The 72,089-nt window shown below is 36.1% G+C and overlaps 1 long non-coding RNA gene and 1 pseudogene across 1 annotated transcript; both read right to left on the bottom strand.

The window, feature by feature from the left end:
- Positions 1-36,220: 36,220 nt before the first annotated feature.
- Positions 36,221-42,933, bottom strand: LOC147503610 (adenylate kinase 4-like; annotated as a pseudogene).
- A 2,967-nt stretch (positions 42,934-45,900) lies between these two features.
- On the bottom strand, positions 45,901-50,214 carry LOC147503609 (uncharacterized). Its single transcript, XR_015220218.1, has 11 exons — positions 49,997-50,214; positions 49,825-49,931; positions 49,494-49,567; positions 49,322-49,415; positions 48,825-49,053; positions 48,440-48,709; positions 48,123-48,312; positions 47,946-47,994; positions 47,743-47,860; positions 47,127-47,216; positions 45,901-46,082 (listed from the first exon to the last, which is right to left on the bottom strand). It is a non-coding gene; the product is annotated as an uncharacterized LOC147503609 (long non-coding RNA).
- Between the last annotated feature and the right edge of the window lie 21,875 nt (positions 50,215-72,089).

Raw genomic sequence — 72,089 nt, 5'->3', positions numbered from 1 at the left:
AAGCAACTCAGATTAGGCCTATGTGAATAAATTTATAATTTTTCACATGGTGATATAAATCATGAGGACTTAAAAGATTTAAATTATTACTCATGGAATTTAAACTAATAGTTTGTTCCATAGTTTTTACCGCAATTTTACTGGTCAATTTTTCAATCCAGTTACCATATCTATATATGGTTTTGGGATCCATATTAGGGATCGTCCATTTATTCATTTTGTCCTGTGTGTCGAGATCATACTCGATTAATTCTGTGTTCTTAATTGAACTCAGATCATCATTATTTGATGATTGTGCCATGGGGGTTGAGGTGTTAGTGCAAAACAGGTAGAGTATAATGAATTATAACTATACCAAACAATATAAAAACTAATCTTGATGTAATCATTGACACATCGTCTTCTTCTCCAAATATTATAAACAGTATAATCAAAATCAAGTCTTTAGTGCTTATATTAAGTAAAACCACGTCTGTCAACGCTTTACGGGGAGCAAACGGCCTAAACGCATTTCTTGCTAAATGGCACAACATATACCCTACGCGACTTTGGTGACGTCCCAGAGTTACCAATATAAACGTAAAGAAACAATAATGACCTCTTGCTAAAGCAAATAGTCTTATTTCAACAAGAATAAAATTAAGTAATCTTAACTTCATCTCTAATAAGATACTATTCATAATAATGGAAAAGAAGAGTCAACAGTATTTTAGGATCCAGGCGGACATTCTTGTGGTCGGAAAACCGAGCCTTTAAGCAAGTAGTCCTAAAGAGTAACCCTCACACCTTTTTCCTTAATCATACTTATATCTCTTACTTACATCTTTATTTATATTATATCATTTAATTAACTCTTTTGTATATATTGTTTTTCACCTCCCTTAACTAATCTTCATGAATAATGTACAGTAAAAAAAATAATTATGGTATATTACTATATTTGGTGGTGCTTATTGGAGAAAGTTAGTGATAAATCCAACACCTAAAATATCCATGTTAGAATAGGAAATATCTAATTCAATGAATTATAAAAAGGTCATCCAATTATAATTCTAGATAACTATAACAATCTGAAATTTAATCTCTATAAATGAGTAAAGAAATATTTTCTAACTGAATTAAGTTCATCCCAAAGGTACTCGGTTAATATTGGAGTATCAATGGATATGATTCAATGGGTTGTGTTCTTGATGATTTCTTACATATATGTGAGTATGATGCATTCCATTTCATAATGCAGTTAGTATACGAGAATCATTCCCTTTGACAATTGCTAAGTTTATGGTCGTATCTGGGACCCAGTTTCAAGCCAACGCCCAATGCATGAACACTCATAAGAAGAACGTACTTCCATCGATTCCTCATCCGTTTCCCTCTATCTATGAGTAGATGGTTACAACATATCAGCTATTATAGTGGAGGACAAGTCAGAGCGACCTACTTCTTTTTGTTATTGGTGTACTTTAATTCTTATATTGATGTAATATCCTATGTAGACTGAGTATGCCATTGTAACTCCATTTTAGATGATTGATTAACAAACCAAATGACTCGGCTCTGGAGGGTATGTCCCATTATTCCAATTCAATACCTACGGTTGCATATTACCTATTTACCTAAGGTTTGGATACTGATTTCAGTGAATAAAGTTACATAGATGCTTTTGATGCACTAACCTTTTATATTTGTTGTTTGCAACGTGCACTTGCTAGGATGAGAAGTTTAAAGTACATGTGATTTGGAGCTATACTTAAAAGTTTATTGCTTACGTATGTCTGGAAATCAAAGAAGAATGGAGTTCCATTCAATTCAAATTTTAAATGGTTGTCAGTGTGTCTGCTCAGGCATAATGTTAATTGTAAGTGTGCTCACCCAAATTATGTTTACACTCTTCGATAAGTTTTGTTTGACATCGCGTGCATAACACGTGCATCTTGCTACTATAATTAATAGCGGGGATATATATTTTTAAAGTGGGTCTCAAATTTGTTTTTTTAACTTTATTTTTGCGTAAAAAAGTTTTGAGAGTCCTTCGACCACTCCCACAATCACTCCCAAGTTTTAAAAAACAGACATGTTATTGTGGCACTGCATTTGCAAACAAAATAACAAATTTGTCTCTATGGATTGTGTCTCCATATTTTCCTCCACCTATAAATGCTCTAACTATATTTCTATTATTCAAATAAAAGTTGTAGAACATTAGAACATGCATTGATCTACATTTGTAAAAAAATTTGTTTTTGCTTCTCTCTTCATTTTTATTTTTATTTTTTAAGTTTATTCTTATAATCTCATTTGGTCATATTTGAAAGTTGAAACCCGAAAAAGATGTATGTTCTATCAAAATATTCTTGATATTTAATATTTGTATATATATTTGCATTTAAGAAAGTGAACAAACATGTAACATCCTCACTTGCTAAATATCTGAATCTCCTTCTTCCCATGAATTTCCAAAGATTTCCTAACAAGATAGTTGATATGTAAAGCTTCACCTAAACTAATATTTGTGGAATATTCGATTGGTTACCTACAAAATATCATAATAGTCGACATAGTACAAAATATCACGATAAATATCAAAATTTTAGCAAAAGATATATAATATCGCGATAAGTCTAACGATATATACAACTATCGGTGATATTTATGATATTTTACGATATATTGTGATATTTGGAGATATTTTGTTTAGATAACAATTTTATTTAAGAGATGCCTTTATTTAATATTTACTATTATATTTCAAATAAATATAAATAATATATTGTGATGTATCAATAAATATCTACAATATCTACGATATTTGTTGATATTTTAGATATATCTACGATATTTGTATACAAAATAATATAAAATATCCCTAAAGAGGAGGATATATCTACGATACATATCAAGAAATTGAGTATCGATAAACACCCATATCCTGATATTTTGTACTATGCCTACAATAACATTCTAAAATTTGTTTCAGTATATTCTACCACCAATGCCCATTGCTACTTTTCAATGCTAACGAATCTAAGGGGTTACATATATCTATCCGGGAAACATCAACCAATATTGTCCATAAACCTGTATTCTGATAAATAGTAGTGTGGCTTAACGTATTGAAAGACTTGGAAGAAATTTTTTCCATCGGTTAAGACACCAGCAAGCAGTCATTCTCAGTTTATTTTATAACTTTAATAGTCTCGAAGATGCATGCGGGTTGCTTAAGACCCTAATAATTAATTTTACTAAGGGCGACCCCAAATTTGAAATACTAGAAAAAAAAACAAAAAAACAAAAACAAAGTCTCTCAATTCTACATAAACATGTTATTATTAAAATAAAAAACCAGCAAACTCTTTATATATTCAATCTATTTCTTAAAAAACAAAAAACAAAACAAAAGTTATCTATATAAACATAATAAAATGCAAGACTTTAAAAACAACATAAGATGCTAATTGGAGGGCAGATGTAGAAGATGACTACGTAAAGACCAAAGTCGGAGAGAGAAAGAGAAAGAGAAAGAGATTCTTTCATTTCCACATTTTTGTAATAAGAGAGAGAGAAAAAAGAGAAAAAACCAGAGAGATTGTAACTTCCATTAACAATTCTTTAAGACTTCAATAAAACTTGATTGATTTCTAGGTCTTGTCTTGAATTCTACACAGCACATAAATAAATAGAGCTTTAAATATAAATAGAATAGAGCTTTAAATAAGGAGGGCTTCTTCAGTGCGCGAGATGTACCAAAACTCTCGGTGCGTGTGATTCCTGGCCACACAATTGAAGGGTAGAACCGGAAACCACCGGGACAAAAAGTTATTAATGAACTAAAAAAAATGATTTCCACCTCCCGCGGATTACTGGAGTTCTCAAAAACAAACACAGAGTTCGCCCCATGGGTCGTGCGAAATCAGCCCATCCAAACCAACAAACAACAATTGAAATTGAAATATTTAACCAACTCAAATCCGGTAAGTTAGTTTTTGTTCTTGTTCTATTCTGTTTAATCCGGAAAGAAAAAAAGAAAGAAGAAAGGAGAGAAGGACTCAAGGTCCAGAAGAGTGAAGAGAGAAAAAGTAAAAGTAAAAGAGAAGAGAAGAGAAGAGAAGAGAAGGAAAAATAGAGTGGGGAGAGAGGTGAATTAAAAGTAATTAATTGGGGGAGAAGATGAAGGCGATTTTGTCCAAGTTTGGAGCTCGAGAAGATTTGGGAAATTGTTATTAGGTGAGTAGTTTTTTCTTTCCTAAACCCATTTTTTTTTTGTGTATGGTTGATTATTCTTAGAAATTTAGAAATTTAGAGTGGTTAGAGAGTTGTTGTTCATTGATTAATGTTATGTGAATTCAATTGCATTCGATTTGTATGTATTAAGTGAACTTGGGTGAAATTTTGAGAAAGCTTAATGCTGGAATGATTTCGAGCTCAATTTGGATTTAGTCTTGAACATGAAAAAATAAGATATGTGAGTATGTTTTTCAACCCAATTGGCCTGATCGCATTCCGAGGCCGGTGGAATTATTTATGGTGTCTAGAAGTTTGGTTGGCAGAAAACCGTGTGCCAGAAATCAGTTTCTGCGCACTGTGGTCAAACCCAGTTTTCGCATATTTAGAATTAGATTTAGAATTTTTATAAAATATAAGAAAATAAGTTCTGTGTGTTAGATTATCAACACAAAAAGCCTCATTGCTTTTGGATACCTGTGGAAAGAGTTGTGTCATTCAGAAGATAGCGCGTGAAAATTCTAGTTTGCTGAAAATTAGGATTTTTACCAAGTTTGAGCTATTTTTACTTCTAGATGGTATGACATTGGGACTTCGAGTTCTGTATGAAAAAGTAATTTTACATATCCTAGTTTCTAAATAATCAAGTGGTGTATTATTTGGATGAATGTAGGGAAAGTTATAACATCGACAAAGTGGCTAGAAATCCTACTGTGGTGTCTTTTTATATGTATGAACCTAGTTTGGGAAATATTCATAGTAATGAACAAAGCATTTTCATAAACTTTTCTTGGGGAATATATGAGATTCCGAATATGAATGTTTATATAAACACTACTAAAAAAAGGACTTATTATGATGGTTGTTTTTTCTCTATCTTGACTCCTTTGTTGAAAACTGTCAAGATAAGTGTCCTGGTGATATTTTAATGACAGTTGTTGTAATATTGTGTCATGTATGTCACAAACGTCAAGAAAATATGATGATGTTATGATGGGTTTCTTTAAACAATCAAGTTGGTCTAATTTTGTATCGACGATTTTGCCTAATTTATGACGTCATTATGACAAGCATCAAGAAAATTTATGACACGACTTAGGTTAGCCATCAGTAGAAGGGGGTTGGCTTGCTTTTGGACCCGTGGAGTTTTTGGCTTTTGGGAACAAACCCACTGAACCATCATGAGTCATGACTCGAGAGGTCTCACCGAAAAAGAAGGGAGAAAAAAAAAGAAAAGAAAAAAGAAATAAGTTCCCCGAAACCTTCTCTTCTCCAAAACCAATTTTTGTCCCTGTCGGCCTTCCATTCTCTGGAAACCCTATCCTAAGGGCACGTCTGCCATATCTCTCACTATCTCTTTTCTCCCATGCTGGAATGAAACACGCGCTTGTTCCTCCACTCTTTCTCTCGCTCAATTTTTGCCCCCACTCTTATTTAGCTCAATTTTCCCTCCTCGTTCAGGAGAATCTACGTTAATTTACCAGCTAAAGTTCCAACCGTGGTCATGAAAACCAACTACGTTAGAAAGGGAAGAATGAGAACCAAAGACAGGTGGTGCTGAAAAATGAGGTGAACGCGGAAGATAAATGCATAGAGGACTCGATCGATCTGAAGTTCTTGCTTTAAAATAACTTTTTAAATTTCAAGGTACATATCAAGCAACCCTAGTCAAGCCCTACAATTTCAACTTTCTTCTCTTTGTTTGCTTCGGTTGTGTTATTTAAATTGAAACCTAAATTTATTTCATTTTACATTTGATTTTTCTTTTCTGCTTTATGTTTCTTCTCTACAAGAATTTTGATATCACATAATGTTTGCTTTAAATCTATTTTGACTGAATGATTATAGAGAAAGTCCCAACAATTGTACGAACAAATTCTTTTTACCCGTGATTTCTAGAGATGTAAACATTACGGGTGTTTAATTTGTGTCGGATTTATTTCTAGAGATGTAAACATTACGGGTGTTTAATGTTGTCTGTTGGAATTGAATGATTTCTCACTAATGGACAAAACTTGTTTGAGGATATGCTCAAAAGGGACAAAGTAGCTTGGACATATGTTATAGAGGCTTATACTGATCAAAGATATATCATTCGAAATTAATGGTTATTTTCATTTTTCATTGCATGTGCTCATTCTTTAGGTTCTTTTTCAATTTCCCATAGAATGCATCAATTTTCTGTATTTGCCTGAGCATCTAGGGTTGACTTACACATGTAGGCAATACCGAGAGGATGGGTGCAACCTAATATCGATCTCGAACGTATGCATCTATCTCAATTGTTTAACCATAATACTGCTTCAATTTGTTTCGAGCTGATTGAGGTGACGTTTTGTGGTTTCAATTTGTTTTTGTTCCCATTATTTGATTAAATTAATTAGATGATTATATGTAAGCTTAACAATTCCCCCCTTTTTTTCCGTTGAACTTGGGTGAATTGTTTGTTGTTTTCTTCCAATTAGTGCTACTTAGGCAAATAAAGTTGCATAATATCATCCTTTGAATTTACAGATCTTGCTTGAGATGCATAATCAATCATAGACCAAGGGCCAACTTGGCGTTGTTGAAACCACAAGGTATAGTACTTTATCTTCATGGTACTATTGGTTAATCCTCAAGTGATTCTCTTTAAAAAATAGTTATGAATTAACTAGCTATATACCATTAACATTTCTTGTGATTTTGAAGTGTGGGACATATTATGATTGTTGTATAAATGCAAGGTGTATTGGTTAGGCATGGGGCGTGAGTTAGTTGATAAAATGTTAGACAGAGTTTAGTTTTTGTTATTCATTCGTTTTTCATGCTTATTCGTATAAATGGAGGTTTAGAAAGATATACAAATTGCTTACTAGTGTGCCTGGCGGTCAATAGTTCCATGGGTGGAATAAGTACATGATCTGTGAATATTCGTGTTGGAAATCTGTATAACTTGATTTTTTTTGCATGTAGTGCTCTAGCTAACTTGGTTTGAGAAGAGTGTCACAACTTTATTATACTGAAGTTGGTATTGAGCACAACTTGAGTTCACTAATTTTTTTGTATTCCAAAAGTGGTTGGTTGCTACTTCCTAGTTTCCTACGCAAAAACATTGATTCTTAAGACTCTCATGAGGATATATTGGCTGTTCAGGTGGTAGATTACAAGCCAATATAGGTGTATACCATGTAGGAAGGCCTACCATACTTTATATAGTGAAGGACCACATTAGTGTTTATTTCAGATTTAAGTAATACACACTTAGTGTTGTTTGCTTTTGCACTTGAAACCTTATTATAGGTTCCATATTATTTTCATATAGTTCAACTTGGAACATACTATTAAAGTACAATATGGAACATACTATTAAAATTGTGATATGATCTCATTAATTACCTTTTTTTTTTTTTTTCTTATGGAAGGGTTTGGTGTTTATGGTGTGCAGCCACACCATTTCGCTTGTGTTTTCCCAACTTTTCACATACCTATATAGTTTTTCTTCTTAACTATATTGATTCCTGGTTATATTTTCACTACACCAGAATTTCAGAATTAGGACACACCCTTGGGACAATATACCTCATCTTGTATTAGGAACGAGATTTACCATCTTAAACAATTTGAACCCCATTGTAGTTGGTTTTTAGGTTGATTATAGTAAACTATAGGACATAAGTTTTCGTTCCAAATTAGAGACGAGACAGTTTGTGCTCTTCCAGTTTCAGTGACCGTCGTAGATGATTTTTCAGAGAGAAGGTGTTGACCCTTGCTTTTAGCGCTCCTAATATTTGACTACCCCGCCCAATATTTCACTACTATTTTGTTACCTCATCCAATATTTGTTTCTTTCATTAACCCTAAGAAGAAAGTGAGGGTTTGGTGGGAGGGCTTAGACAATAAATCTTTTGGTGGTAGTGATTTGGCAATAAGAGCTTCAAATCTCTCTTAGAATCGGCAAGAGCTGGATCTCGCTCTCTCTCTCAAGTTTTGGTAACCCACTATCTCTCTCTTTCATCAATTTTCATTTTTATTCAATACCTCAAGTGTTGAACCCCAATTTCCAATCTAGGGTTGTGCAATGTTTTTGGTAATTGGCTCAATTTCTTAAATTTTCGGGTTTCTTCATTCCTTAAAATGTAAAAGCTTGTGTCTTTGTTGTAATATTTTGATGTGAGTGTACTGTTGACATGATTTTATCATCTGACCTAATCAAATTGTCATGGGTTTTGTAAGAATAATATTTGAATGTTAAGAATATTTTTATTTTTTTAAATATCAAAATCGATGATACAAGCTTGCGAGCTAAATTTTTTTTTTTTCGGTTTAATAAGTACAAAGTTTGAAACATTGTTGATTGCTAGCATTCCATTTGTAACAATGACCACTATTTTTTTACATGTTTAAAATTTAATAAAAAAGATGATTAAACATTATGTCTTAAACTCTTGAATTGTTGTTGTAATATCCCCAATTTTTATCACATGGTTATTTATTTTAAATGGTTAGGACATAATCTAGAAATAAATAGATGGAAATATATTTATAGCCAACATTGTGGGGGAGAAGGAGAAGAAGAGTGAGGTAAGAAGAAGCTAGGAGAGAAACGCTTGTGAGTGAGCCTTGCTTAGGATCGGGGATATTGCTGTCACTCGTTAAAAACAACCCCTCATTTAATTCTTATTGCGTGAAACTAGTGAGTACTTAGTATTTTGTTTATGTTAACTATGTGTATAACTTATTTTTATCTTATGATGCTTTTCTATTCGTCATAACATATATGTGTAGGAAGATGAATTGATAATATAGTATGAAGCAGTAGTTTTCTTGGTTTAGTTTTCTGGGGTCGGTTAAGAAGAGTCCTGAAAAATCATGATTGGGAATGAGGTCTCGGGGCTTGAATAAGATTTTTAGATCTGCAAGTCTTCTTTCCAATACAGTTGGATTCACCTCGTTTCAATATCTACACAGTAAGTTAAGACTGTTTTAATACAGAGAGGTCTGTCAGGATTTTTTTGACCAAGTTCTGTGTTTGGTCGCGTTCTGTGAATTTTCTGTTAAGAACTTGCTTTCATGGTCTAAACGTTAGTTGTAGGTAATTTAATTATGTTTCAAACCAAATTTACCTTGTACTAATCCAAGTTATACAAAGGAAGTTACGACAGTTTTAGTGAAGAAAGGTCGATCAGTATTTTTCCTGATAACCTTCGGTTTACAATCAGGTCAAGTGTAATGAATTTCAGGAACTCGTTCATGAAGTAATGTGAAACAGAAATTTTTGAACAACCAAATCCGGCATTCTTGTAAGCTCTGTCTTCTATACATTTTTACATATCATGTTTTTTAAGAATGGGTTGGGGATGTAGGTGTTAGATGTCGGCCCTAAAACAAGGACTGCTTCCATGGTTTAGTAAGTCTTAGCCAAGTTTTTAAGTGACTAGCTTCATCTATCTCTTCTCCTTGTTGGCATATTTGGTCGTTTGACTTTTCGAAAGGTCCTAGGCAACTCATGAAAGTTCCCATTTTTGGCAGCAAGTTGGATGCTCCCTAAGAGATATTGAGATGCTATGTGGTTATTTCTTTAATTTAATTGTTTCTTGTTTTTCATTATTTTTATGCATCCTATTGAAATTAGTACCCATTGGTGATAAGACCTTTTTTTCCGCCATGGCGGTAAGTGTTAACTCTTCATTGATGCTAGTCTATATTTAAAGGGTGTCTTTTGTTCAGTGGTGCATCAATCTTGCTCACGTATATTGCTTCTGAAAGGAACAAGATCATCCCAGGGTATGTATGCTCTGCCTTATCGACTAAATGGTTGTGTTGTTAGGATAGATCTTGATTCAACTGTTTATGAGCAGATTCAGTGGTGGAATGAGTTCAGTTAAAGCCGCATCATTAGAGAGTGATACTCGAGTTAGTTATTTGTTCTCACTACCCCACTTGTCTTTTACTTGTGGTTTGTTTTCTTGACAAGTCCAGGGCACTTATACAATGGTTTCTGCTTAATGTAGGTTCTTGCTTTTGAAGCTAGAAGGTGACATAGATTGGTTTAGAGTTAATACGATATCTGCCAGTACACTCTTATTTTATATTGATGTAAGTTTGTAAGCATTGAGCAATGAAATGTAGTCGAACCATCTAGTTGTTTATACATGTTACAATCATATCATTGTAGAAGTCTTATTCAAAATTTTGTGAGCTAGCGGAAGGCGAGCTGAATTCGTAAGTATAATCTCGTTTTAGTTATACATGAACTTTCTATATGCTTCTTTTAGTAGTGAAAAATATGTTGGAGAGAAGATTTTCTAGTTTTTTTTCTTGCTTTGACAAATTCCTTCGTTTATCTTTGCAGCTTTTTTGTTTCAAGGTTAGTTGGTTGCCAGAAACCCAAATCATTTGATGCATTGTACGTACTTCAAACTTTGTATTTGTTTTCTGTATGCATCATTAGGTATTCAACTTGGTTGTATTCTGGACTACGCAGTAAGGGTAACATAGGATTCAACTCTGGTTCTGAGTCGACTAGCAGTTCCATAAGATTTTATATATGTATGCATTGTTTCCTTGTTCCCTTTCCACACTAGTATTGTTTAAGTTGTCCCATATTTAAATGTTTTTCACACTGTTCAATGTGTCTTATACTTCACTAATAAAAAAAATTCAAACTATGAATCTATTTTCAATATTAAGAAAAGAGAGGTGATAGTTATTTTCCATTCCTGCTGAAAATTTGAATGACATACCTATGTATTAAAGGATCTTGATCTCCCAAGCCAAAAGTATGTGTATGTATTGCGAAAATAGTATTTTTTTTTTTGTCTTTTGTTTGCTTTGAGGTATGGGATGGCTTTAGTCAAGATTTGTGCTATGACCCTTGCATTTGTGGGTCTTTTTTCGTTTTCAGCTCTCTCACAACCATATACTATATATAAATGTAGTAGTATCTTGAAGCACAGTCCATTTGCATTATAGGTATTTTCATTTATTTATGTACTATATATAAATGTAGTAGTATATATCTTAAACCACAGTACATTTGCATTGTAGGTGTTTTCATTTATTTTTCCTTCCGTTGTGAGAACTAGGTCCCATCATATCGCATTGTTCCTCTCATGCCATATATAAAATAGTCTACTTTTGGTCAGTGGCTTGAACTTTTGGTAGCAAATTTACTAATAATGTTTCTTTACTTTGTTTCTTATGTTTGACAACGTTCGATCGATCGATGGATAATACTTAATTTGTTAATGATGGAGTTTATTAGAATAATTTTTAGTTTGGTTGAATGTGTTATCAAATAAATGTATCTAACATTTTTCAATAATGTTGGATAAAGGATAATAACTTGCTATTTTTTCTTGTTGAATAAATTGATGTAAGGAATAAGTATTTTCGAATGGTTTGAAAATATATGGGGTTGAAGTTACTGTGGATGTTCTAGTTTTATTTTTGAGAATTTTATAGTTGTTTTATTGGTAAAATAAGTTTACAGGTTAAGAATTGAATTACAGGTTATTATGCATTATGCGTAGGTTATTATACAGTATTTTTGGCAAGAAAAATATAAATAATATATATTTAAAAATAAAATAAAAATTAGATGACGGTTTTAGAAGAACTATCATAGTGTAAACTATTTGTCGACGTATTTTTCTTCCATAAAATGACGGTTCCACAGTAGTCAATGGGCATTTCTTGACGGTTCTAACTATAATTTATGACGGTTACATATGAGGTGTCATAATAAAATTTACCTGTTATGACGTTTTAAAGACTAATATATGTCATAATTGGAGAAACTTTTAAGACATTTTTTTATGAACCATCATAATTTTAATGATGGTTTTGGTTGACTTTTTATGACACCCCCAGTAATGACGGCTCGTTTTTCAATCAGAAAGTGTCATAATATGTATTTCATGACAGCTAAAAGCTGTCATAAAAAGCCCTTTTTTTAGTAGTGAAAGTAAGAGCTATGTAAGGTTTGATTCCAATATTGAAAGATTGGATACGTAGGCAGCCTTAGTTGAAAGTGCAGCCGCTATAATATATATTATATCTTTAGTTTTTGCGATTAATATATGTGTTTGATAGATGTTGTATCCGTTTATGATTTTGTGTATTACTTACGGGTCAAGAACCTATATGTCTCTACTTAAACGAGAAACTATCCCGTGAGTCTCGGAAAGTAAGAGGAACTACTTGTCTTGATAAGGGGTTAAATAGTATTGTTGTATTCTCTTGAACTATTTAAACTAAACGGTGATCATGTGGTATCATATTGATATGTGATTGTGAGCACGTTCGGATTTTTTAGAACTTTAATATTTATTGGTGGCGGTGTGCTACCCATGGGAACTTAGGGGTTCTGAAGATATAAGAAATTGAAATGGATGAAGCTTGTGTTGTTTATTAATAAGTGGATATTATGGTATATATCCTGAAGAGCTTTGTACTAGTGTTGGTAGTGACTTTTCATTTCCGTTTTATTTTAAAATGATTGATCAACTCCTGGGGTATTGGATTTACAATTAGTTTGCTTAAGGGCACGGTATAAGTTGTATATTTTTCTTTTGTAAACTTTTATTTAACTTATAAGAAATATTATATGTTTGTGTGTAGTCCCTAGTCCGCCACGACTCCTAGTTTATTTTGATATTGTATTTATATATTGGGTTTGGCATTAATGAGAATGTTGGATAAAATTTCTTGTTAAGTTCAAGGTGTTAGAAAAATTCTTTGGTTGATCACCAAGGTGAATAGGTATTACCCGTTAGCCCAAGAATGGTTGTTTAAATCCTCGACCTCAAGAGTAGGCAAGAGATATGATATATAGCGCGTAAATTCATAGATCCAACCTTCTCAGTGTTTTGTGTGCCTGACTGCCTGAGTCTATATCCCGACTAAGACGGTTGCCTTTTACTGAGAGTGGGGATTGGTTATGCGAGGAGACACAGATGGATATATGTGTTAGTCTGTATAGGTGATTATTGTGGTCGTGGCTAGGGATATTTGTGTGTTATATTATAATGATTTTAGACTATGTAGTTAAGTTTGAATTATTATATATGTTAGCTAGTTTTACTCGTTTAAAATATGTTTTGCAGAATGGTAAGTATACTAACCTTCTTACAGGGGGGGGGGGGTGATCGTATAATGATTTTGCAAAAGGTAAATTTATTTTATTTGTTAGTTAACTTTGCTAAATGGATGCCTCACACTGTATAAAGGAACTAACAGTCCTGATGTAAATTATACAAGGTTTTTAGTAGATTTTAGATGCGCAAGAGAAACTAATGCCTTTCGAGGGAAGGAACTAAATTGTCTCGAGGCGTAAAAGTTACTCAGCAATTGCTTAACGTTCAGTTACTTTACTATTCTGGCATTTGTCGAGACGATTAAGTAGTTGGGTTGAGCAATGAGATGTATATTATTATGATTTTCAGGTTTTGACAAGATTTATGTTTATGAAATGTTGAAAATACATAGGAGACGGCTGATTTTTATTTTTTTTGAATGTGATTTATTTTTTGTTTTAGTTTATTAGGTTATAGTTAGTGGGTATTTTAAGTTCCAGCCTGGACTCGTGTGAGTCAAACCCGCTCACGTCCTGGTTTATTAGATTGTTAAATATTCAAATCGAGCTCTTTTATCTGAATATTCAATTGTCTGAAAAATTAGGGCGTGACAATTATATTACTATTCTAGAACCCACCCACCCACCCACACACATACACATCTCAAGGAGCCATTCAGAAAGAGAGCACTGAGTGGCCAATCTATATGACTTGACTACTAGTGAGAGTTTATACCAACAAACTTGGAGTGTGTTGGGAATCAACCTCCAACTACTAGTTACTTTTTTATGTTGTAATTGATTTGGCAAGTTGCAGGTCCTTATGGGATTCCTCCTACACAGCAAAGCGTGATCTTTTCATTGTATACCATACTACTCTATATCTTGTAGAAAGAATCAGGTCATTTTATTTGTTTGATCTTTACACTTAGCAAGGGTTATGACATAAGCCATAATATATTTAGAAACTATAATCTAGCAAGAAACCACTCAAGCTAGCAGGTGACATTCTCTATTTTTTTTGGGTCCTATTACTGACGGACTCCATATTGTGTTGGGCAGACTCAAAAAAAAAAATTATTACAAGTATGCCATTGGTCTTAAAAAGTCCAAAAAAAACAAATATTACAAGTGTGCCATTGGTCTTAAAAAATTGAATTCGAAAACCCCAAACTTAAACGACCCGGCTAGGTCATTCATTGTGTAAACCCAACGATGTGGGCACACTGTTTGGACTGAGTCCCCAACGATGTGGCCACATCGTTGGGGACTCAGTCCAAACGGCTTAGCCACATCGTTAATCCAAACGGTGTAGCCATATCGTTGGAGACTTAGTCCAAACGGTGTGGCCGTTTGGGATTTGAACTTTGAAAAAATATAAAGTTTTGTTTTTTGGCCTCTTGACCGGTGTGGCCACACCGTTTGGACTAAGTCTCAAACGCCAAAAAACAGAACTTTATATTTTTTTCAAAGTTTAAATCTCAAACGTTGGTGTGGCCACACCGTTTGGACTAAGTCTCAAACGATGTGGCCAAGTCGTTTGGGACTCAGTCCGAACGGTGTGGCCACATCGTTGGGTTTGCACAATGAACGGCTTAGCCGGGTCGTTTAAGCTTGGGGTTTTCGAATTCAATTTTTTGGGACCAATGGCACACTTGTAATATTTGTTTTTTTTTGGATTTTTTGGGACCAATGGCACACTTGTAATAATTGTTTTTTTTATTGGAGTCTGCCCAACACAATTTGGGGTCTGTCATTAACAAATACCTTTTTTTTTTACTCCTTTCACTACAAGAAAATGGACTTTTTCCCACGGTTACCCGGTATTTTTTCCCATGGTCATAAACCTTTGCATATTCTCCCACAAATTTTGACAGTAGCAAATAGGTTTCTCCTTATTCCGTAACTTCAATACTTTTACCCACGGTTTAAATATTTACTTGGACTGTGGGTGTAGCCACAAAGAGAAACCGTTGGTACGTTTTTTTAGATCTGGACGAATGTTCCATGCCTTTTGACCGTAGGAATAGGGGCTCCAAAATATTTTAACACAGAACAAAATAATTCCAACACAGAAATTAAGTTTCCCCACTTAGCTTCGCCCCTACCGCCAGTTACTTTTTCTCCTTCCCCCACAGACAATTGTTTAATTTTTTTTTTTTTTTAAAAGTAAGGATTTTGATGGCTTTCTTTTCTTCTATATATGTTCTTTTTCTCTAATTGTGTTGTTGACGTGCAGATTTGAAGAGGATATTTGGGCTGATTTGAAATTCGTTTTGCAAGCCTTCTTAAATTCTCGAAACCAAACGTTATGAGATCAGTGTTTCATCAGGTTGTAATCTTTTCGTTTCGTGCTTCACAAGATCGTGTTGCTTTTTTTTTTTTTTTTTTTTTTTCGATTTTCATCATTCTCGTCAAGTAAGAATTTGGTAAAAATTTATCGTTTATACTTCGAAATTCAAAGTGTGTTTCTTTTTATTACGTATCTAAAGTCTATTATTTAAATTTCTCATTTTCAATTCGAAATTTTTGGTGATTTTCTACTGTTTTGTCCATGTACAATGTGATGGCTTCTGCTGGAGTCCAACCTGACATTGTGACGCTTAACACTTTGATAAATTGCTACTCTTATATGGGTCGGATGGATTTCGGGTTTGCTGTTTTGGGGAATATTTTAAAATGTGGATTTCAACTCGATGCTTTTACTTTCAGTTCTCTTCTTAAGGGGATTTCGGGTGGATTGTTTGATCCATCTGCATTCACAAATTTAGTCCAGCCTTCGGGGGAAATCAGTTCCACTGAATGAGCTGAAGTGGCTCAGACCAACCTTTGTATTCCATTTTCTTTATTTGTTTTGATTCCTTTAATCTTTGGGTGCAATTTTAGGTCATTTGATGGACTTTTTGTTGGATTGTCTTTGAGGTGCACGATCGCCAGATTGATCTCACATCACATGAAACACCTCTTTTAACTCCCATAGTTTGATGGTGATTTTTTAAGCATTGTTCTTATAAAGGTTGCTTGTTATCTGAGTGAGCAGGAAAGGTTTTTGTTGCTGTTGAAGTAGCTGGAAAGAATGTGATGTCGACAACATCAGTTGTGATAACTGGGCTGGTTTCTTACAAGTAAGTTTCAGTTCACTACATTGATGTTCCTTTTAAAACTTTATGTATTACAATTGAAGATATGTCCAAAAGGAGCATCTCACCGAATGTAGTAACCTTCTATGCTCTTTGCAAAGAGGGTAAGACCAACGAAGCACTTCAAGTTTCAGAATTGATGCTTCAAAGAGGCATAATGCCTACTGTCGTTACATTTAATGCTTTGATCCATGGCCTCCTTTGCATTTATTAATGCATTGGAGTGCTGTGCTTTCCTCTGAACATCGATCTTATTTTGTTGAGTGGTGTGCTTTATTAATGCATTGGAGTCGTCCTCATGGCTTATTGTTTCCATGCTGCCAATGGATCTAAAATCTGAGTCTCTCACCTATTTAGCAGATAATTATCCAAGTTGATAATTAATTGAATGAAGAGAAAGGAAAAATGGAAGTTATGATAAAGATTGGATATCATGCTCATTTTTGTATAAGGACTGACCTCTTTAACTATTGTGTTATCGGCTAATGCTTCAACATCTTTAGCAGCAACCTCTTCGTCTATGGCCTGTTTTTCTATGCTCTCATTTTCGCCAGCTCTCTCAACTCGGCCAGGCATCTGTTACAAGAGTTAAAGCTTCAAGAAGTAGATCACAAACGAAATGTATAGTGGATTGACAACAACATATATCTATATTTCATTTTACCTCGTTATTTATAGTTGTAGTTAGAGTGCTGATTTATTTCCTTTTATCTTGTTTGTTAAACTTCTTGACATGTTGTTGGGGTTTTCAAGCTTGGAAGCCTTGCATGTAAGTTTGGGCGTGCACTCCTCTTGTTTGCTTTCCAAATCTCCTTGCCATTCCCTAATTTCGATCTATGGATATTGATGTGGAGTTCTCTCTCAAATTCTTGCTGCTATAATTCTTAAATTTGCTCATCATCTTGTTGGTTTTGGAGTGGGTTTTCTTGAATAGCTCGTTGGTTGCTCAAGGTTGAGGTAGGTGCTCTACTTCTCGTTTATTTCCATCATATTAAGAGCATGCTAAGGATTTACCTTAAGACTTGATTCATGTGTTTCTTGTGTTAGACTTCACCTCATTTTATTGAGTTCTAGTATATGTATAGTGCTGAATTTCATAAACATGTTTAATCCATGTTCTAACTAGTATGGTTTTTCGACGCATATTGAAGTATGGCTTACAAAGCTTGTTTAGATTGCTGTAAATCCATTTTCATTGCTTGTAGTAGTTTAGTTATTACTTGTAAATATGTATTCAACCATAAAACTTGAACTGCAACAAGTCTTAAGATCTGAAAATTGCAAAATTTTAGTAAGAGGTTCGGATTTGGTGATTTTTAGGGTAAAAAGGGCTATACACCATTTATTGTCATAACTTTCTCGTTATGACTCTATTTGTGGAACCATTTTCACCGTTGTCTATGTGATTTCAGTGAGCATCTTTTAGAACTACTGAAATGCTTAGAGCTGGTAATTTAGTTCTATCAATTGGCCGTCCTTTGTTGTTGGTCGGAGTACATCGAGACTTGGTATGTTGGTTCTGAAAATGTTGAGTTTAAGGTAATAGAGAACAAAAGTTGAATTGGTATATTGGTGATTCCTATGGTATATTAGTTTTAATCTTGTTACTCATATCTTTTGTAGGTTATTGGTTCGACTTTTCTAAAAAACACAACTAAGACTGTTTTAAAATTTTAAAACACCCTAGCACTAAATATAAGATTTATGGTAGCTATGAACCTGAGCACCTGCTTTCTTTGTCCTGCGAGTTGTCACGTGTGTTTACTAATTATTTCTTTTTTGTAGTGGACACTAGGTTTTGATGGCCATGAATTTATTGTAGATGACTTTTAAGTGCTTGGATTCTTGTGTATAATTTCTTTCCTAAAGTGTATTAAAGTTGTAAAGAGTAACTGTAATTCTAGTTATTTCAGTCGTAAATGCAACCTCATCTAGATTTAAGATTGATTAAAGGAATGAGAGCTTCTTGTTTTCGTATAATGTTTTTGATTTTTTTTAATCTCTTATTCAGTTAGTTTTCACTTAACATGATGCTTCTTTACGAGTATGCAACCATGGTGATCTCGACAAATTATACGTCACAACCAACTAACTATACTTCAACAATGGTGATCTCGACAGATTTAACAAGGTATCATAAATGTTTAGTTATACGATTTCTAACCTGGACCTGTCGTACTTTTACTTTTTCTTTATTTTTTAATTACAATTATTTCTTTCATAAGGTGATCAAACTTTGATTATTCATGGCTGAATGTTCTTAGGACGAGAATGTCAACATAGAGGAGAATGTTCTTGGCCGGTGAAGATATTGAGATTTTCATTTTTTTTTTCTTTTGTAATTTTTTCATTGCAATATATTACAATGTAGAATATAGAACAAGATGGAATAAGTTGGTTTGGAGGTTCTTTATAATATATTGGTATTGATTATAATTTGGATTTTCGATTACTGAAGTAGAATACTATAAGGACATGCACTGAAGGTAAGGGTATAGTCAATTGGACTAACCTAGCATGCTTAGCATTAACTTGCATGCATGGATGATTAATTTTTATATACCAAGCATGCTTGTTTTCGAGATCGTGGTTAATTCAATCTTTGGTTTTGCGAGTTTTCTTTTATATATCTTTCGGGATAATTAATGAGGTGTAGGATGGTTATGGTGATTGGTGGTTATTTGTAGGTGTAAGACCTTTGCTAGGTTATTCGTGGATTGCAGGTGAAAAGATCTAAAAATTGAAATATCATTTTTTTTAAATGACTGCCATGGTCTAAAGCCGTCGCAAAAAAAGTAGATCCCAGGAACCAAAATTGTAGGAAAAACTAACTTTTTGCCACACACAAAGACCGTCGCAATTGGTAGGTTTTACCCACGGTCCTGTGATAGTCCAAAACCGTGGGAAAAGGTTTTAGACTGTGGAGTAAAACCTGTTTTCTTGTAGTGTTTGTTTTAGTTGTTTTTTTTAATGGGTGTGTTTAGATTCAGACTTCTAGACTTTGTGTTGCAGACAATGTGATGATGTGTGACTTGCATATTGGTGTTATGTTGTGCGATATGATGGAGATTGGTGTTGCAAACTTGCAGAAACAAAATAGTATTGATAAGGCGTTGGTGGGATATATATCAAGTTTTTAGAGGTAGTTCAAGGTTTACTTGTTTTGCTAAAGTGTTGGTTGTCCTTGATCGATGTTTAAGATGAAATGTACATAACTTAGTATATATTTCAAGGGAGTATAATACGGTCGTTCAATTCCACCAAGGTCTTTGTGGTACTTTCATATAATTCTCCATTTCAAGACAACTACTAGTAAAGTGCAAAACTGGTATACGTGGTAGTCTCAGAAGATAAGGTCGCATAGTCGTAGGAGAAGATGAGAAAATCTACTCGGGCGTCTTTAGAAATGTAATTTTGTTGCATACATGCATGAATTTTTTTCCAACGGAAGTTTGACCCATATGTCATTTGGAATGACATACATTTTTACTATGCTAGTTGGAATGACATAGTATAGTTTGTTTTAAGACAACAACACTCTAAATTGTTTGTATATATGACACAAAAATATAAATAATGTAGTACATAATTTTAAATGTCATAATCATTTTATGCTGTTTAATCAAAAAAAAAAATCATTTTATGCTTATTGAAGTAACATGACTTTTTTCAGCCAGATGCCAGTTGGAATGCAATATACCTTTATTATGACATTTTGAATGACATAAGTACGATTTGTTTCAACAACACATTAACATTTAGTTTGGTGTCTAATGACTCTAAATTACACTGTAATAAACATAATGTATAACAGTTTATTGTAATGTATACCATATGTATGTAATTTTCAATGTCAAGTTTGATGTATATGTGATGTGCCATTTGGAAGGACATATACTTTTACTATGTCATCTGGAATGATATAAGTATTGACTTGCTTCAACACCACATCATGTTTAGCCTTAAGTGACTTTAAATTGACATACATTTACTATTTCAAATGGAATAACATAATAAGCATAATGTATAATATTACACTATAAATTGCAATGACTCTAAATTACACTATAATAAGCATAATATATAATATTGTATATAATGTGATATATATCATATGTATGTAATTCTCAATGTCAAGTTTGATTCATATGTCATTTGGAATGATATATCCTTTTACTATGTCATCTGGAACAACATAAGTACTGACTTGTTTCAACACTACATCGTGTTTAGCCTCAAGTGACTCTAAATTGCTTGTATACGACACAAACATTTGCATAATGTCGTATATATGTAATTCTCAATGTCATATAGTAGTCAAAGTGACATACATAAGACTTTTTCTAACACTAAATTTAATCTATATGTCATTCAGAATGACATACATTTACTATTTCAAATGGAATAAATTACACTATAATAAACATAATGTATAATATTGTATGTAACATGACATATACTATATGTATGTAATTCTCAATGTCAAGTTTGATTCATATGCGATATGCCATTTGGAATGACATATATAATATTGTATGTAACATGACATATACCATATGTATGTAATTCTCAATGTCAAGTTTGATTCATATACGATATGCCATTTGGAATGACATATACTTTTACTATGTCATCTGGAATAATATAAGTATTGACTTGTTTCAACACCACATCATGTTTGGCCTTAAGTGACTCTAAATTGTTTGTGTATGACAGAAAATTTTACATAATGTCATATGTATGTAATTCTCAATGTCATATTTTTCTTCTTCATATAGTTGTCAAAGTGACATACATAAGACTTTTTCTAACGCCAAATTTAATCTATATGTCATTCATAATGACATACATTTACTATTTCAAATGGAATAACATAATAAGTATAATGTATAATATTACACTATAAATTGCAATGACTCTAAATTACACTATAATAACCATAATGTATAATATTGTATGTAACGTGACATATATCATATATATGTAATTCTCAATGTCAAGTTTGATTCATATGCCATTTGGAATGATATATACTTTTACTATGTCATTTGGAACAACATAAGTACTGACTTGTTTCAACACCACATCGTATTCGGCCTCAAGTGACTCTAAATTGTTTGTATACGACACAAACATTTGCATAATGTCGTATGTATATAATTCTCAATGTCATATAGTTGTCAAAGTGACATACATAAGACTTTTTCTAATGCCAAATTTAATCTATATGTCATTCAGAATGACATACCTTTACTATTTCAAATTGAATAAATTATATTATAATAAGCATAATGTATAATATTGTATGTAACATAACATATACCATATGTATGTAATTCTCAATGTCAAGTTTGATTCATATGCGATATGCCATTTGGAATGACATATACTTTTATTATGTCATCTGGAATGATATAAGTATTGACTTGTTTCAACACCACATCATGTTTGGCCTTAACTGACTCTAAATTGTTTGTGTATGACAGAAATTTTTACATAATGTCATATGTATGTAATTCTCAATGTCATATTTTTTTTTTCCTATAGTTGTCAAAGTGACATACATAAGACTTTTTCTAACGCCAAATTTAATCTATATGTCATTCAGAATGGCATACATTTACTATTTCAAATGAAATAACACAATAAGCATAATGTATAATATTACACTATAAATTGCAATGACTCTAAATTACACTATAATAACCATAATATATAATATTGTATGTAACGTGACATATATCATATGTATGTAATTCTCAATGTCAAGTTTAAATCATATGCTATTTGGAATGATATATACTTTTACTATGTCATCTGGAACAACATAAGTACTGACTTGTTTCAACACCACATCATGTTCGGCCTCAAGTGACTCTAAATTGTTTGTATACGACACAAACATTTGCATAATGTCGTATATATGTAATTCTCAATGTCATATAGTTGTCAAAGTAACATACATAAGACTTTTTCTAACGCCAAATTTAATCTATGTCATTCAGAATGACATATCTTTACTATTTCAAATTGAATAAATTACACTATAATAAGCATAATGTATAATATTGTATGTAACATGACATATACTATATGTATGTAATTCTCAATGTCAAGATTGATTCATATGCGATATGCCATTTGGAATGATATATACTTTTATTATGTCATCTAGAATGATATAAGTATTGACTTGTTTCAACACCACATCATATTTGGCCTTAAGTGACTCTAAATTGTTTGTGTATGACAGAAAATTTTACATAATGCCATATGTATGTAATTCTCAATGTCATATTTTTTTTTTTTCATATAGTTGTCAAAGTGACATACATAAGACTTTTTCTAACACCAAATTTAATCTATATGCCATTCAGAATGACATACATTTACTATTTCAAATGGAATAACATAATAAGCATAATGTATAATATTACACTATAAATTGCAATGACTCTAAATTACACTATAATAAGCATAATGTATAATATTATATGTAACGTGACATATATTATATCTATGTAATTCTCAATGTCAAGTTTGATTCATATGCCATTTGGAATGATATATATTTTTACTATGTCATCTCCATATCGTGTTTGGCCTTAAGTGACTTTACATTGCTTGTATACGACACAAACATTTGCATAATGTCGTATGTATGTAATTCTCAATGTCATATAGTTGTCAAAGTGACATACAAAAGACTTTTTCTAACGCCAAATTTAATCTATATATCATTCAGAATGACATACATTTACTATTTCAAATGGAATAAATTATACTATAATAAGCATGATATATATTACTATTCATATATATATATATATAATAAGCATGATATAACACCAAATTTAATCCATATGCTATTTGGAATGACATACCTTTACTATTTCAAATGGAATAACATAAATACAACCTGTTCCAACACCACATGAAATTTGGTCTATTACTATAAATTGTTTGCATGACACAAAAATAGGTATAATGTCATATGTGATTCTCATTATCATATATATGTCTTACACTTATTAAAATGACATACACAAAATTTTGATGAGCCATATATATCATTTAGAAATTTAGAATGACATAAGACTTGTTTTGTGCCAAATCAAATTTGCTCTAATCTGACTCTACATTGTTTGTGTTACACAAAAATAGATATAACTACCTCATGCCCATGACACAAGATACTTGTTTCACACATCCTTACCATCTTCAACCCCATAAAAATTCTAGTTAAATTTTAGATAACCACAAAGTAATGTGTAATGTTAAAACACAGCTACTCATATTACTTTTAATTTTACATCATTCAGGTGTCACCAATCTCGCCTATTCTATTACTCTTTGGCTTGCCCTCTCATTGTAGTAAAAAGCCTTGTTGATGGGAGGAACATTTTCTAATAGCACTAAATCAGCTCCAAAATTGCATTTTCCCCATGTATGAACTTACAAAGCACTATTTTCCTAGTTGATTGCCTCCATCTAGGTGCATGTTCCTATAGAACTAAATCTCCATCAAAAGATGTATCATAATTATGGTTCCAAGTCTTCTCTACCGCTTAATTATGGTGTAGAAAATTTCAGTGGTTTAGCAGGCTTGGAGGATATTGGAACCTACTAGAAAACCTCTTAGGTAATTGAGTACCTGAAAAACCACCAATACATCACCAAGAAAAAAATAAAAATAAATAAACTTCCAAAGATTATAAAACATAAATAATGAACCGAGTGTGTTACCATTATTATCATAATTAAAGGTATTTCACATATTTATACAAATATATACCTGAACAAAAAGTGATGTATCATTAACTTTGAGTATGAAACCATCAAAGAGGATAAAAATGCATAGGAAATATACCCATAAAAAATCGACCACAAAATACAACATCAAAAAGAGCCAATAAGAAAATTTGATATGAAAAATAGTGAATCCAATCCTAATATAAAATATATGAGGTGTTACTTCACTGATATTATAAAAATCCATGTGAACACACTCGCTCATGAAATAGAATCAATGGAATTCGATCCCCGCCATACGACTTTCTTTAAGAACACACACATTTCACAATATTGTGTGGCAAGCATGATAGAATAGATATTGTTACGCCAATATACTAAACACCATGCAACGTGAAGCTCCATCTCTTTCTGTAGCTCTTCCCTCATTCTTAAGAACTATTGCAGTATGGGTTATAATAGGAAATACACATTACTACTTTACATGTGTTTTTTCAATAAACATAAAATGCTAAAAATATAAAATATAAAATATAAAAAAGAAAAAAGAAAAGTAATTGGTAGAAAAATAGTTATGGATCCTTGTAGAGTTGATTTTCTTAAGTTGTAGGTGGAGTAGATCTCTCTATTCAAAGATATTCAAATAATATTTAGGTGCAAAACGTACAATTTTGAGTTTTACTTTTCTGTTAGTTAGCAAGTGAGTATTGGTCCAAAGGATGAATGTGTTCTATTCATTTTGCTCTTAAGCTCATAGAGTTAATGCATATAAACAAATAGATATCTCTAAATGTAAAAAAATTGTTGTCTCTAGTAGTGTAGTATACTCCTCTAGCTAGTGACTACAAAGTTAATAACATAGTCAGATTTTTGAAGAGTTTGGTGTTTGGAGGGGTATTGGTGCACTCAACCTATTTTTGCCACATCCTATAATGTCACGCTCCAAATTTCATAATGACTGAATACCAAAAACACGTGGCATATACAGTCATTACAAAACTCGAGACGTAATACAGACTAACCAAGCAAAACCCAAACTATACAAAGACAGAAAAAATCTACAAATTTTTTGGCAAAGTCTCTTATGCATTTTCAACATTCATAAACTTAAATCCTATCATAACCTGAAAATTATAACAATATATATATCTCATTGCTTAACCGAGCTACTTAACCATCTCGACAAATACCAAAACAGCTAAGTAACTCTTATGCCTCAGAGACAATTTAGTTCCTTCCCTCAGAAGGCATTAGTTTCTCTAATGCGTCTAAAATCTACTAAAAACATGGTATAATTTACATCAGGACTGTTAGTTCCTCTATACATTGTGAGGCGTCCTTTTATCAAAATTAACCAACAAATGAAATAAATTTACCTTGTTCAAAAATCTTTATCTGGTGATCCTCCCCTACAAGAAAATTAGTATGTTTACCATCCTGCAAAACATATTTTTAAACGAATAAAAAATAGGTAGCATTTAAAATATTTCAAATTTAGCCACATAGGATTCATTATAACATTCCACACAAATATCACCCCACGATAGTCACATCTACACACTGTTGTGACTGACACATATATCCATCTGTCTCCTCGCATAACCAGCACCCACTCTCAATAACAAGCAACCATCTCAGTCGGGATATCAACTCAAGCTCACAAAATGCTGAGAGAGTTGGATATATGCGTTCGCGTGCTACATATCATATCTCTCGCCTACTCTTGAGGTCGAAGATTAAAATAACCACTCTTGAGCTAACGGGCTATACCTATCCACCTTGGTGATCAGTCAAGGAATTTTTCTAACACCTTGAACTTAACAAGAAATTTTCAACAGGCATTCTCATTAATGCCAAGCCTAATAAAAATATATTAAATAAAATCATGAGTCGTGGTGGACTAGAGACTACAAACAAGCATACAAATTATTATGGGTTATTTAGGGATTGGTCCTACTTATTTAGGAGTATTTAGGGATTGATCATAAAATTATCGATTATTAGGCTTTAGTCCTACTTCTATCGATTGACCTTGAGTCATCTCAGTTGACCGTGGTCAACCCATTTTATAATAATATAATTTTTGTTTTTTATGAAAATGGCCAAACTACCCTTCAGCGTGCTTGACACGCTACATTATATTGAATTGTTGGAACACCACGTGTCGAACTGTGAGGTAATCAATCTCACATACAATGGAAAGAACTCGACTCACTGTCCTGTCTATCTCAGCCTCTACCTGTGAGGGGGTAGGGTGGTGATGCACCACTCCCATTTTTTCCAAAGAAAGATTCTAAAAGCAAATGGCTTCACCAACATATTTCATTGCTAGGGGAGCCAGACACGTGTCTCGGCAGGAATGTGGTAGCCGGTGATTTTTGTGGGCTGAATGGATTCATGTGGGATCATGAATGGACTAGATGGATGCATTCAGAATGTTTCGCGAACGACGAAGCGTAAGTAATTGAGGTGAGGTAGATCTGACTCGGTGACCATGCGGTTTCGACCCACTACTGAGTCAAGCTTGTTTTGGATATTATGGAGGACTTGTGGATGCTTGATCACTTCTGCCATGGCCCATTCATTTGTCACTGAAGATGTGTCTATAGCAGTTGCTATCATCTCCTTTGCATACATAACAACCAATGAAAATAATGTTGAACCAGTATATAGCGCTGAAAGCCCTGCCCTCATCTTTTTCTTTACTATTTGAAATCTGTCTACATTCTTTCCTAAGCATCTCTCTCCATTCCAAATCAGGGTGGAGTTGGAGGTGTAGAAGTGAGAGAGTCCAATCAGCGATCAGACCTCTAATTGGCTATAGTCGGTGAAGCTGGGGATAAAGCAAGTGATGAGTACTCATCTCCATCTTCCAGCCTTTCCTCTCCTACCAAAGGCGCTTACTCCGGGTATATGAGTTCTAGGTAAATCAACCGGGGAGCTTCTCTTTTATGGCTTCTTCTGGCGGATGTTTCAAGGGAAAGAGAACCAAATGTGGGACTCCTTTCAATCAGACTCAATTAAAGGTTTTTGACACGTGTCCATTGTTTGACCATTTCAACAACTCTCTAAGGGTAGTTTGGCCATTTTGATAAAAAATGAAAAATATATTATTATAAAATGATTTGACCACGGTCAACTGAGATGACTCAAGGTCAATCGATAGAAGTAGGACTAAAGCCTAATAATCGATAATTTTAGGATCAATCCCTAAATACCCCTAAATAAATAGGACCAATCCCTAAATAACCCAATTATTATCTTTAGGCATATAAAAGTTTACAAAAGAAAAATATTCAACTTATACCATGGCATTAAGCAAACCACCAATAGGAAATTCTCAAGGAACCAAAACAATATCACAACTGAAAATAAAATGAATCCAAAGTACACTAAGGCAATTACAAGCCACTTTAGAGTATACCTTACAATACACATTTATCAATACACAATCCAAACTTCATCAAACTTCTTTAGGTATATCATTCAATACCCATTTATAAATAATAATACAAGCTTAATCCATTTAAATTCTTATACCCTCTTCAGAACCCCTAAGTTCCCATGGTAGCACCACTACACCACCACCAATAAATATTAGATTTCCACAAAATCCGAACATGACCACCATCACATATAGATACAATACCACAAGACCACTGTTTAGTTTAAACAGTTCAAAGGAAAACAACAATACTATTTAACCCTTACGTACATCAAGACGAATAGTTCCTCTTACTTTCCGAGACTCATGAGATAGTTTCTCGTTTAAATAGAGGCATATAGTTTCTTGACTCGTATGTAAAACACACGATCATATACGGATACTACATCCATCGCATGCATATGTCGGTCACAAAAACAAAAACATAATATATATTATAATAGTTGTACCTTCAACTAAGATTGCCTACGTATCCAATCTTTCAAGATTAGAATCAAACCTTATGTAGCTCCTACTTTATATAAACATTCATATTCCGAACCTCATATATTCCCTAAGGCATATCTAACACTAGCACAGTAAAAATATTTCCAAGTTCAATCAACATTCGTTATGAATTAATTGTCATATTTCAACAAGAGAACTTATCTAGAGCTCTCTTCAGAACTCTAGGGTACAAAATAGTCTCCACGACATCCAAGCATAAAATTCCTCAAGCAATAAAGCGAATCCGAAAACAATATGTATAAATCTCATTATATTTACAAATAATAAAACCAATAGCTTAGATCATCTAAAAATAGTTACAACAAGTTCCAAATACTCCGACAATAATATATATAAAATTTCAGCCTTAATGATGCACGATGAACCTATAAGTCAAACTTGCTCAAAAATGAATTTTACTATACTATTAGGTCACCAAAAACTATCTTAAGAACCATGTCGTTCAAAATAAAAACCACTATCTAAAAATAGGTTACAAACAGCGTACAAAACACCCAGGAATGATTTAAGAAGCTCTTAGTTCATTTCTAGAAATATTCCTCAAAATAGGTTCGGGCACCTAGAAAAAGGACATTGTACGTTTTCTAACCAACTTGTCAAAGCAAAAACTTACCCTACATTTATCCAAATGATACACCACTTGATTATTTAGAAACCAAGATATGTACACTTTTTTTTTCGTGTAGAACTGGAAGTCCCAATCTCATTCCTATCTAGGAGTAAATATAGCTCAAACTTAGTAAAAAATCCTAATTTCAGTAAACTAAAATTCTGACGCACTATCTTCCGAAAAGCACAACTATTTCCACAGGTATCCAAAAGCAATAAGACTTTTTGCATTGAAAAGCTAACATACAGAACTTACTTTCTTATATTTTACAAAAAATCTCAATCTCGTTCTAAATATGCGAAAACTGGACTCGAACTCAGTGTGCAGAAACTGATTTCTGACGCACTATTTTCTTCCTTCCAAACTTCTAGACATCATAACTAATTCCATAGGCCTCAAAATGCGATGAGGCCAATTGAGATGGAAATCAGACTCACAAAAATTATTTTTTCATGTTTTCCTGAACACCTAACTCTCCTCCCAACTATATAAAAACTGGACTATAATACAGTGCACAGAAACTGTTCCTGAAGCGTGAATTTCTGATGCGCAGACTTATGGAGCTCATATCTTTCTCTACACACACCCAAATGATCTGATTTTTGGATATGTGTTTCTTCTACATGTCTTATATCTACCATAAAAATTTCAAATCGTTTGAATACGGGAAAGTCAGTCAACTAGCTGTTTTATATCAGCATGGCAGATTGAAAAAAAAACAAATAGTTCACTTCCTAAAACCATAGTATACATGAAATACCAAAAATATTCAAAATCAAAGTATAACCTAAGGATTCCAACAATGATTAACCAATACATACAATAAATTTGGTATATTTATCTTAAATCAATCAAAAGAAAGATAGAATAAATAAGAGAGTAGAAAATAACTCACTAAAACATGCATTGGCTACCAAACATTGACACCCAAAGAAATATTTTAGAACTCCACATGATTCCTTCAATTCTTATTTCTTCTTACCTAATTTGTCTTCAATTTCTTCCTACAATTGAATCCCTCCTACTTCTAATTATGTAAAAGTGTTTCTTTCTTTCCATTTCTTCTCATTATCTCTCTTAGGGTTTTAACACCATGAAAGAAGAAGCTCTCCCCTCACTTTTTGTCTCATCTCTCAGTTTAGTCAAAACCAAAAAATTCAAAATTTGCAAAACAGCCCCTTCCAAAATAATATTTGTAGAAAAGTCTTTATCAGGTTAGAGTTTCCCTAAAATCAGTTATTAGAAGAACGTCTAAATAGGGTGGGGTGTTACATATAACAATGGTATACTTGCTCATAATAGCTTCAATCAAACTTTCTTGGCATGATGGGGAAAAAGGTCAGTAACATAAAACTGAAAACTAAGAGAATTTTCTTTTGTCTATAATCACTTTTCTCTCTTCTTCTTAGGCAACAAATTGAAACTAAATTGAATACATTAGGATTAGCGTTGAACACCTAGGGTATATCATGAGTGAATAAGAAAGTATATAAACTGTTGGATCGCTAATACTTACCCTCACTTTCGCCTCTTTTTCCTTAGGTCTCTCTCTTCAGATTTGCCGAAAAGTCCCCTTTCTCTCTCTCTCACTATTCTTTTTATACCCCTGGCCTTCTATCGTAGTCGTACACCTGTTCCCTCATCCCACGCTCCCTTTTCTTTCACGTGTAGGGCTTCTACCATGTACCTGTGAGTCCGCGGACTGATCCTGTGCTCGTGAGTTCTCCGCATATCTTACCTCGGGCCCATTCTTCTATTGATCCTCTGCACCCCGGCTTCCACTACCACAGACTGCATCGGGCCAATATTACCCCCAATCTTTTATATCACAAACCCTACCACCACAGATACCCCTTCTTGACTCTGCGGCCCTATATAGGCCAAGGGTCAAGAATTCTCCTCACTTCTTTGCCTCCGCACCCAGCCTCCCTTTTTTTACTATTTATTGGTATGTGTGTGCTGCAGAAAGTACTCATCACACGCGTCTTTTCATTACCTTTTCGTATTCTGAGCCTCCATATGTCACACATCCGTTGGACCACCTGCCAACTCTTCGGTTTCTTCACCCTAGGGATTTTAGTCTTTTACCCTTCCCTTACTTAAAGTCCCGCTCATTTCTTCTTCCTTACTCTCTTCAGCTCGAGCTCAAATTAAAGCTCGTGTAACAAATGTGCTTGATGAAGTTCAACTCGTCTAGCTCAAATAGCATATTTGTAGTGTAAAATAACAGAGCGGCTCGGGCTTAGCTCGTTTAAGCTCGGCTCGAGCTCGCTTGTTTAACTATATGAGCCGAGCTCGAGCTCAATTTAAAGCTCGTGTAATTAACGAGCCGAGCTTGGGCATGGTAAAGTTCGGCTCGTTTAGCTTGAATTCCACCCTTATTAAGAGGAACACCTCCTGGAGAAGGTTGTGCAGCCCAATGAATCACACCTTGCATTGATGTCGAATAAATGTCTATGTTAACACCATCATAAGTTTGAATATCAACTTAACTCTTCTATCAAGAAACTAAACTCTGACTTTGAATTCTAGAATGGATCGTACTCTACTCGGATCTCAAGAACAATCTCCTTATCATCGCCATAAATAACTTAAGTGCATCTACATCTTATAGGGAAAGCAAACATTTATGCAGCAAATAAACATTGAATGCTAAAAGGTATTTCTTAATTAAGTCTATGAGACTGTGACCCCCAATACAAGACAACTTATATCTATGTGACCACCAGAATTCATATTCAAATCCTATAAATTTATTGGTTTGCTACTGGAAGGTTGTGTTTTATAATGATTTATAACACTTCTTCAAAGGTAGGACATATATATGCTTATGAGGAATTGGATTACCATAATAAACAACACTAGCACATGCATATGCTAACTTCCATGAATGTAGATATGCAGTATTAAGTATATACTGTCAACAACTACATACATCCACTGCAAGTGCTAAAAAAAATATATCAAATGAAGAAAAAACATCAAACAAAAATGTAAAAGAGTAAGGTGGTACCAGCACACATCTTAAACAAGTTTTGATAACAGTATCACAGCCGATGATGGATCTGTGGGGGGGGACCCCAGAATTTGAAATAAATTATCAATGTATAATAGAAGCAATTAAACTAGTGTAAGAAATATTTGAATCAGTAAGGGACTAAAGGTTTTCCCCTAAATTTTTTTGATTGATAACAAAGCCTTGACAAATCAGGGGAGGGGATTTTGAAAGAAAAATATATTTCCATATAGTGGAAGTAGTTAAACTAGTGTAAGAAATGTTTGAATCGATAAGGATTTGCCCCCAACCATTTTCACTTCACAATAAAGCTTGTCCACCAAAAAAAAAATTTAAGAATTAAGCTTGCAAAATGTATCAAGTGATTACAAAATATATCATAGTACTTGGTGTAGTAAAATTTCCATGCATGGTGGTAAAAGAAAAGCAATAAACCAGGGGGGTGAGTGAACATTTACATGGAACTAAAAATCCCTTCTAGGTTGGCACCCTATAAATAAAGCCCACTTATTATTTGACATTCAACCCAATTCAGTTGGACAGGAATTCTGCCAAGCAAATTGTTATTTCTCAACATGTTGAACAAGTTTAAGGAGAACTAAGCATAATAATGTATTATCATAAAAACAATATTCTAAACTTGCAGATGAAAAATAATGCAGATACTTACATTGTATCAATGTTTTGTTGTAGCCCTAGTTCAACGGGTATCTTGCCAGAAAGTTTGTTAAACGACATCATTGCAAGAGTCCAACATGAATAATTTCAGTGCAAATTGATGTGTGGCCTGGTTGAAGTTTACTAACATATAGAACGTACTTTCTTATAATTTAAATGTCATAATAGAACAATATAGAGAAGATCTTGTTCAAATTAAACAAAAGATGACTTTTGGACTTACATAATCTTAATACTTAGGCATAGAGATCTTTTTTGAGTTGAGTTTATACAATTTCTAAGCCCCAACATAACCTGGTGGAACTATTGCAAGAACCAGTGCATTACTTTCCTCTAGTTCAGCAGCTACAGGAATTATTTTACTTAGACCCTGCAGAAAATGTACATAATTGTATTTTATAGGTGTTTTTCCACAATAATGAAACAGATAAAATTTATTAGCAAATCTCATGTTTCGTTAGTAGGATCTTTGACGGTATTACCTCTTCTACGGGTTTCTCACTCTCTGGAGGAGAAGGTTGTTCTTGATTTTGTGGGTGTGGTTTCTCTCCATGTTGTGGATCATTTTATTGTAATGGGATAAGGCTTACTAAGCCCCTCTCCTCCCCATGTTTCATCTTTAAAATTATAATATGTCGCCCCTCATTGGAAAATAGGAGGGAAAAAAGGTCCTTTCAAGCCCCCCATTCTTTACACACTCACTACTGGGAAAAAAGACGTGAAAACAATCCTTTCACAATGCCCCACCTGCAATTGGTAGATTGAAATATGGGTCATATTTAATTAAATCATTAAATGTGTTACCATTATAATCATATGTTAAAAACGAAAGTCAAAATGGTTGTAATGATAAACCTATATAACTTGCACAGCCAGAAACGAATTATCCCTTGAATGTCATTAAGTAAATTGTTTACGACGTAACTTAGGTTCAATTCCATAAAAAAATGATATTGCACATAAAAAATAGACTTGCAATACTAACTTTTGTATGTAGGAAATCCAAGCCTAAATCTAACTCCTATGTCAAATTTTGCTCTTACAAAGACCGTCGTAATAGTTCCAATTCAATCATTTCTACAAGTTTCTTTCCAAACTGTTGTCTTACCCAAGCTTGTTACTAGTTGGTACGGTATCAAAACCCAAAAGTTTACACATGAATAAGAAACCTCATTGGTAATATATTAGAATCTTTAATTGTCCATTACAAAGTCCTTTATGAATCAAGTCATCTAACATCTTACCATAGCCAACACCAAGTTCATATAAAGTGTTGTTGGTTCACACAATTCCATAAATAATATTGAACCACATAGACTATATATCTAGATATAAAAGAATCCACAAATATAATATCGAAGGCGGTCAATAGATCATATATACAAACCACTGGATTGATCCCGAGTGATTTATTTGGAAAAAGTAAAAAAACAAAAAAACAAAATTGTTTCGAATACAACCCAACAGTGCCAAATAATCCTAAGATTTCTCCCTGATAAATGTAGGAAACTAGACTCGGACAAATTATTAACCTTGTGTGGCCTAACATCTTAGGCTTAGAATCTTTAAGTCTCATCTTGACCACATTCATTTTTCAATTATGATAATCACAATTACAACACCTTCGCCTCTCCTCTCATCTCTTTCCTATTTCATATCTCACCAATGCTCTATTATGCTCAAAAACACGATGGAGCTGGTGGTAGTGATGAATTGCAGTTTAAAATTGGATTTAGTGAAACCTAACAGAATAACCAGACATGCATTACCTAAAAGGCCTTGCCTGAGACTGATTTAACTTGGTGATTAAAATCAATCTGGACTGTTCTTCATTTTTGCCTAAATGTTATTCAAAACAAGATGAAAAGAAGCAGCATGCTTCTCATTTAAAAAAAAAATCGAGGTCATGAGAAAGGGATCATGTCAAATGCCATGCACAATTGCACACTATCTAATAGTTTAGTTCAGTGTTAAATTAGTACAATCTTTTACAACGTGATAGGACATTAGCGATAGACCGATAGTCATCCACAATAAAAAAAACCTGCAAGTACATAGCTTGTAGATGTCACCTAGAGTCAGTTTTTAAGAACTTAAATCTCTAACAAGTAATTTATACCTAATCAGAAGTGGAGTTGGTAAAGACTTGCATTTGTAACCTTTGACCAATTCCTTGCCTAATTAGCAGTGCATTCACTTGTGATTGTCTGCAATACCTGAATGGGACCTTAATCAGTTAAGTTTATTTCTCAATTGGAACAAAATAAATATGTAAATGTCTTTCGATTCATACCATTTTTTTGTCTAACTTCATCTGAAAGGGGTGATCCAATACACGACCTCATATGCGTTGCCACTTAAAAATCAGTGCATGAAGGCTGGGGTATTAATTAATAAGATCATCCATTAGCAACCTATAAGAAAAAGAGCGTGATCTATGTCCGAGAAACTATACAAACAACCTCAGAATTATGTGTACAAACACAAATGATATAATAAGAACACATGAAAATCATGAATGTGCAGCAAATAAACACATTAGTCTAAAGAACAAATAAAACAACTTATTGTGGCAGTACCAAATGGAATTTTAGGAACAATTTAAGATCACAACCTGTTCTTCTCTCATTCAGTCTCATCTTGTATGGACATAGTCTGATTATATAGTTACATTGGCTCAAATACTAGATATTCTTCATAAGCATTTTGTCTCCTTGTTCCGAACAAAAGAATTTGAATATACAAATAAGTTCAACAACCATTAAATTAGCCGAGGCGTTTTAGTATGTATATTCTATAATTTATTCACAAACCTTATAATCTGTAGGTAGCAACTACTAAAAGTACAAGCACCATCGAATTGTTATCAAAACCAAAATAACCAATTAATACGATCTACTATTCACCATTCAGTCAAAGTGCTTATGATGATGACAAATGAAGCACTACAATTAGTACAAAGGGAAATACTTTGTGTACCACGATTAATAATTTAATGGTGACAAGTGAAGCAACAACAGATAAGAGTTTGACAAAAGAAAAAAAAAATCAAACTTGAATAAATAAAAAGAACATTGGTTCTGGTCATGTGTTAAGATAAACTTACGTATCCATCACTGCCTAGAGTGTCACCAAATGAACTACTTTTAGAAATGAAGAAGTCGGCACCCAACAAGCTGACCAAATGCCAATCAAGCAATCTGGTCACCCATCAAACGCATGTCACAAGCATAATTAGATATAACACCATTCTCTATCAGTCTTAATTTTCTAGGTAGTCTATGTATATTGGCTTTACGTAGCTCCAGCAAACCCTTTCCATATAATGAACGATAACAGAGAAATTCCCATAGCAAGGAGTATGGCAATAATAAAATTATTTAAAATGATTTTCCACCTAACGTTAAAGACCTATAGAGCTTAAACATCCCGAATGAAATTCCCTCCAGATTAAGCCAATGCTATGTGCTAACCACTTTGGGAAAAGAATGCATTTGATGATAAAAACAATATGAGAGCATATGTTTGAGACTTAAAATGGTACCATGTGTCCCAACTCCCAAATGATGGTAAAGTAAACAATGCCACTCTGCCAACCCTAAAAGATACATTAGCCCACACTCTAAAGTTCCTGTGTGATGAATTATCAAACCCTAGATCAATAGGTGGTAACAACACTCTTGACGCTCTCTAATACGTCATTCCACCCCAACATCAATATTACTAATAATATTAAATAAACATCTTTTTATGCAAGTCACAAAATAATAATAATAATAAAAATACGAGTATCTTAAAAAGCCAAAATTGAAAAATCAAAATAGCTTACGTCATCAACACCTAAAACTTTGGGATATGCATATTTGTGTTGTGCAGTTAAATCGCTACTCGGTCGCTACTCGTTTGAAGAGCGAGTAGCAAGTAGGTATAATTGGTCGGGGATTAATCGGGATTAATAAGACGATTTTTCATAACACTATATTTATTTACAAATAATTATTAAATATATTAAACTTTGAAATACCAACATAATAAAGCCAATTAAGAACCCAAACAATCAATAAACAATTAAAACACTCAATCAACTAAAATAAATATGATTAAGGTGTAGAACTTTACAGAATCGAGGGTTGGTCGAATCAGCGAAATGTCGAGTTCAATGTTTAACATTGAAATAGTTGAAATAGTGAACACAATTACTCGGCTAATCGGCCGAGTACTCGGGAGTTTTTGAGCCCAATTGTGATCGGGGATTAAATTGTTAGTCGGGTCGGCTAAACAGCGAGTAGCGAGTACTCACCGAATCGGCGAGTACTCAACGATTTAATAGCCCAGTATTTGTGTGATAGGTCCGGCCACTGGAAGGGTGGACCTAACTGCCAGTGATTCTCTCCTCTAAGAAGGAATCAAAAATGGAAAAGTTAAGAACCTTGTCAACTTTGGTTCCTTTCTTTTCCAGCATCCCGTCAAGCAAGACAAAAGGAAGATACAAACAAGAGAAGATTTCAATAAAATGATATTCAAACCAAGAAAGAAAATATATTTCTAACGATAAATGAAAAGATCGTAAACCTTTTCTACTTGAACCACAGTTCAAGGTAACCCATCAAGAATGAACCTTTCTGACATGATGGCCTCTTCATTGCTTCCTCGATTATTCCAACAACCAAGTCATCAGTTACAAGTTCCCCCTATAAACGAACTCCACAATCAGGAACGACAACAAATATAAACTTGTCTCATGCCCAAAGAACACTTTGTAAAGTGTATACCTTCTCCATGGCTTCTTTCGCCTTAATTCCAAGAGGTGTTTTAGTAGAAACAACAGCTTTGAGCATATCACCTGTAGCCAAGTGGCACAAACAACAGCCATCCTTGATAATAGGAGACTGGGTTCCTTTTCCAATCCGGGTGGACCTGCCAGTCAACTAATTTTTCATTAATAGCTAGGTGTATTTAAATAAATCTTTACTGTCAAAATTATAGTCAAATCAATCAATTAGGGGTATAATATAAATCAAAATAAAAAAAATTCATAATGTTCAAAGCCCCAAAATGAAATACCCATTCATCTCGCTCAACATTGAAAAAAAAAAAGGTATACCGATGAGAATGAGACGCTTATCGGGTTTAGATTGACGAAAAAAATCAGACATTATATCTACTGAAATTATAGGTGCAACCAACCTGCCTGCCAGTTTGCAGACATTGGTTTCAAAGCTTGGAACTGAAATCTTTAGTCATTTAGTGGCGAGGTGGAGAGAGAAGAGAGTAAACTTTATGGACGGTCTCTAAATGTTTCAGTGGGAAATTGAAATTTGGGCGGCATGCTTAAATTTTTCACCGATATAACAGGCGGGAAGAAAATAGTTCTACATGGTTTACAGAACCAGGACCGATTTTTGAACCCCGATCCCGGTTCAAACCACTGGTTCAACTAAAACTCGTCTGGTTCTTTGTTAAGAAAAGTATTAAACTATATATTTAAGGTTAACAAAGATTAAAGAAAAGTAATTAATATTTGGGTTGAGTCAACTCAGTTGGATTGAATAAAAATCATCGAGTTGAACTGATTTTTTCTTTTTTTAACCGAGTTTAATGGTTTCTAACTTGAATCGACCATTTAAATTGGTGTTGAAACCGGTCTATGTTGAACCAATTCAATATAAAAAAGTAAACCGGGAGCTTTGACTCTGGTTCAGACTTGAACCAGTCGAATCGTAAAACCATGGGCACAAGCACATACTGGAACAAAGGCTACTAACCCTACACATGATTTGGTTCGATTAAGCTTGACGTATAAAATTTTGAGTTAGCAAAAGATATGTTCAATCATATTGTCAACAGACTTGATAGCCATGTCATAATTGATGTAGATCTCAACATTTCTGCCAATTTGGTCTATTTGAAAACAATCTTACTTAACTTTTAGTTGAATGATTAAGGTATTTGTTATTGACAGACTCCATATTGTGTTGGGCGACCCCTAAAAAAAACAATTATTACAATTGTGTCATTGGTCCCAAAAAGTAAAAAAAAAAACAAATATTACAAGTATGTCATTGGTCCCAAAAAGTTAAATTCGAAAACCCCAAATTTAAACGACTCGGCTAGGTCGTTCATTGTGCAAACCCAACAATATGGTCACATCGTTGGGGACTTAGTCCAAACGGTATGGCCACATCGTTGGAAACTTAGTCCAAACGATGTGGCCACACCAGTCAAGAGGCCAAGAAAACAGAACTTTATATTTTTTCAAAGTTCAAATCCCTGCCACACCATTTGGACTAAGTTCCCAACGTTGTGGCCACACCGTTTGGGATTTGAACTTTGAAAAAACATAAAGTTCTGTTTTTTGGCCTCTTGACGGTGTGGCCACACCGTTTGGACTAAGTCTCAAACGGTGTGGCCAAATCGTTTGTGACTTAGTCCAAATGGTGTGGCCACATCGTTTGGACTAAGTCCCAAACGGTGTGGCCATATCGTTGGGTTTGCACAATGAATGACCTAGCCGGGTCGTTTAAGCTTGGGGTTTTCGAATTCAACTTTTTTGGACCAATGGCACACTTGTAACATTTTTTTTTTTTAACTTTTTGGGACCAATGCCACACTTGTAATAATTGTTCCCAACACAATATAGGGTCCGTCAATAATAGGACTCATGATTAAACATGAGAAAAGTTTAGGTTTGCATCAGAATATATGATGTTAAAGCTTAATATGTATAACTAATGACCTTGCGTTGACTTTTGCATGGATGCCTTATTTGAATTTTGATTCCCCGGGCATAAAGTATGTAAAACACAAGGATTAGCTAAGCCAAGTGTGTGTACCATACATTATATTTCAAGTCCAAAGTGTACTCAGACCGTGGACCGGATGCAGGACCAGCGGCGGACTAGTCCAGTGGCTGTCCAAATAAACACTTTTGGATCATCCGGTCTTCTGATCTGTCAAAGTTCACAACAGGTCCAAGGCCCATCTAGGTGGCCCAAGTTTATGGATACAATCCGTTCGGATGATTTTGATCCAATAACCCAATCCGTGGAAGCGAGAAATCCTAGTGCAATCCGATAAGATCTTGCACAATGATAGAATGAAATCTTGAGGAATGATCTTCTTTTAGATAGGATCATACTAGGATTCATCAAGGAATGCAATCTTCGAGAATCACTTTCTTGGCCGCCAAGGCAGGAGATTGCTATATATACATAGGCTTCTGCTGCCTCCAGAACTACGTTTAAAGAGACTTGATCCCGGATTCCTCACTGGGTACGTAGGCAGCCAAAATGTTGGTGCAATCTCTCTTCCTCAAAAACCCCAATCCCCATATCTTTCGAGCTTCGAGCTTTCAGAAGCACCATCACATTGGGAGTGTCGGGTTAACTTTTTGCCCCGACATTCTTTAGCGCTGTCTATGGGGACGATCGAACCCACAAACACGTGGTCTTCGGCCGGGCTTGATATCCTCGACCTTAGTTTTCGAACGTCCTTGTCACCATGGCTGAACTAACTGCGATGAATGATGCAAAAGTTACCAATCGGCATGGCATGACTCGACATGACATGGAGACTGTTCCAAGCACCACTGCAGAGGTGGGGCAGTCGAGCCATCGTAGATCCTTTTCTCAGAGCGGAGGAAATGGGTGGTCTGAAGCAGTTCCACACACTCTGGAGCCACTAGGGAATCCCTGTGTCCCTCGCCGCAACGCTGTGCGGAGCGCAAGAGCTGCTAGAATACACATCGGGGATGATCCTACTGAGAAGCTCAGGGATTGCATTGCCTTCCACAACATAAACAAAGCTTGCCCAGTGCATCCATACCCATTATCTCGCATCTCAGATCTAGTCGATGCAACCTCGGGATTCAAGCATCTGTCGTTCATGGACGCTTCCTCTAGTTATAACTAGATACCTCCACAGAGATGAATGTCAACATCTTGGCTCATGACGAAGCCATGGTGGAGGAGCTCAACGATGAAGCCCTACAGAATCTTATCACTTACCAGGACTCTATGGAGTGCAGTTATGACAAGAAGTTGCGTGCAAGATGGCAAACCAGGCGATTGGGCCTTATGTACAAGACATATATGTCACTTACAGTAGTTATCATTAGTTCCACCAATAAAGTTCACATATATTGGACTTTCCTTCCATTTTTTATCAATAAATTTCATTTTCATTTACGTTACGCTACTTTGTGGGGAACATTCCAAAGTATCATACCAGGCCAATTTGGTTCCAACTTCTAGTATGGCAGATTGGATGTTCAGAATCATACCAAAGAAAATACAGTATCAAGTTCAATTACAATCATGAGAGTGAGATGCACGACAATGCTTATGAAATTAAAACAAAAATAGCAGCGTCAGAAGTTTTATAAGACTGATGGGGAAAGTTTATGTTGTCATCTAAGGAAGATCTAATGCTCAACTCACAACTTATGGAGTTGGTTCAAAATGTCAAACTTCTATAATATTGTGTCACGGGAAGCTACAACCATATCTAATAAAATCTTATCTCCAGACATTCAGATAAGTATCCTACTTTTATTTGGTAAGTATTTTCTCACAATTTACTATAATATAAATCTTAAACTATATTATTACGTCACCACTTTCACATACCCATTACATAATAAGTCTTATTCGATCATTGACATTCATGCCACTCACTTATTTTTCTTCTTCATGCTTGCCACACCATGCGGTTCGAAGTGTTTAGTCCATAAGTTTTCCAACGTGAAAACGCCTACTTGGGGGCATATTTTTGATGAAATATAGTTCATATTTGCTGACAGATTCCTTGATGTCTCTACTCGCCAGTGACAATTTCCTCCAACGTGCAACAGTTTCTATTCTTACACTTACTAAACCCAGGTGGCGAAGGCCATCCTGCACTTTAGTTTTGACTTGTATGGTGCAGGGGGCCTACACCTGGTATCATCGTTCGACAACGCAAACCCAAGAATGATAATGTATCGTTTTTGGTCTGGGTGCGATTGCTTAGGTTACATCAAGCGTCTACCCTTGGTGGCGCAATCTAAGCTACACTCAGATTAATAAAACTAATAAGGCACTTCTGGTTGTCCTTTGGTCTCCACAAGGATCATCTACTGGAGAATTTTTGCAATGTAACTACGCTTGTTCATCAAGTGACTTAGTTGCATTGATATATTCGCGGCAACGGTAGACCACCGTCTAATCTTTTATAAGGATGGTTACACATTCAACATATCCAACTTATTGACCGAGTTTTTATCTCTGCCGAGTTAAAACAAGCTATTTCATGCAAACATACATGAACACCAAATCTAAACTATGATAGGAACAGTTCAAGCACTGTTACGATATCGGGATAACTCCTCCTTCAGCGAATCAAGCTCCGCATCTCGCGCGGCAATATCTCTGGCTAAGCGAGCATTCTCCTTCTAATGACTCTCATAACGTTGTGTGGCTAACACCCGTATCTGCAGTCCATATAAATATTAGCGTGTTTATTCGCTTATTTACTAATAAAATTACAGGTTCAAGTGTTATTGGTTACCTTGTCTAAATCCCGTTGTAACGCGTCAATCGCTTCCATAATATCTTCCGATGGCGGCACAGGCGACGGCTCTCGGGGAGCATGATCAGGATTGGGACATTGCCAATAGGCAGATCGGCGGCCACGAGATCTAGATGATGCGGAATTAAGTACTTCCGTTCCCATATCAGATACATTAGGGGTTCGCTCTCTATGTGACGCCGAACGACCATCAGATCCACGAGACCTATCTGTCGCAAAGGTCGGTATCATATTACTGATAGGCACTATATCTAAGGGTACTCTCGAAGGCCTACCACTCCTAACACGAAACCCATAATCATTGGAACTAGTTGCAGCTGACCCAAAAGTCCGAACAGTATGGGGTGGTGTTTCTCCCAACTGCACACCCTTCCCTCGATCATTTCTGGGGGCATCTGGTTCCTCCTCGTCCTCTGAGCTACTGAGGGCATCTAGTTCCTTCTCATCCTCTGAACTACTAACAATAAGATTCCTCCTTTGCGATGGACCAGACACTGTTCCTAGCAAGCAAAATTATAGTCAGTTTTTATTTCCGAGTCGCAAAGTAAGCTATTCCGCAAAAATGCAATGCTCACACACATATAAGTTACCTGTGGTAAAGTTATTTCCACGCGGAGTTCCAACATTATTCTCCGAGTTCAAATGGACACTAGATGCAACCCGAAAACTCACACTTTCAGTGTTCTCCCACGAGTAAACCGGTGGCACATATGATACGTGTCGGGTAGCGAGTCTCCGACGAGGCCTTCCATGCATCTCTGGCGTTGCCTCCCTTGCCATATTTGGTACTTGAGCACCACAAGGAGGGTCACTGCTAAAGGTTGCGCTTCCTGGCGCTCTCGGCACCCCACCAACAACATGACCGGTACCTATCGGCGTTGGTATTACATCACGTATCCACCAAACCACCTCGTCCGGATATGACAAGTCATACGCCATTGGCAGTAGGCTACATAGTACGTTCAGATTACTCCACATTTCCTCAGTCAATTCCCCTTTGAGAGCACGAATCTCATCTACACCTGATCCGGAATGATAAATTCGGTTAGTTGTCAAACATGAACGATTAATTCGAACTCATTTAGAGGGTCAATTTACCTTTAAATGCACACGGGATAAATTCTTCGTATTCTGACCACCTCCAGTTATTGAGTATGTAACACAGTGTGTCCCATCCTTTATGACTATGAAGAAATCTAGTAAACTCGAACCCCCCCCCCCTCCTGCGATGTCACCCGAAGGCAAATACGGCCTCTGGAAGGAACAAGTTCCGGATCTAAAAGGTAGTAGATGGACTCCCAGTTTAGATGCAAGTTGTACACTTGGCGAATCACTTACAGCCGGGAGATGATCATGTAAAATGTTACGTACACTTGACCTGGCGAAGCCTCCCACATGGATAGCAAGTAAACCAATATCTCGTTTAATTAATGGAAACCGTAGACCGAATAGAAGTTGATAGTAGCTCACAATAACTTCACCCGGTCTCACTGCATCCCTTAACGACGTTTCCCTCATCTGTGGTTTTCGAATCCCAATGTAATCCGGTATGTTGAATCTCGTTCGGTCGTGGAGCTATTAATTTCGTCACTGTACGATCCCATTATCAAATTATCTCCTGTCACCCATCGTTAAATTGGTGGCCCCTGCGTCGTCCTGCATTCACACGGCCAGTTAAGTACACAAGCTATAATGAATATGGACATGCCATGAATGTTAAGTACAGTAGTTGGAGCTTCTGACTCATCCTTAGTTGTCTTTAGTTTGGATGGAGAAGTCTCTACCAGGCTATTAGACCGAAGTCGTACTCTTAAAGTGACCCAGAGAAGTGAACCAAGTGACAGGCGCACTCTTGAAGTCGCACTCGTTTTATTAGTTTGGTCGAGATATGGCCTAGTGTGGTCGATAAATAACAAGAGTCCTGACCTCAAAGTATGGGCTATGAGGTCTTGACCCAACCCCTTAGTCTCCTTTGTTTGGTCGGATTTCATTTCAAGCCAAGCCCACTTTTGATTATCCCCTTCCAAAGCCCAATATATTATTTCTCCAAGCTCAATTACAAAAAGCCCAATGTTTAATTTCCAATATCCAAACACAATATCTAAAACACCCATTATTCAAAAGCCCAAAATCCACAAGCCCAAAACCCAAATTTCCAAAAGCCCAAAATCCACAAACTTTTTGTGGTGATCCTATACCACTACCACCGGCACCAGCAACCAGCGACCGGCATCCGGCACCGGTTCAGGCATTTTTATCACCGGTTCAGCAATTTTCCAACCGGTTCATGCATTTTTACCACCGGTTCAGGCATTTTCCAACCTTACCAGGCATTTTTCTTGCCAATTCTGGCTTTTCCCAGCTGGTTCAGGCGGTTTCCTACCGGATTCGGTGCTATACAGGCCGGTTCATACCTCTTTAAGTCTGGGCCCGACGAGTTTCCTCCATTTTAAGGCGGGATGATCCAAAAGTGTTTACCCTACATTATATTTCAAGTCCCGGGGAATGTGTGTACCTTACATTATATTTCAAGTCCAAAGTGTACTCGGACCATGGACCGGACGCAGGACCAGCGGAGGACTAGTCCAGTGGCTGTCCAATTAAACACTTTTGGATCATCCGGTCTTCTAATCCGTCAAAGTTCACAACAGGTCCAGGGCCCATCTGGGTGGCCCAAGTTTATGGATCCAATCCGTTCAGATGATTTTGATCCAATAACCCGATCCACGGAAGCGAGAAATCCTAGTGCAATCCGATAAGATCTTGCACAAGGATAGAATGAAATCTTAAGAAATGATCCTATTTTAGATAAGATTATACTATGATTCATCAAGGAATGCAATCTCTGAGAATCACTTTCTTGGGCGCCAAGGCATGAGATTGCTATATATATGAAGGCTTCTGCTGCCTCCAGAACTACGTTTTAAGAGACTTGATCCCAAATTTCTCACTGGGTACGTAGGCAACCAAAACGTTGGTGCAGTCTCTCTTCCTTAAAAACCCCAATCCCCATATCTTTCGAGCTTTCGGAAGCACAATCACATCGGGAGTGTCGGATTAACTTTTTGCCCTGACACCAAACAATATTTCTCTAGAGATTACCACAAACATCAAGTCAAATGTAATAAATCACATTACATACACTGAACTGGTGTTGCTATCCTCAGTTAGTAATTACGCCTAAGCAATCACCTATAAATAAGAGAACCATAACTATTTAGTTTGATTTTGATCATCATCTATCAAATCATGAGTAGGCAACTTCAATTCTATCATAGGGTGAAATATTGTTGTCATTATACGTGTCATATTGCCAACTATCTTGTGACTAGCTAAGGGATGAATTTGTAACATTTATAAATACACGTACTTAAAATTTTCGTACCCAAGTGTTTAAAAGATTACTCGGTGAATATAGATTAGACACCTTATTAACTATAAGATAATTCCATTTCATTGATGACTCGGGCCATTCACTTGTTAAACTCAGTTTCATGCAAGGGTTACAATTGGACGAGATTTTTACGAGGAATGAAGAATCAGTGGAAGTAAAAAGTTCTTACTGAACGTGATAACCCTAGTTGAAAAATACCTCGATACAAATTATATTAAAACGAATACTACAACATCTCGACACTTCATTCATTTCAAAATTTCGACATAACCTCTTTTATATTTTTAACGTTTTTAAGAATGTGAGACCTGAATAATGCATTTTCAACCAAATTCAATCATTTTCCAATCAATCCAACAAAGGCAAAGAAACAGTAAGAGTTTACAATACATTACGTAAAATAAGATAACATCACTCTCCCACAAGACGTTATTACATATACAAACAACACTAAATGCTACACATAGGGTGCAACATGTTCTAATCTTAATGTACATGGTACGAAGAACATATTATGTCAAATCACATACCAAAATCCATTCATGAAACATGATTCAAATAGATACATTTTATTTATTCTTCATTTAAATCATATACAAACGGATTCCCGCGTATTTAACTAATTAACATGTGAAGGTAAAAGATATGTATTAAGCGACTTCATCGTTTCTGTATCATCTTACTCAAGGTAGTCCTGGAATTCACAGATTAATAAAGAGAGGTTAGTGCAGTAAAAGATGTAGAAAAGCTTCAGGCTCCAAAACTTTAAAGGACATACTAAAATTACAGGAATATTTGCAAATGCCAATTTTAAATCCAAAAGTGTAGCAAATATATGAAAGCTTAAAATTCTTGATGAGCCCAAGGCATTCTTAAAACACTAATAAAATTCAAGTTCGATCATGCAAACACTAGAACATAAATAAAAGACAAAACCAGTTATTTCACTAGCAACAAACTCAACCATACTAACACGCAGTTATGATTTTAACCATTCACATGCCGCGGCTTAAACAGTGAGACTAGAAGAGGTCGAGAATGATAACAAAAAAATACTTGAGAACTAAATTCAAAACCCATGAATAGTGTATATTTTAGGTTGTACATGTATATAAAATGTGTCACCGCTTTAATGCTTAGCATTAGTCTTAATAGTCGGTACAAATTGTCCACCCCAAACTTCACCACAAGTATTTTCAAACCTCCCAATATTGAATTCTCGATCAACACAAACACACATCATAAGATACGTTTTAATCATAAAATACCTATGAAGGCATGAGATTTATACATTAGAATTAAAATAACTTTTATTTTCCAGTAAGCAACCTTGTCCAAAATTTACTTAGGTACATGGTGCTTAAATCAATCAACATATAAGTACTTAATGTGTCCCACATCTATCCAATAAACAAATACTAGTTATATCAAACGACACAAGAATAATGGAGGTTCACGTAAACCTTCAGCTTCTTAAATAAAGCATGACAATTTTCAGTTCCACAACGTCAATAAAGGCATCTAAAGCCTGCTATAGTTGTATCAATATAATCCTGCTATAATACAAGAAGCGCATAACAACTTTCAAGTTCCACAATGTCAATAAAGGCATCTAAAGCTTGCTATAGTTGTATCAATATAATCCTGCTACAATATAAGAAGCACGTCTGAAGCCGTAAAGCCTTTATACACGTAAGAAAAACATAACACCTAGCTCAAAACAAAAACAGTGAATTACCTGCCACATTTTAATATGCCAAATTTCCAGTGACAGCTCTACCTTCATCCTCAAACTTTGCAGTGTCAGAAGCACCATCCGGTAACTAAACTGTATGTAAAGCAAAGAATGATATGCTAAGAGAAAATCTCAAATAAAAACACAACACTTGAGTTCTAAGCATGGTTAGAGCAGAAATCTCAGGCTAACAAATCCAAAGTGATCAGACCCTCGTGCTTTTAACTACCAGACACTAAACTGATAAGTAGAGTATGCTAAAGTAAATTTGTGCCTAATTTAAACTCTTAAAACCGAAACCGTACATGGGGTACTCAGTCATATATCATAGTAACGGTGAGGCTCTCAAGTAATTGTTTGTAGGCAGAATTTAAGCACTCAATCCCCTGAGACTGCATTGAACTTATGAACACACGTGTACACAAGGGTGGGACAACCTTAACATGTCCAAACAAAAAAGAACTGTCTCTTGATTCGTTGATGATGAGTGCACCTAGGAAAAACCATATTTGTTGGTTTACATACAAGTGAATAACATATTTGACATGTAAGCAATGTGTATAATGGAACTTTATCCATCTTGATGGAGAACTGGGTCCAATTACAATGAAAAACTAACCTCGAGTGTAGGACTAGGTGCCATGACAACTGCATTAAGTGGTTGACAGATCCAAAATCAAAGACGTTTACAGATGCTATTGAACACTTAAACAAAATATTGGTATTATATACGGTGCCTGAAAATCAAGGAAACATACCTTGTTAGAAAGAAACCAATATATACAACTTTGTAATTGATAAAGATTGTGAAACAGTACTTACTACTTGCCTTCTAGTTGTATAGTACTCGACAACTTGTACCCCATCAACCCTATTGACCAAAACTCCCAAGCATCCAACGGTTTTAGAATGGAGAAAATTATCAAAAACTGTAAACGCGGTGAAGATACAAAGATATAGAAAGAAAGAAACATAAATTATTATTATCTTATCATCCACCTCAATAAGTGATTAACAAGTCCACCAAAGACTATACAACAACTTCATGATGTATACCACCATACAATGCAATGATAGCCAAGGTATTAAATGAGCCTTTGAAGTTTCTCTTGTACTCAATTGGTTCTTGAACTGCAAAAGCTTCCAAAAACTTTGTGGCTGATAACACTGAATGTCAAGGTGGTGGCACCTGCAAAATCAGAATACCAAATTAAAGAGAGAGAAGAGGAAAACAACTTGACATGTTAAGGGATAAGGGAGAATGCTTTTAACATATATTCAAATTAGGACTTTGGTCAAAAAATAAATAAATGTACCTTCAAACCAGATAATACCAAATAGTTAAGGGAATAGCTATCCACAGAACTCAAGACTTCCAAAGAATATGTGTCAGCATTATGCAAGATGCTACTTCCGAAAAGAAAAACTTGTGGTGCTTATCAAATCCATAAAGTATACCTTCCAAGATTTAATTGTTTTATCATTAGTAGAGAAAAGAAACAAGGAAACAAGGAACTGTTAGCTGTCTGGCACCATCTTATCTTGTTGATTTTCTCCTCTATTTCCAAGCTCTAGAGGTAGTCAAACTGAATTACAGAAAAGAAAAACATTATTAAATGGGGGATCACAGCATTAAAATCCAACAAGCACAATAGTGTGTACTCATACAGATTCTTATGACTGTAATTGAGAAGATAATACCTCGGGCTAATGGCTTTGAAACTCTGTTTTATAGCGGAACTCAGGGTGCATGCCTACTGATTGGGTAGACCATCCTAACATACTAATGTAAAAGCCAGTAGCTAGGATAATTTCACATGGCAGATAAAAAATATTCACAAGAGCATAAACCATCACAACATGGACTGCACCTAGCAAAGGGCTATGAAGTGTTCTTATGCAAAAAACAAAGATGATTCCCTATCCTCACCTGCTAAAAACAAAAATTATTTTAGGAATAAAGTCAAGATAGACCTTTAATGCTTACTATTCAGGATATGCTAATATGATTCTCAAAACATATTAAATGTGTAACCGCACTATATGCATGGGACCTAGTCTATTCTTGTCATGAGTGCATACAAGCTCAAAAGCAATCTAAAGGCCACTAGAATGAAAGCACCACTAAAACCAGACGCAAAAAAGCTTATGCATTCAAACCAGAAATGCGCTGGTTTCAAACTAGAGTAGCTGAATACCATCAATTGTACAAAAGTTCCGCCTTCAGCAGTTGCAAAGTATCAGAGGATGACTTTGGCGTGGTATCATCATAGAAGTCCCTTTCATCGGATACTTCAATATAAATAAATAAAAATAAGTCAGGCAGTAGAAAACAAATAGGTAAAAGGGAGTCGGGCAGAGAGAGATTACCTATGCTATGCCAAGCTTAGGCATACTACAAACACGCAGGCTTGAATGGATTGCTTTCGCAGTTGCATTTTTTTCTGTTTTGTACATATATGGTTTGAGTGAGTTTGACTGAGAACAAACATTTTCTCAGAAACTCATTTCACCTAACGTGTAATCGTTTGTAGTGAATATGCTACTATTAACTCCTTAGTTGTTGTCAAAGCTAAAAACCATTTTAGCTAACCTCATGTACAGACAAAAGAGTTATCTCTAGGATTTTAACTTGGGTACATAAAAACATTCAAGGACCAAATGATTAAAAAATATACAAAAGAACAGAAAACATACTCACCACTTCACCAATCATCATATCCTCCATGAGACCAGCATAGCCCTTTCAGATCCACCGTGCTTATATAAAGTCATTACACATCTATATTGCTGGGCCTTGCTTAATTCCTACAAAATTATGATGAAAAGAATGAATTCTTTGAAAGGTAACATAGTTGAGAGAGAGATATTACCTGTATTATCCCGAACTCAAGCATACGAAGACCAATTATTCACTTTACAAACATCAACGCCCATGTTTCAATTCTTCAAACTCCAAAACAAGCAATCATAGCCTGTCAATCATAGTTGTTTGTTTGGGAATAAGTTTCAAAAATACATCAGGGTGGATCATGCCCTCATTAAAAGCTCAAGGGGGTACACATTTTTAACAACAATCATTTACACATAAAGAAGAAAGAAATCCAACATTCCTTGAGTACCTTCTTATAATTAGAATTTCACAGCCTTCAATATTTCAATCAATTCAAAGCATAATCGTATAAAACTAATTAAGAGCATAAGAAAGAACTAGGTTCAAATCATATAGTAGGACGGTTCACAATAAAATAGCAAACTTAGTTCAGGATGAGCAACATGTACTAAACTAAGTTTTAACCAATAGTTCACACTAGTGAATCAATTGGTTATGAATGAGGTGAAACAAGCTTAAGGTACAAGAATCAGCAACAAGGCAAGTTCCACAAACAAACAAAAATTCTTTGAGGCTAAGGTTTACTATTTAGAAATATTTCAAGTGATAACATGCTTCCCTAATTAAGCAAATTGGATAGTCAACTACATGAGGTCAACAAATAAAATAATGTAATAAAAAAAAAAAAAAAAAAAAAAAAACTAGAGAATGCACCTGACATGATATCTTACATGATGATCCTAAGTTTATGTGGATGGTGTGATTCCATTTGACTCTTACCAACAACACATGAATGACAAAGGTATAAACCTGTGTTGCATGGGTACGGGTACGAGTGTCCGATTTGGACACGGGTACGACGATTTGGACACGGCAAGCTATAAATAGTCAGACACGGGGACACGCCTAATATTTTTAATTTTATATTTTTTTAAAATTATTTGATATTGCCCATTAGTCTTTTAAAACAATTATTACTTGAATATAAGGCCCATTAACCATTTAAAATAGTTATTACTTGAATATAAAGTCTATTAGCCATTTAAAACAGTTATTACTTGAATATAAGGCCCATTAGCCCATTAGCCCTTTAGAAACCAAGGTGTAAAAATTTAGATCTTGAATATAATACCCATTCCAGAAAGGCCCAAGTCCACTGCTCATTTAAAACTGTCCATTTTGTAATTGTCTTCCTTAACGTTAGGTCTTCTTCTCAAACTAGCACAGCCGCCATGGTAGAAAGTAGAAACCCTAGATCTCTCTCTCTCCTCTTTCACAACAACCACGCCTCTCCTCATTTCTCATTTCTTCATAAGGTGAATCTCTCTCTCTCTCTCAGAAAACAACCACGCCTCTCAACAAATCTGTATCGTGTCGGTGTCTGTGTCGACACAACACTACACGGGACACGCCACCAATATCGGCGTACCCATGCAACACAGGTGTAAACCAAAAGACCCCTCTATACCATTCATTTTTTTTATTATTCAATCACCATTAAAAGTGAACATTTCTCAAATTGAAGTTGACATAAAAGACATTATATAAAATAAACTTCATACAAAACTCCAATAGCAAATTCCATACGATCTTTCAGTATGTCATACAAAGCAAAGCAAAACAAAGCAAGCAATTATCTTGGACACAATTAAATCAGCAAAACTCATCACTGAACCCAACATGATAAATAGATCTCTCATCTATTTCCAGCATCACCTCGCCAACAAATGATCAATCAAACGCAGGCCCCATTCTTTGAAGGCATATTTCACATCAAGTATATTATGCCTCTTCTAGACACCAACACCATTAATAAAGGATAGAAAATTATTTTCCATAACATAGCAACACTCAACACAGGAAATTACTCCACTTTTTAAGCCTTAAATTGGTCAAAGTGCATCCATAAGGGTTGAACCCTTAAACTAAAAGTAATTGTTATACCATTCCCTTCTTCAAATTTGCAAGAACACCCTGAGTTCGGCAAGCAAGTATCTAATCAAGCTAAAGCTTTTGATAAACTAACCCAAAAGCCAAACCTCTAGATTCTTTTGAGAATAAAAAATCTTATGGATCTATTCAAAGCTTTGCGATTTCCATCGATATAGATTTGAATAGACTATATTCTATCAAGCATTCAAGCCTAATTCAATCAAATCTCACAATCTCCAGCAGGGAACCATGAAACTTGTACTGAACAAAAAAAAACAAAAGGAGGGAGAGAAGATGACTTACCGAAATCAAAACCCTAGCAGCAGCATCGGCAGCGACAACGAAATCAAAACCCTATTTTTATTTTTAGCATATGTGATATTTCTTTTTTTAGATTAGATTAGATTGGCGCTGAGAACTAAAAAACTCCCGCTTAACTTTTTATTGTTTTTTTTTTTTTTTTTTTTCTTTTTTTTCCTAGCATGATTTTTAGCTTTGTCACACATTACTAAGTGTCACTAAATATCCAATAAACATTACAGAATAATTCAAGAATTTGAATAGATACTTACTAACGGTTAAAAACATTGATAACGGATAATAAGTGTGAAAAATTACCTAACGAATCAATATATGTTACAAATAAGAAATCCCAAAGGTTGCAAAATCACCCAAATGGTGCAGTGCAAATGGACTAAGAATATACCAGCTGAGAAAAAGGCAGGGAGATGTAAAATTGAGATGTATATACTTGATTTGATTATGATCACCACCGAAGTAGCATTTGATAATGCCCAAGACCTCTTTCTTAATATCAAACAGCGTGAGTTTGGAGCAAACGAACTAAGGGGCCAATAATATATGCAAACAATTACGATCGTAGAATAACAACATATATTAACGTAAGAATGGATTAAATTAAATAATAAAGGAATATTTTTAAGATAAGTTTTATATTCTATGCAGTTAAAAAGCAGGCACACCCAAAAAGTCGAGAGCTTTTGCCGGCCTTGTTCACATCACATTTCATTTCTTTCACAACCAAATGAAGGTATAAAAGCAACAGCTGTGTTTCTTCACTTTAAAATTTTAGGTAACATTTCTAATTAGGTTTTAACCTAAACTTAGCCTAATTCAAGGATTTTATGTGCTAATTATACGACCAAAATCCCTACAAAGAAAATATAAACTCTTATAAAATTTTACAGTCTTGAAGTGGCAGCAACGTTTTCAACTCAAATTACATCTTATTTCAAATGATTTCGGTTGTGGAAGCACACCCACCAAGTCCTTGAACCAACATACAATATCAAGATAAAAAAAAATCCCAATTCACAGTAGCAGACAAAATAGAGTAATAATAGAATAGTGAAAGGAGAGTATCTTCCGTACCTGTATCTGATCCTTATTTCCCGCAGTAATATTTGAAATGGTCCAGCAAGCTTCTTTCTTGATACTTTTCTTGTGATTATTTGTTAACAGGCTCAACAGGCAAGGAAGCACTTGAAAGTTGATTATAGCCTATAAATAGTATAAGAAAATCATCAAAGACAAAACAAAGTAAAGATTCAAAGAAGTTAAAAATAGGGTCTTTTTGTAGTACGTCACACTATATTAGTGCGATTTTGAGTTTAGTCACACGAAGTTCAAAATTTTGATTTTAGTCACACTCCGTCACTAAGTCTGTCTCAAGTTGTTAGTCAATGTATTTGACTAGGTTTAACCGTACGTTGACCACTGAGATTTGTTTTCGACCACTAAGATTGTCCTCGATTATGGTGGTGAGTGATGATGGATTGGTTCATTTCTAAAAAAATTAAGGAAAATAATAATATATATATATACATTTTGTCTAGAGTGCCACTCTAAATCTGCCACTCTTATCTCACTCTTCTTCTCAGCCGTCCGATCTCGCCTCAAGATCTGATGATCTAATTCACCCAAAATTTCCGATATTTCAACATTTCGTGTTATTGAAAAATTCAAAAAACACGAAATTTTTAATCATTCTTGAAATTGGAGGAACCTATCTCTCTCTCTCTCTCAGCTTCTTCTTCTCCAAACCGTATTTGGCTTCTGGATTAAGGTATTTTTCCACTTTTAATTCGTTTGTTTTGTTGTTTAATTAGCTTGGATTCGTTCGAAATAAACCTACAATATGTTGTTTATATTGTAACGTCTCTTGGATTTGTTGTTTAATTAGCTTGGTTCTGTTTTTGTAATGGCGTGCTATTTGTGAGGTGCTCGTTCTTTACATAATTCCTGTGTGCTATTTTGATGTGATATATCTTGATAGTTTTGATTTGCCTTGATATGTATGATAAAGATAAGAATGGCTTGATTTCTGTTAATGAATTACATATGGTGTATAAGAGTTTGGGACAAAATTGTAGTGTTGGTGATTGTAAGAAGATGATTAAGAATGTTGATAGAGATGGGGATGGGTGTGTTAATTTTGACGAGTTTAAGACCATGATGGGCAGTGGGAAGTTTGGTGAAGTAGCATATTCGGTGAACTATGTCAGAGTTTTAAATTCTGTCAGAGTTCAGTGAACTAGCATATTCGGTGAACTCTGTCAGAGTTTTAAATTCTATCAGAGTTCGGTAAAGTAGCATATTCGGTGAACTCTGCCAGAGTTTTAAATTCTGTCAGAGTTCGGTGAAGTAGCATATTCGGTGAACTCTGTCAGAGTTTTAAATTCTGTCAGAGTTCGGTGAAGTAGCATATTCGGTGAACTCTGTCAGAGTTTTAAATTCTGTCAGAGTTCGGTGAAATAGCATATTCAGTGAACTCTGTCAGAGTTCGGTGAAGTAGCATATTCGGTGAACTCTGTCAGAGTTTTGAATTCTATCAGAGTTCGGTGAATTAGCATATTCGGTGAACTCTGTCAGAGTTCGGTGAACTCTATCAGAGTTTTGATGTTTAAGTTATTTACACTGTTTATGTACATTGGGATTTTTTACTGTTTAAGTTATTTATATTTTTAATTTTTTCGATTTATTGAAATGGAGACAGAGACATCAATCAATATCAAAGAAGACGTAGTTGGGTCTTCGTCTACTAAAGCCCCTGTTCAAGGCATGCAAACATTAGCTGCTCCTTATATAGGAATGACTTTTACAAGTGTTGATGAGGCAAAGACTTATTACAAAGAGTATGGTCAACAAGAGGGATTTGAGACTTCGTGTTGGACGACTTCAAGCAACAAAATCAGGTGGATTTGGTTAGTGGTTGTTTCTTGGTTTGCTCACGTGAAGGGGTTAACAAAGAGATGAAGTCCGATCAAGAAATACATCAACTATCGGTGTGGTTGCCAAGCTAGAATTTCAGTATTAAGAAAAGAATGCATGAAGAGATATATGAGGTCGGCGTTGCTCATAATGACCATAGTCGCGATGCGGTGACCCCATCGGAGAGAATTTGCATGAAAACTAACAAACATATATGCTGGCGGTGAAGTGTTTGACCGAGATATTTAGTGATAACAGTTTATCTGTTGGGAAAGTGGCATCTGTTTTCCATGGAGAGGAAGTTGGGTTTACACAGAAAGATTGTTGGAACCATTATTATGGTTTGACCAGAAAGATGCCTAAAGAAGGTGATGCAACTACCGTGCTGCAATATTTTATGTAGAAGAGTGCCGAGGATCCCCGGTTCTACTACGCTATTGATTTAGATAAAAATGGGACTGCGGTGAACTTTTTCTGGGTTCATGGGAGGTCTCGATGCCAGTATGACTATTTCGGGGATGTTGTGTCTTTTGATACCACATATCGTACCAATGCATATTCCATGCCTTTTGCCCTTTTTGGAGTCAACCATCATTATCGGTCGATTCGATTTTGGTGCGCATTGTTGCTTGATGAGACGAAGATACATTCATATGGCTATTTAAGGCCTGGCTTGCAACCATGGGTGGTCGTGCGCCAACTGCAATCATCACTGACCAGGATAGAGCGATGACTGCAGCCATTGCCAAAGTGTTTCCTAGTACTCGTCATCGTTACTGTCTTTGGCATATTATGTAGAAATTCCAAGAGAAGATGTCATTTACCAAATTTGAGACATTGGTAACTGAGTTGATGAACACTATTTCTTTTTCGTATAGGATTGTTGATTTTGAGAGAAGATGGTGTACAATCATTGAGAAGTATAAGTTGTTAGAAAATCCTGGGTTGACAGAGATATATTCAATGTGGGAGAAATGGGTTCCTTGTTATCTCAGTGGCACCTTTTTTGCTAGTATGCACACGACTGGTCGAAGTGAATCGATGAATGCTCATTATGACCAGTTTGTCAATTCGACGACTACGCTTATGCAGTTCGTACATGGTAATGAGAAGTCTTTGGCTTTGCTTGCTAGGAAAGAAAGAGATTCTGATTACCGCACTGAGCATAGTTCACGGATTGTGCCTAACGATGCTTTTCTCCTTATGCATGCCGCGAAGGTTTATACGATCTCAATATTCAATAAATTTAAAAAGCAACTATAAAAGGCAAAGATGGAGTACAAAATTGATGGGGAACAGATTGACAGGTATGGAACCGGAAGCTACATGGTGAAATAGAGAGACCCGCTAAAGAATTCTGTTTGGAGAGTGAGTTTCGATAGAGGAACCTTAGAAGGAGACTGCGAATGCAAGTACTTTCAGTTTATGGGTTTGCTTTGTGGTCATATCTTAAAGGTTTTTATGCGCTATGAGATTGAAGAGATTCCAAACCATTTTAGATTGACGCGGTGGATGCAAAAGGCTAACACTTATAGAGCGGAGTTTGATACTGGATTTGTGGTTGGGAATGTCTCAAATGAACCTTTGAGAGTGGCTCATTCTATCAAGGTTGCTTCTCAAGTGGCTTACGATGCGTCGCATACTTTTGAGGGTTATTCATATTTTATTGAAAAGATTGGTGAAATGGCTATTGGAATTTCAAAGTTTAATGAGACTTCCCCTGAAGGAGACGAAGTTCGAGAGCCTTCGATATCTTCGGTTAATACATCACGAGTTTTTTTATTTGAATGTTTAATTTGATATAAATTTAGTGTTTAATTCAGTGTTTAATTTGATATAAATATTTATTTTAATTAGGTCCTTATTTCAGCTATTGATTTTGAATCCCAACATTTCTCAAACAAAAGGGAGGGGAAGAAGAAAGCGGATAGATGGAAATCCCCAAAGAGATAGCCCTAAACAATTCGGGGAAGAAAGTGTCACGGATGTGGACAGATTGCTAACCATGACTCGAGAAATTGTCCGAGAAAAAAATAACGTAATCTGTCGATTGTAAGTATAGCTTTATTCAAAACTCTTTGATTCATTTGTTCACTAGTTCTAATGATATTTTATCTGCGTGTCGAATATTTGATTCTATATTGGTCCCAGATGTTGTGTCATGAACTTCATTGATGTCTGGACTTGTTAAGAGTGGTTTAGATATGCCAGCCTTGTTAGAGTTTTATCAAGTGTTGTTAAGTAGAACTGTGTCGAGGGTTGTGTTCTATTGCATCATTATGTCCATTGGATAGTATCTAACGTTGCCTTTTAGGCTCTAGATAGGAAACAACATAATGATAGACCGGTGCTTTTTTTGATAACTTCTTTCTCCCTTTTTATTTTCAAAGTTCAATATTGCTGGTTTAGGTTACTTTTGGGGAGTTTAATTAGACTGAGTTCTAATCTCATTGATGTTGTAGAAAAGAGAAGTATGGCTCAAGGAGAAATGGAGAATCTGGAGGCAAAGCTTTGCTTTAGGTAAAAATACTGCCTACTCATCTGTTCGTTTCCAGCCCCTCGACTTTGCATCAGTCGATCTTCAATCTTTTCATCATTATATGTGGTTATGTTTCTGACTGCTACAGTTCCACAAGATGCCACAGTATCACTGCCACCTTGACTATGCACCATTCGAAGAAAGTGCGTCAAAATTGAGTTATTAGCTATAACGGGAGAAATTGTCGCGGAAAGAGCGAGAGAAGAAGCAGAAGTGTTGAAAGAAGGTGGAGAAGTTGAAGAGAGCTGAAACTTGGAGTGAAAGGCTTGAACAAACCAAAGCTAGGTGCGGCGGAGGCTATACTTGTTGCTAATTCATTCGATGTGCTTAAATGTTGTAATGAGAACAATAATATTTGGGATTGCATAAAGCATTTTGATGTGCTTATTATAAATGTTCTTGTTGTTACACAAACGCGCCACTTGCAATTTTGTTAAAGTAAGTTGATATGATGCATTGATGCAGATACTATACCACCAGTAAAATGCCAACGTTTGTCAACAACAAATTTACTTGTCATTCTTTTGATGTTCACCTAAGATCCTAGGGTTTTTTGGTGCAAGATCTAGTAAAACGGCATGCCAAAGAATGGCCTTTGGTTATGTTTCTGCTATTAGCAGGCATTGAATTTAATAGGACGTCTGCTGTCAGTGGAGTAAATAGTTATACTACTTACTAGGGCTGCGCGTCTGTGCTTTGCTTAGATCTCAGTTTATATCCATTCAATGGCTCTTCTTGTGCTCTCCGATAACTTGTGCATTTTAATTTGTCACAGCGAAGTATCTTTATTAATAATCTAATGCAAAACACAAAAATCCCAATGTTATCAACAAAAATCCCAATGTTATTTGCCAAAACACAAAAGATCTGTTTTTTTGCCTCTTGAACGGTGTGGTCACACCGTTTGGACTTAGTCCCAAACGGTGTGACCACACCGTTCAAGACTAAGTCCAAATGGTGTGGTCACACCGTTCAAGAGGCAAAAAAAACAGACAACACCATTTTTAACCAAGTTCAAATCCCAAACGACATGGTCACACTGTTCAAGAGGCAAAAAAACAAACATGTCATTTTTTTTTATCCAAGTTCAAATCCAAACGATATGGCCACACCGTTTGGACTTAGTCCCAAACGGCATGGCCACACCGTTTGGACTAGGTCTGAAACGGTGTGGCCATGTCGTTTGGGATTTGAACTGGGATAAAAATGGTGTTGTCTATTTTTTTGCCTCTTGAACGGTGTGGCCATGTCGTTTGGGATTTGAACTTGGTTAAAAATGGTGTTGTCTATTTTTTTGCCTCTTGAACGGTGTGACCACACCATTTGGACTTAGTCCCAAACTGTGTGGCCACACCGTTCAAGAGGCAAAAAAATAGATCTTTTGTGTTTTGGCAAAAACATTGCGTACTGCATTAGATTTTTGTGTTTTGGCAAATAACATTGGGATTTTTGTGTTCTGCATTAGATTATTAATAAAGATACTTCGCTGTGACAAATTAAAATGCACAAGTTGTCGGAGAGCACAAGAAGAGCCATTGAATGGATATAAACCTGAGATCTAAGCAAAACGCAGGCCGCGACTACGGTAAGTAGTATAACTGTTTTACTCTAATCGACAGCCAGACGCCCTATTAAATTCAATGCCTGCTAATAGCAGAAACATAACCAAAGGCCATTCTTTGGCATGCCGTTTTACTAGATTTTGCACAAAAAAACCCTAGGATCTTAGGTGAACATCAAAAGAATGACAAGTCCAAAGCAAGATCACTATCATTTCATATTTCAACAATGTGACACCATGTGAAATACATTGTCTGAATTACGGAACATAAAGCTTAGTTGCTACATATCAACAACTTACACTTACAAAAGAGTCCTAACATAACATTTTTTTTACTACAAAGAGATTTCCAATCTAACTTTATGACTTTAGTTGTATATCTAACTCTTTGTTCTTTATCTCCTTCCTGCAAAACAAAAAAATTGAATAAACAGATCAGTCAAGCAAAGTTAAATCAAACTGCTTTATTAAGGTCTGACAGAAAAACTAACCTCTCCACTTGCTTCCTCATGTTCACCATCTTCCTCCACCACCATTTGCCTAATTACCCCCCAATAAAAACACATGAATCAGTATAAATACTACCACATATGTCAAATCCAACACCAAATCTAGAAACCTCATTGATTGGAAAACTCTTGAACTTAAGTCATGATCAACTCTCAAAAGAACAAAGAAAGACAAATGCCAATAAACACTCCCCATCATCATCTCAAACAAGAAGTATACAACTCAGTAGCACTCCCCACATCATCTCAACTAACACAAACTGAAAAAAGTAAAGCAAAACCCATCATCTCAAATGCCAATAAACACTCCCCAAGATCATCTCAACTAACACAAACTGAAAAGTAAAGCAAAACCCACCAAAAACAAACACAAATTCCAACTAAAATGATCTCCTAACTCTTTTTTTTAGCTCCAAGACACACATTACACTTACAACTCTCGGTCGCGCTAAAGAATCGAGTTAAGAAAGAAAGAATCTTGGAATCAATACCCTCATTTCGGTCTTGATAATAACTCAGAAGATTGCACAATGCATGAGCATTTTTATTTACCAGACAAAAAACAAAACCACCCTCACTTCCCACTTCCCCACTTAAAACTCTAAAAAAATGATACAAGAACTGATAAACACTATTGAGAACTGATAAACACTATTGAGAACTGATAAACACTATTGAGAACTGATAAACACTATTGAGAACTGATAAACCATTGAGAACTGACAAACAAACCATTTCCATTTCCAACACTCATCCCAACACAAGATAAAAGGAGGTAAACTAACCAAACTAACCACTAAACCCTAAACTAACCAAACTCAACATACCTAAATCCTATGCTCCTTCACGATATCGTCCGCCAATGAACTTGCACAGGGTCAAATTGTATGCCTCCATGAACTCGTTCTATGCATCGTACGGAATCGTGATCCCACCCAATTGCGGGCCTTGATTGAGCAAGCGAGAAATTTCATCGACGACGGGTCTTTGTCAAAATTAAAACGAAAAACTACATTAGTATATACATTTACATTTATAAAATACCAAAACAAAACAAAACAAAATTAACGTTGTAAGATATTAACTCACCGGATTATGATATGGAAGACTCGTAGGGAGTAGTGACTAAGATGATCAGGGTTTATCATTCGAATATGACTATTGTTTTCGTACCAACTCATGTATCTACTAACACACTCCCATGGATAAGACGGAATGGGTCCCCGTTGTTCAAGTTGAATCAAGTAATTTCGCCATTTACTCCAAAGAGAAGACTTAATATTAAATTTCACATCATACCCGCGTCCGAAGTAATTGGCGTCGAGGTCTTTGGTCTTGGGGGATCTGAGGGTACAAACTGCATATGACCCAACTGACGCACAACCCTCGAAACATTGTACTGCTCGACATTATCAAGAAAGCATATAAATCCCTCGAAAAATGCTATTTCATCCACCGGCCGTGTAGCTCGGACTTCAACATAGGGATACCATTCAACCTGTCAAATAGCATATGATCGAGGAAATTAATCATTAACCACATACTAATAATATCAATTAATAAATAAAACTATTTACATACAAAAATGCTTACATCGGTACAAGTCATATTATCAATGGTGGCTCGGGTATGCTTCAATGCAGCTGTTGTGCTAGCATAAAAAGACTGAGTAACTGAGTACCTATGAGCACGAGACATGCTCAACTGATAGTCCTCATTTGGGTATGGCCTGAACACCGGGAAGTACTCATAAATCCATGCCTACATTAATATAGACACCCAGTTAATATTGTAATAGATAGATAAAATTGACATTGAAAAGAAAAACAAAAAAACTAATACCTGTAGGAGAGTGAAATAGCCTGAAACACCCTTCACCTTGGCACTTGTGGCAGTCCCAAGACCCCTGTACAAGTAAGCCAATAAAGCTACACCCCACGCGTAGTCTCTGATCTCGGCAAATTTCGAAAGCAGTCTCAGATAACAAACGGAACTGCGTAGTTCAGGGCGATGTCGGTGAAGGCGGTACATCCAAAGAAAAATAACAGATAAGCTCTCACAGCAAACTGCACCTCTTTTTGGGTTAACGCCTTCTTCACAACAACCCCATTTTCATCACGTAAATCTTCATCTATTACCTTCCTAGCAAACTGCTTCATCAAGAAATCCATCATAACTTTGGAAGTGAACTTATTGGATTTCATCTCCGCATCTATCTTATCCATGGGTATGCCAAGATCTTTGTGGAGGACTCTTTTTGTCTGTTCCAAGGTCAAATTAGTGTCCCCAGTCACTGCTTTGCCTCTGATCGGAACTCCTAAGAGTTGGAAAACATCGTCCAACGTGATTGTCATCTCGCCCCACGGCATATGAAACGTGTTGGTCTCGGATGCCACCTCTCCACAAACGAGACCAACACGGGATCGATGCATGTATACACCTAAGATCGAGCACATAAGCCGGTCCTTTGAAGCTCCACGTGAAAAGTATAGCGGTCACGAACACTCTCCGATGATATCCCATTGTACCAACTTGTTTAGGTGCCCATGGCACTTCAACACCCCTCGCTCCGCCTAAAACAACAAAAACTTAGTATTAATGTATGCACAAGTTTCGTAATACAAAATTTAAATACTAATAGACACTATATGATAATATTACCTGCCCCTCCCAAACATCGTGAGCCACGTTACCTTTGCATAGTCATACAACATATGTGACACACAAGGGCCACCTCCATAAACACCTCTCTTGAACTCCAAGTCATTGTTAGACTTTCTCACAATATTCACTAGAGGTACAGGTACATAGACTTCCTCGTCATCCTCCTCCTCCGCGTCCTCTTCCTCCTCGTCAGTCTCCTCTTCTGCATCATCAACACCCTCTTCTTCACTATCAGCATGACTTAGAACTACACTCTTCCCACGATCCATATTTACGTCATCGTCATCTACATCTAAATCTAAATCTAAATCTAAATCTACATCTACATCTACATCTACATCTACATCTACATCACTCAGAATTGTCCCCTTTCTTCTCTTTTGATTTCCTAACTCTACACCACTTACAACATTACTGGGATCATCCGCTTTCTGATCCCCTCTACGAACTGATGCCGAAGTGGTTGTTCTCCTTCCTCTCCTTTTCTCAGGCTCCTCATCGTGACCCGAACTATTACTCCCCCCACCTAACAACTTCTTAGCACCCGTGAAAACACTTTTTGCTGCATTCTTCACATTCACATTCTTTGTTTGAGGCATTGCTACAAAATAAATAGGAGTTAAAAATAAGATTCAACTAATTCAAATTGTTGCAATACCAACGTGAAAAAACAAAGAGCGAAATAAGGCGGTGTGCATGCCAATCTATATCTAAGGTGTGCATGCTATCTAGGCAAACTATACTCCCAAACGGTGTGGCCACACCGGTCAAGGGGCAAAAAAACAGACACGTCATTTTTTTTATCCAAGTTCAAATCCAAACGATATGGCCACACCGTTTGGACTTAGTCCCAAACGGTGTGGCCACCGAACTCTGACAGAGTTCACCGAATATGCTAGTTCACCGAACTCTGACAGAGTTCAAAACTCTGACATAGTTCACCGAATATGCTATTTCAAAACTCTGACAGAGTTCACCGAATATGCTAGTCAAAACTCTGACAGAGTTCACCGAATATGCTACTTCACCGAACTCTGATAGAGTTCACCGAATATGCTAGTTCAAAACTCTGCAGAGTTCACCGAACTCTGACAGAATTCAAAACTCTGACAGAGTTCACCGAATATGCTAGTTCAAAACTCTTGACAGAGTTCACCGAACTCTGACAGAATTCACCGAATATGCTAGTTCAAAACTCTGACAGAGTTCACCGAATATGCTAGTTCACCGAACTCTGGCAGAGTTCAAAACTCTGACCGGGTTCAAAACTATTTTTTTTTTTCGTCTCTAGAATGTAGAACACTAGAACCCACATGATTTGTTGTGTAAGGAAAGCTAATATACTCAGTCATATATGATTGCAACTTGAATTAGTATTTTCAATAATATACCACTAAGTAGGAGAATCTTCTATTAATCTTAATAAATTGGTTCATCATCGATTCAAAAAAAGAAAAACAAGAAAGATTTTTTATTTGTATGGCATTAAAATGGTAGGAGATTGTGGTAGAATCCTGAGGTTCCCAAGATCTAATCTCCACAAGGCCACACAACTAGTATATGATCAGATCGACTATCATAGTTTCTGGTCAGCTGAGTGAATGTCATGCTTATTCATTGAGACACTAAGAAGGTTTTATATGAAGCTTGATCATTACTTTCGGGAAAAATTGCAAGTGAAACCTTGTTGTAGCAACATCTTCATTGGAATCCATAAAGAAACAAATAAAAAAACAACAACAACATAGATAATTAACAAAAACAAGTAGTACTTTGAAAGTAACTAAATTTTATTACTTTCTTTAGGTAAACCCATTGAAACTACAATTAGGAATCAGTGGTACCATAACCTAAACTAAAAATCAGTATGTAGAGCTTATTAGAACTTCCCACTGCCCATCATGGTCTTAAACTCGTCAAAATTAACACACCCATCCCCATCTCTATCAACATTCTTAATCATCTTCTTAAACAACATATTGTAGGTTTATTTCAAACAAATCCAAGCTAATTAAATAACAAATCAAACGAATTAAAAGTGGAAAAATACCTTAATCCAGAAGCCAAATACGGTTTGGAGAAGAAGAAGCCGAGAGAGAGAGAGACAGTTCTCCAATTTCGCGATGATTAAAAATTTCGTGTTTTTTGAATTTTTCAATAACACGAAATGTTGAAATATCGGAAATTTTGGGTGAATTAGATCATCAGATCTTTAGGCGAGATCGGACGGCTGAGAAGAAGAGTGAGATAAGAGTGGCAGATTTAGAGTGGCACTCTAGACAAACCGATATATATATATATATATATATATATATATATATATATATATATATATATATATATATATATATATATATATAAGCACCCAAAAGTGTATTATGAAACCCCATTGAGACATATAAATTTGGTTAATTATGTGTTTAATAATCATGAAATAAATATGTTTTCATACTTTTGCAGGTATTTGTAGTAAACATGGAAATATTGGTTAAACCTGCAATAAAGCACGAGGAACGACGTATATATGAATTCTCCCAAATCCGCACAGAAGCATCAAACTTCCAAAGCTCCTACCTCTCGAACTAGGACTCGAATCGCGACAAGAGAGCTACTCGGACAATCGTATGCGATGAACTCTGCGATAGGCGGGAAGTTGTAAACCGCCCAAAATACCGGACCGCCATCGATCGCATTATGGGCCCACTATGCAGGGCCACAAGATTGGATGAGTCATCAATCATGGAGCATGTCAAGACAAAAATAACAAATTATTGGTGCAAAGTTGACACCTTGCATGTAATAAATTTGATTAGGTGTTAATAGTGAAAAAAAGACAAGGTGTCACTTTGTTTTAATGTGGTGGATAAAAATGAATTAATGTGGTTTGATGATTCACGTGGGAGGAAATGAGATTTCTCTCAAATGGAGAAGAAATTAGACAAGGGTGGGGGACACTCCATTTACTCCTTTGACTTATTTTCCTCACATGGCATTATTTTAGTTTAGTTAAAAAAAAAAATCATAAGTTAGTTTTTAGTTTTTGTAAGAAGCTTGTAATAGTTTTAATGGAGGAAACACTTGTTTTCTTCTAGAAAATAAATATATCAGTGAGTTTGATTGTTTATCTTCTTCCTTTCTCTATCTCTCTTTTGTTTTTTTAGTTTATAAATCCTTGAATTGTCCCAAGGATCATGAGCTAACTTCCCTTTTGGGGAGTTAATCCAACTCATGTGAGGGTAAATCAATTTTTGTTGGTTTGGTAAGTTGTTAGGAAGAACAACTAGCTCTACACCCTATCCCAAAATGATAGTTGGTGTAGTGTCTAGTTAGGAATCAAAGCAATGAGCTTAGAGATAAGTCATTGCTTAGTTCCACTTGCTAGCATGTGTGAGCTCTTAAGTGAGCCATACATGCTAGGGATCAAATCTTTTCTTCCATTAGGGACTTGTCTATGAGTCTAGGAAGGATCAAATAACCTTTTTCAAATCAACAACTAATGATAGTTTCACATGAGGAGGATTAACTCTCCACCTTTTCTTTCAAATCTCTATTTTGGTATTAAGTGCATGTTTTCAAACTTTAATGTCTTTCTTAATGTTTGTGTAGGAAGGAAAACCTAGCATTAATATTATAACCTTACTCCTTAGTTCCCTTTATTGTAACATCCAATTTGTAGTTGTTCTAAACTTTAGGTTAGTTCGAATCCTTATTCCAACTCTACGAAACGAAGATCGTGAGTAAAGAACTTTGAGTGCTTTTGCATCAATTTAGAGAGTTCAAACCTCTAAGTAGTAGTAAACAAGCATATATCATATATATATATATGTGGTTTGGCTATAGTGACACTCTTAGGGTGACACTCTAATCTCACACCCCTCCTGGTCTCTCTGATCTCATCTTGAGATGATCAACTTTGGTTACAACCATCTTACAATTGGCCTATCTACAACTCTAGTTAAATGTTGTTTGGGGTGGTCTAGTATAAGCTCCGTTTTCATCTCCGGTTGACAGAACGAAGAGCGGACTAAGAGCCAGAACTTCCTGCCCGATCTGATTCCGAGGCATAGAGAAAAGGGTGGGATTTTCTTCCTATCTGTGGACTATAAAGAAGAAGCTTGACCAGAAGCTCCAGAGTCACCCAACTATAGCTGTAGGAAAGTAAAAAACCTCACTAAAGAAAAAGTCACGTTTGAGGCATGTCATAGGGAATCACTCGATGAAGACCTGTAGATGCGGAAATAGTGACCTTGAGAGGACACAAAAGAAAGCCTACTTTCTCGAAAACCCACCAAATCCAATTCCCAAATCCCGATGAAAGGGGAACTAAAGTAACTACCATTGAAGGGCTTCCTCTTTTCTCATTCAAATCAAGAAAATCCTTCGGTTCATTACTTCCTTTTAGCTATCAAGTCAAGGGACTATGGAATAGACAAGACAGACTTTTTGCTCTTTTAGGGGGGGTGCTTTAGTTGACCTAAGTCATAGTGATGAAGGGCTCTTACTCCGTCAACGGTGACCGCTTGTAAGCCTTCTGCGGGTGAAGGTACTTTGGGAAACCTTAAAACTAGGCCTTTAGTGGCTTAGACTAAAAAAGGGGGTCCCCCTAAAGAGGATTAAGAGTGACAACAATAACAAAGAAATGAAAGAAAATACCTAGCTTCTTAGACATCCACCTTGAAAGAAGAAAAGAGAACCAACGAAGAGAGGGCGTATGAAAACTACCAAGACTGACGATTCGCGGAAAGCATGGGAGAAAGATGCACAAACGATAAAGGTCAACCCCCTTAAAAAATGAAAACGTGCTCTACTGTAGCGGCCCCCACACTCCCCAGTAACAGGGCTATGAGCAAGGTTTTGTAGGCATATGGGTAAGCATAACGGGCATATCTCATAGTTGGAGCAATCATTCGAAGAAAAAAGATTCTTTCATCCAAATTGTGGAGATATATATTCATCGGGCCCCCTATCCGCTGCCTTTCACTCCCTTTGTCTTGTTATTATTAATTAGTAATTGGCTGATTAAGATCAACTGCCTCCACCATTGGTTGTTCTTAATCTCAATCCCGTAGGAATGCTCTTGGTTTTGATAAAACCAGATCAGGATCAATTGCTGCTATCACTCCCTATGCTTCTTCGTCCCATACCCCAACTCCCTTAACTAATAGATGCATTTTGGGGGGACTGCTCGCTTCCACTCGGTGAATAGAATAAGCCCTCATTCTGGTTTTGGATAAACGACTAGATTTTGATCTTCTATTCTATTTCCATATGCTTCTGGAAGTGGATATGCTAAGCGTTGGAACTTTCACTGGTATGGGAACCATTGACCACTAAAGACCCTATCCCGGATAAAGCGAAGTAGCAAGCGGAAGCAGATTATGACCAGTACAGCAAAAAGTAAGGAAAGAAAACCAACCTCTAAATTGAATCTTATTCTTCTTCAAAGGAAGTCTCAGAGTGATTGATGTGAGAAAGTAGTACCAATTGTGGGAACATCGACTTATGCCTCCACAAATGATGAAGAAAGCAAACATCTCCGCCACCATATCCATATTCAATCCCCCGCCCTCTGTTTACCTCTTTGCGGGGGGTGAAAGCTGAACCATCACTAGCGGCAGAGTTATAACCAACAACTCCAAATCTTATAATTCTTGATCGGTAAGGAAGGAGCTTACCTTGGATGACTTATTCCTCGCCTAAGGGTCATCAACCTAAAACTCTTGACTAAAAAGGATGTTAATTGTCGCGATTGGAACTACCTACCATGAACTTTTTATACCCCTTGGTCTTCTTGGACTTGGTTTATGTCCGATTCCACCCGAACCGCTAATGCTAACAATTTGGAGGAGCCATTCGCGGCGAGAAGCAAGGGATGTAAAATGGAAAGGTAGGGGGGAAGTAAGCTAACAGAGCTCAAAGAAGCAAAGAAGGTATTTTGGAGTAGAACCAATATTCAGTGTTCTCGGGGAGGCTAAGCCTGGCTCAAGTACAAAAAAGAAGATTCTCAATCTAATAAGCCTCGGACATTGGGGGTTGGGATGACAAAACAGAGAACAAGCATCCAAACTTAGTGCTAGTGTAAAAGCCATTTTCGCGTTAGCTATTAGTTTGATTTTTTTGTCTCATTACCACTTTGATTCTTTCTCTGCGGTGCGGCAATTGTATCGGCCAGGCGGATGGAGCCACTCCATAGGTATCACCTTCTTCGAGCAATGCGCCCCTCTTATTAACGGATAACGAACGGATATTATAAGAAAATAAGCGTTAAGTAAACTTCTCGTTGTCCAACCGATTCACACCTTCCTTCGGGAAGAGAATCGTAATCATTACGAGCCATGGATCCGACTTGCTTGATTAAGTCATTCCGGCTCATCTGCCGATCCTAGTTTTGCACGATTAAGGGTTGCCTTCCATTGGTGAACCCTTCCCCATCCCTTCTTCATCCACAACACCCATATCCGCACCAGCCGGACTTAAGTCGAATGCCTTTAAGAAAGCAAGCTCTACACGATAAAGTCTCACGGTCGGGAGGGTCTTTGGACCAATCTATTGCCCAGCGAAGAGAAAGGTGAGTAAGCACGCGGCGCTATGGGGGTTGCTTGCAGGAACGGAGGGGGTCATGAAGATCAATCTCATTCCACGGTTAGCTTAGAGAGTGGGCAATCGTAGGCTGCAGAGAAGAAGGATATAAATAACGGGGAAAGGTAAAAGCCATTTATATATGAGGGTTTCCTAAGATGAAAGCACCGATCATCGATCTTGCACTCTTTTTTTTTCTCATTCGAGAGAAAGGGTTGGATGATCCGTAGCCAATTCGTTGTACCGCGGCAATGTTGCCAAACCGAAAACAGGAGTTAAGAAAGGAAAAGCCGAGACGACGACAAAGCGGGAAGGTAGAAGACTACATCTAGCGGTGCAACCGAGGAGCAAAACTCTCCCTCTCTGCCACGACAGCGGAACCCGATGTGAAAGTACTAGTCTTGCCCCGCCCTAGCCTATGCCATAGCGTGCACGGAAATGTACCCTGTCGGGTAGTATACTTGATAGGAGACCCCCGCGAGTGAAGACGATCTTTAAATGCGGGGTCGGTCGCGCACTTAACTTCGGTGTTTTTTATTAGATATAAGCGGGACGAGAAGAGGAACGGAACCTAACCGCGATTCGAAAGAACAACCGGACTACCTACTAAACAAACCGAGTAAAGACTACTACCGAAGGAAGTGGGCTTTTGAGTCGATAAGGAGTTAGCTAAAAGGCCAATGCTTACTTAGCCAACAAGTTCAAATACCAAGGAAAAGGCACGGGCGTGGCAAAAGAAGGCGTATAGGAAATCGGGAAGGTGGTTTCAAAGGTAGTTAAAACCACCGACTTTTAGGCCCTGTTTTCAGCGGGGAAGACTGAAGGGAATACACTTGACGGAAAGCTAATAGGTCTCGGAACCTACGACTACTGTTTTCACTTTCCTATTTGAAGCGATCACGATCTCTTCTCATGAATTCCCCTTTGAGACCTTAAGCGAGGAAGGAAAGAGGAGTGGTGAGGGATGGAATAGAGTCTTGCAATCGGTTTAGAAGATAGCTTTGAATGACCGAGGCTAGCTTAGCTGGCTAGCGGAGATGCTCTTGCCTTTCCTAAACCGGCTGTGTTTGAACAAGGATATTTTGAACCGAAAGATAGGACATAGAATAGAAGATCACCAAGATCTTTCATGGCGAAGGCGCGTACCCACTGAATGAATGAAAGAAAGGAGACGAGGAGGAGGAGACCGAGCTATATATGTGATGGGTGGGCAACCAATGGTTTCGGCGGTTCACGTGAGGTGAGGCGATGGAATCTTTTATCATGTATGTTTGCCTATCTAACATGACTAACGTTGGTTTTCTTTCTCAAATAGGGGCCCTTTGGATGCGTTTGGGGACGGGGAGGAGATTGACCTCTAGGGGTTCACATGACATGATTTGGAGCGGGTGACTCCACTCCCAAGCCGAGATTAAAGACTAAAAGCGAAGAGACACTTCCGATTAGGAGAGGAAGGCAACACTAGTAGGTAGGCACAGGACTCTATCTTGATGAATGTGAACTCCAAACTCCACTAGCCCTAATCTTAGTAGTAGGATAAAGCGGCATATTTTTTTTAAAACCATATAATAATAGGAAAAGGCCTTGACTCGGGTTCCCAATCTTTTTCAAGAATTTCGCAAATCGATCGAGGCCGATCCGCTAACTCACCTGGAGAATATCGGGAAAACTGGTGGGATGATGGGCCAATAGCACTTTCCTCACTTGAATTCCAAAAGAGGTAAGTCCCAACCGACTATCTAGATTCAGGCCAATTTATTTTGTAATAAACAAATCTCAGCAAAAAAGGATTGAAAATAGAATCAAGAGAATCATGGACGGGCAAAGCTTGGTATGGGGCTCGCAGAACAAAGCCGCAGCGTTCATTCGGGAGACAAATCTTCTATCCAAATTTTAAAGAATGTTCACTCGGCCATCTCTCCCAATTGAAAAAGGAGACGAGAGGCTGGTTCAACTTGACATGGCAAACGCCTATGATCGTTTGAACCACGCATTCTTATTCATAACTCTCCTCAAATTTAGCTTCTCCCGAGAAATGGTAAACTGGATCAAAACATGTATCAATGGGCCTTGGATTGCCCCATCAATGGCACTTATTGACTCTAAGGCAGATTTCTTCAAAGGCGAAGTTGTGGACTCGGGGCAAGGATGCCCCCTTTACAACATAGGGCCCCTACTTGTTCATTCTTATCGTAGATTATATTAGAAAGTATCGAACCAGGGTATAAGCCTAGGCCAATCAAGAGGTGTGAAACTCGCCCCAAATGTCAAGCAATTAACCACGGCATTTGAATAGAAAGCGGATAACATAATTCTCATGGAGGAAGAGAAACTGGGAGGGCTAGGTTGTTTAGGCTATAAACCTTTTTCTGTAAAGCGGTCAAAATCAATAAGAAAGAGCAAGGCAAGGTTTTATCCCGCAACTCAGAGGAAACTATAAGGTTCGGCAAGCTCATTTTTTACTCTAAGGAACTGATCCAGCACCTTGGAATCCCTATCCAAACTAAGGAGTTCAAGAAAAAATATTAGGTGGAATAAGATTCGAAGAAAGATTCACTTATTGTTAAGATTAGATATGCCAACATATAGATGGTTGTCCTTTGTAGAAAGGGTCAAGCTAATAAAATCGACTAAAACATGCCAGTGAGCTTCCCTACTAGCGATTCCCAAAGGCCACAAGAATGAAATAAGATGAACAGGAAATGACTCAAGGTGGGAAGTCAGGGCCACGTTTGGAACCCTGGTGAAATGGGAAGAAGTCATTCAACCAAGAGATGCAAGAGGTCGCATATCGGGGAATGGTTTTGAGGGCAAGTCAAGCTTGCAGCCAAGCGATCTTGGATACTAATTACGTACTGAAGGGTCTTTGGAAGGAAATTCTACTCGGCAAATATTGCCCCCGATGAATCGGAAGGACATTGCAAATGGAGCTGGTCTCCGATTTGGAAGAATAGAGCCGAAGCGAGAAATGGATTATCGGGGGGATGAATTCATGAAATTGCAAACCGCCTCGGAAGAGAACAACATGGTGGCAGAGCAACTATGAAGTGGAAGAGAAGAATATCTTAACTTATTAGCAGAGTTCGAACAAATGAAGCAAAATAAAAACTTCAGCAGA

Source organism: Coptis chinensis, chromosome 4 (genome assembly GCF_015680905.1).
Source record: "Coptis chinensis isolate HL-2020 chromosome 4, ASM1568090v1, whole genome shotgun sequence".
Taxonomy (NCBI): Eukaryota; Viridiplantae; Streptophyta; class Magnoliopsida; order Ranunculales; family Ranunculaceae; genus Coptis; species Coptis chinensis.
Note: the sequence above shows the minus strand (reverse complement) of the source record. Positions and strands in the feature narration are given on the sequence as shown.